The sequence below is a fragment of the Lagenorhynchus albirostris genome, chromosome 11, assembly GCF_949774975.1.
Source record: "Lagenorhynchus albirostris chromosome 11, mLagAlb1.1, whole genome shotgun sequence".
Lineage (NCBI taxonomy): Eukaryota > Metazoa > Chordata > Mammalia > Artiodactyla > Delphinidae > Lagenorhynchus > Lagenorhynchus albirostris.
The window spans coordinates 65,934,180-66,002,644 of NC_083105.1; the positions used below are offsets into that span (position 1 = coordinate 65,934,180).

The 68,465-nt window shown below is 41.1% G+C and overlaps 1 protein-coding gene and 1 pseudogene across 3 annotated transcripts; both read left to right on the plus strand.

The window, feature by feature from the left end:
• The first annotated feature begins 32,564 nt into the window (after positions 1-32,564).
• SLC38A2 (solute carrier family 38 member 2) lies at positions 32,565-46,896 on the plus strand. 3 transcript variants are annotated; one of them, XM_060166455.1, is made up of 16 exons: positions 32,575-32,862; positions 33,996-34,193; positions 34,481-34,562; positions 34,708-34,823; positions 37,745-37,818; positions 37,921-38,013; positions 38,144-38,225; positions 39,644-39,726; positions 40,124-40,182; positions 40,274-40,441; positions 40,850-40,929; positions 41,046-41,146; positions 41,748-41,872; positions 42,226-42,370; positions 42,475-42,572; positions 43,875-46,896. In XM_060166455.1, the coding sequence occupies exons 2-16, from the start codon at positions 34,078-34,080 to the stop codon at positions 43,971-43,973; spliced, it is 1,521 nt and encodes a 506-aa protein (XP_060022438.1). In that variant the 5' UTR covers positions 32,575-32,862; positions 33,996-34,077; the 3' UTR covers positions 43,974-46,896. The 3 variants fall into 3 exon arrangements, 2 of the variants coding, with proteins under 2 accessions (XP_060022438.1, XP_060022439.1); XR_009543526.1 differs by lacking the exon at positions 42,226-42,370 and having other exon boundaries at positions 32,565-32,862; XM_060166456.1 differs by lacking the exons at positions 32,575-32,862; positions 34,708-34,823 and having other exon boundaries at positions 34,054-34,193.
• Positions 46,897-58,055: 11,159 nt separating this feature from the next.
• On the plus strand, positions 58,056-59,374 carry LOC132529657 (4-hydroxybenzoate polyprenyltransferase, mitochondrial-like; annotated as a pseudogene).
• The last annotated feature ends 9,091 nt before the right edge of the window (positions 59,375-68,465 follow it).

The window sequence follows — 68,465 nt, forward strand, 5'->3', positions numbered from 1 at the left end:
AGCCATCCTTCCAGCTTAAACATTTTATGATTCTGGGATGCATGGTGGTGCGCGAGAAGAGTCTCGGCAGCGACCTCCCATGGCCTCTATCCTGGTCCTTCTCACGGTGGTGTGGAGCCTGGGCCGCCAAGGCCGGGGCGCAGGGAGCTGGACACCACTCTCTCCTCTCAAAAGATGGAGCAGTTTTTTCCCAAGTGACTTTCTTCACCGCACAGAAAAATTATATCTTCTTCACTTTTATTATCAGTATCACTCACCTGCCAGTACCAACACCTGTCCCCACTCCCCCACTTCTCAGATTCGTGACCTCTCTGGGCCTCAGTTTCTTCATCTATAAAAGGAGGGTAGTAATGGTATCTATTGCTTTTGTTAAGGATTAAATTGGTTAACATAGGGACGCACTTAGAACAGTCCCTAGAACATAGTAAGTACCAGGTAATTGCTATCGTTTGTACTGTTATTACTGGTGGTGGTAGTAGGAGTAGGAGTAGTGGTATTCTCTGTTACCAACCCAAAGGATTCCAACACTGTTATCTTTCCCTCACTTATATTGAGTTTAGGGTGAATAGTTCAGACCCCCACTTTAAGAGTGTGTAGACTTAAGACAAAGCCAGTGCCCTGGGGACTTTACCGGAAGGTTTCCATTTTCTGTTGACAGGAGGCACTGTGTATTGAAAGTGTCCTTGCCACCTCTACAGTATTAATAACTACCAAATGGGACTAGGGAATCGTAAGCGTGTCAGTGATTTGATTCCATGGGTTTACATCATGATTCAAAGAGTCAAGGTCACAAACAAATGGGATAAAGGAAGACGGCAGCTCCAGAATACCAAGCCCACATTTTTCTTCAACTTTTCTGTAATGTGTTAAAGCTTTTTAGCATTTTAGAGCCCTATATAGTGCCTGTGTTTGATGGAGTAATTCTTCCCTAAGAATATTTTGTATTTTGAGTAACATCCCGGTTTATGGGTTGAATCAGGGCAATAACAGCAAATGGCAGAAAAATAATGGGCTAAAATTATTCCCAAACGCAAACCTCTTCTCTCAGAATGAGGTCTAGAGGTATGGCAAGTAGGAACTGGACCACTGCTGCCTCTTCTACCCCCAGTAACTAGTAACACTCAAAGGCTGTGGTTTTTAAATTATATTTTAACTAAGGTTTGAAAAAATAAAAGATAATAGATCCGATCATTTAAATTCCTTTTTGCCAATCCAATATTTGAAATCTTTATAAGCTCTAAAATAATATGTTCCCATCACTGAAGGTTTTCTTCTACGGGATCCTATAATTTCAACACATATCATGAACTAATTTATCCTCGTTCATCTTAAATCTAGAGGGACATCCTGGCACCAGCCAAAGTAGATGTGGTCAGAATCACTGACATGGACTGATTTAGTTAACTTAATTGTACACATTCTTCATGGGGTGGGGGAAGATGTGTTCAGAAATGAGTGACTAAAAAATATAATTTTCTCAAAAAGTGAATATAATTTCGTGTGGATGGAGTAGAGTGATCAGAAGACAAAGTCTTTCTGGTAGAATTGCCTCTGGGGATCCAACCCGTCATCCCCATTGGAAGGATCCAGACAACTGACTGTGGGTGGTGAGGGAGGATCGGGTCCTACCACTGCCTCAAATCGGCACCCACAAAACCCAGAAGACTGTACGATCGGGTCTTCACTCAAATCCAGGTGATGTAATGCATCTCATACAGTGATGTTATCCACGCTGTACAACATGCAAAGTGTGGTGAGGAGTTGAGGTTGGTATCCCTAGACTAGGTAACTCCTTCCTGGGTACTGACTACAGGAGCGGGTCTCAATCCCTTTTTTGGGAGCCCCATATGGCCATCCCATCAGTGGTTGATGAGTAACTCCCTCTTGGCAATCTTCCATACATCCTCTCCCTCTCTCCTGTAGTTCTCCTCTCTCTGGAGGTTCCAATCCTCTGGTCTCCTGGCTTCTGAGTGGGTTTTCAGTTATTCTCATTATCTACTCCACATGGTTCTACCGTGAGATGGGGAAGATTCAGATGTCTGTGGGTGGAGGCAGTCCCTGACTTCCCCTCTTGCAGTCCCCTCTTCCCCTCTTGGGGGAAGAGTCCCTGATAATGATCTGGTCTCTGGGTGAGACCACATTACGTTGCAAAGGTTAATCTCCTGCTAGTATAATTTTCCTACCTTATTCAGTTAAAACAGCATAGTCCTCCTTCCTGGATTTCAGTTGTACTTCCTAAAGCTGCCTTCCACTACCATACTACCCTAGATAAACTAGGTGGCCCAACCATCTCTATCACATTAAGTCAATTTATTTTATTCTTGGCACTCAATGTTAGGTAAAAACTACTTGAACTCTCTTACATACGAATTGCCTCTCTCCCCATCTTCCCCCTGCCCCCAACCCCACTAGAATGTAAGCTCCATGGGAACAAGGGCATCACCCCTCTCAGGATATTTACTACTTTATACTCAATTCCTATCAAGGTACGTGACACAAGGTAGTAAGCTTAGGATCTGCATTTCCAGTTGTTGGTTAGTTTTATCACATGGGCACTTCAATGACAACTTGGAAAAAACTGAATTCAGGAAAGATGTTCTCAGAAAACCTCCTCTTCCTTCTTTCTACCATTTGCCCCAGCTGGAGAATTCAGTCATCCTGAAATCAACCTTCTTCTCCTTTCTCCCACATTCTCCACACAAAGGAACTCCCACATTCCTTTCTTCTTGCACCATTTTCCTCCTTCTTACCCTCCACCCATCTCACCCGCTGCACTCCCTTGCCACATCTACTTGGCTCCCAGCTTGTGCCAATTCTTCATCCTCAATCATCCCTCCTTCCCATGTGTAAGTGTTACCACTGCTGTGAAGCTCTTTCCTTCCCACCACAGTTATTGGCTGCCATCTTTGAGCATCACACCACTGTGTCCCTTGATTCACTCAGTGCTTTTTAGGTCCCTTTAGGGTCTCACACTTTCTCAAGAATCTGATCAAAGTCATGGGTCCAAGAAAATCCATATACACTCAAAACTTGACATAAAATGTCAGGACCCTGTATTTTAAACGTTTTACTGCAATATGCATCGTGATTATTTTGTTATAAGTATTTATTCACAGGGGACACACCTGTCTCCCTCACTAGAATGTAAGCAGTTCTAGGGCAAGTTTGTATGTTTTATCTTTTTCCTTTAATCTCTTTGTGTGTAGCACTGTGCTTCGTATGTACTAGATACTGAAAAATGTTAATGAGCAAACGATCTAGGGTGATACTTAGGTTATTCTATTTAGATATTTAGGTTAATACAATGTCTTCTTAATATCAGTCACATGAGTAGCACCTTCACAGTGCTTGCCATATCAGCTACAACTTGTTCTATTGTTTACTTACTTACCACTTAGGGTAGATTGTTTGCAAAATTATTGCCAAAGATCCCTTCCACCTCTGAACACAAGGGCCCCCAAAAGATGCAAAGTCTATTTCTCTTCCCTTGAATCTAGACTTGTCCTGTCACTTGCTTTGACCAATAAAATGGGGCAGGAGGGATGCTTTGTGACTTCCAGATCTAGGCCTTAAAAGACTCTTCAGCTTTTTTTTTTTTTTCTTCACTGTCTTGGGATCATGCACAATATAAAAAGGCCCAGGGCAGACTACAGAGACCACACAGAAAGAGAGGGGCTCAGCCAGCTACAGCCATTCTGGTCAATCCAGCTGGGCTGCCAGAAACATGAGTGAAGCCATCTTGGACCTTCCAGTCCCAGTCGAGCTCTCAAGCCACAAGAATGATCCCAGCAGACATCGTGGAAAAGAATTGCACAGCTGAGCCCAGCCAATCCATAGAATCCTAATAAGTCATTGTTTCTTTTTTTCTTTTTTTTTTTACATCTTTATTGGGGTATAATTGCTTTACAATGGTGTGTTAGTTTCTGCTTTAAAACAAAGTGAATCAGTTATACATATACATATGTTCCCATATCTCCTCCCTCTTGCGTCTCCCTCCCACCCTCCCTATCCCACCCCTCTAGGTGGTCACAAAGCACCGAGCTGATCTCCCTGTGCCATGCGGCTGCTTCCCACTAGCTATCTATTTTACGTTTGGTAGTGTATATATGTCCATGCCTCTCTCGCTTTGTCACAGCTCACCCTTCCCCCTCCCCATATCCTCAAGTCCGTTCTCTAGTAGGTCTGTGTCTTTATTCCTGTCTTACTCCTAGGTTCTTCATGACATTTTTTTTTCTTAAATTCCATATATATGTGTTAGCATACGGTATTTGTCTTTGTCCTTCTGACTTACTTCACTCTGTATGACAGACTCTAGGTCTATTTACCTCATTACAAATAGCTCAATTTCATTTCTTTTTATGGCTGAGTAATATTCTATTGTATATATGTGCCACATCTTCTTTATCCATTCATCTGATGATGGACACTTAGGTTGTTTCCATCTCCGGGCTATTGTAAATAGAGCTGCAATGAACATTTTGGTACATGACTCTTTTTGAATTAAGTCATTGTTTCTTTAAGCCAATATGTTTTGGGATAGTTTGTTAACACAGCAATAGATAACAGATATCTGCTTTTCTTTAAATCATCTCTTTTTGTTTTACCTCTTTTGTTAAAATTTTTGTTACTTCTATAAATAGAAAATTAGTGTCACTTTTCATAAGACTAAACATGATGAAAGAAAAACAAAGCAATATTATTCACTTCTATCCAGATACTACTGCCTACAGAAGCCTCTATATTAGTTTCAAAATAAGACCTCCAAATGTTAGAGAGGTATTAAAGATACCCCAGAAGTCAACTGGAACTCTCTCCTTGGTGTAAGCTAGACTGAAAGAAGATATAGTGAAAGTAACGTGGTCATTCAGAAATGTGATATCATGTAGTGCTCTATCACCAAAAATCATTGTCATGCTGCTATAGTTAATAAGTAATAATGCAGGGAGTAAACATCTACAGCAAACCTTGTGAGGAAGTTACTCGAATGGTTGACATTTGGAAGATGCAGCATTAACCTAACACCTCAACATTGAGATGAGCCACAGACAGTCCACATTTTTAGGGCCTGCTATACAACAGTACAACGCTAAACAGAGAGGGATTTGAATAAAAGATAAAACTTAAAGCAATCATGTCCTAGAAATGCTTATATTCTAGTAGAGAAGACAGGTGTGTAAATAAATAGTTATAACACATTAACCATGGTAAACGTAACTGGATTCGATTTAAACTCGAAAGCCCATGGACTCAAACTCCAAATCCCTGACATTTTATGTAAGAGCTTGAGGGTAGATGGCTATTTCCAGGCCCATAACTTTCATCAGCTTCTCAAAGGAGTCTAGTGGGACACATTTTATCATTTAGGACACACTGGATTAGATAATGGTTCGACTGTTGCTACCTCAAGACTTTTCCAGATTGCCTGGACACTTATTTTTAGTCGGTAATTCTGAAATCCAAACTCTTACCTTCTCTTTCCTCCTCGTGGTTTTATACCTTTCTCACATAGGTATACAAAAGCTCTCTTAAATTCTCTGATCACCAGACTTCCCTCAAGATCTCTACTACAATGTAAGTTCTTTGAAGCTAGAGACATGTCATATAACTTCCTGCCTTCCATTATCAATAAACATCTGTTAAATGAAGAACACACCTCCTAGAACTCCTGCAGGGAGTTTCTCCTGCTGTCTAGGACTGATTTTGAAACGTGTTTTCTATTGCTCAGACACTGAATACTGAATGGGTATTTAATCTGAAACGTGTGCCAAATAAAATATTGGGGGGAAGAAAAGCACCAAGTTCTTCCTGCCTTGTGTTCCATGTGTATATTCATCAATGTCTGCAGGGACGGGCATTTTCTGTCTGTGCCTGTTTCGGTCAATGTTGAATATTTTAAATGGTTTGGGGACCGAGTTTACTGACATTCTGCATAAAGCAGCATTGCAATGTGCTTCACACACGAGGCCTCGGGGCCTCTCCCAGGCATGACAGTGCTGCTGTTAATACGTATGCTTTCCTCACTGTTTCTTCTTTTATCCCATTCCTCCAACATAGCGATTTTGTTTCTCTCTGGAACTTAAATTCAGTGAAAAATAGAGACCTCTAAAATATTAGTACTTTCATCAGAATTTAAAAAAAAATTTTCTTTAGCCGTATTGTGAAGCGAGGGAGCTGAAGCCTCCTCTGTTCAAAGCTCTTAAAGGTTTGACCTTTAAATTTCTTCTAAAATAGTTTTTGCATGAAAACCCAAGAAAGGGAGGATTGTGGTTTGTACCTTGGCATGGAATTTTATACGAGCGGGACGGAAACAGAGAGGTGGTGTTGAAGCCGTCTGCAGGGCTGCTGGTACTGATTGGGGCAGGAGTGGCCCAGTGTCCAAACAAGCACATAATTCATATGACTAATTCTAGCTTTTGCCTAATCCTCTGCCCCACCCCCATAAAACGATCAACATATATGGAAATCTTAGCAAAGCCATCATTTCATTCCCTCGAAATGATGGACTCTCCTCATACCCGTGCCTGAACTTTTCCACAAAAGAAGGGGACCTTCCAGGCAAGAGGTTGCAAAGGGCAACAAATCAAAGTGAGCACCCCTGCAAAACCTTCTGTGAGGGGAGAGAACTAAACATCTTTCTTTCCAAGACATTTTCTGAGGGTGTGCTTCTGAGCCATAGGAGCACTGGTGTATGGCTCTGAAAATATTTTATTTATGTATATAATTATATAGGCATATTCATATATACACAGATACACAAAAACTCTAAACTTTACCTTTTTTTCTAAATACTTTTTAACCTAAACTTTAATTTTTAAGGACTAAGTATTGTCTAAATACACTCCTTAGTTCCATGTGTCCTATTCCAGTACTTGAAACTCCCTTTTCATTCTTCTATAGCTCTGAACCTTTTTAATTACAACTCATTATAATTAGGAGTTTGAACAGACTAGCCATGACGTGACACAATCACTTGCAGAGATTGACACGTGTGTATTAATATGTGTAATAGAAAACACCTGCTGCTTGTAATGTACAGTTCACCTGATACAAAATAGCAGATTTTGAGGAGAATGCAGCATAAATAGAGTAAGCGCCAGAGGCAAGGTGAAGCCCTACCTCCCGGGACCCACACAATGATTGCAACGACAGCCCTTGGAAGAGAAGGAGAGTTGTTTTCTTTCTTTCTTTCTTTTTTTTTTTTTTTAGGAGAGTTGTTTTCACGCTCAACCCTCACACCTTTTCTCTTAGAGCTTCTTCCAGAAGGGAACAAAACAGACGTGTGTGCGTGTGTGTGTTTTCCTGAGGTAGAAAGTTCTAGAAGTAGATGTTAGGTGCCTGAGATGCCAACGAAGCAGATAAATAAAGCAGGGTCCATAAAGACGGGGTTAAACCAGAGGTCCTGGAATGTTTCCCTCCAAGTTCAAAAGTCTACTCTTCTCTGATTAGGGGCAATTGAAGGAGCATAAAAACCTGCTTCTCCCCAGATCTAAAGAGTTAAAGGAAAAAGTGGAGTGTTTACTGAAAGGTGGTGGGAGGATGAACAGGCAGGGAGGCGCCATCCAAGCCCAGTGCCTCAGAAGCTGTGGATGGAGGGGGAGGCTCCGGGGTGCTTTGAGCCTCTCCACTCAGTGGATGGGACAGCGAGGCCATCCGTCCCCTGAGCACACCTGGAGCTCCCCTCCACCTGGTGAAGACACCCCGTGCACCTGGATGGACTGTGCACTCACACAAACACCCCTGGGGTGGGCTGCGGTGCAGACAAGAGCAGGAGACAGACATGGAATCTGAGTCTTTGAAGTAAAATCTCCTTTCCCTGACTCCTCCATCCACGCTGATAATGGTGTGGAAGGACCCAGAAACAGTCAAAATGTCTGGGTCTGTTCTCTGCTCTACCGTTTACTTGCATATGACCTTATGTAAGTGACTAAACTGGTCCCAGCCCAAGTCTTTTTTTTTTAAATTCTTTTCCATTATGGTTTATTACAGGATATTGAATATAGTTTCCTGTGCTGTACAGTAGGACCTTGTTGTTTATCCATTCTATATATAATAGTTTGCATCTGCTAATCCCAAACTCCCAATTCAACCCTCCCTCACCCTTACTTCCCCTTGGCAACCACGTCTCCTCTATGTCTGTAAGTCTGTTTCTGTTTCATAGATACGTTCATTTGTGTCATATTTTAGATTCCACATATAAGTGATATCATAGGGTATTTGTCTTTTCTCTTTCCTCAGAAAGAAGATGCGGTACATATATACAATGGAATATGGCAACACTTCGTTTAGTATATAATCTCCAGGTCCATCCATGTTGCTGCAAGTGGCATTATTTTATTGTTTTTTACGGCCGAGTAAAATTCCATTGTATATATGTACCACATATTCTCTATCCATTCATTTGTTGATGGGCACTTGGGTTGCTTCCATGTCTTGGCTATTGTAAATAGTGCTGCTATGAACATAGGGGTGCATGAATCTTTTCAAATTATAGTTTTGTCCAGATATATGCCCAGGAGTGGGATTGCTGGATCCTATGTGAGCCCAAGTCTTTTTAAACTGTAAAATGGACATAAGTGTAGTGTTTACCAAAACAAAGTGGTGAGGATGGGCCCAGGCCAGGGAACAGCTCCTGTACTTGTGTGCCTGTGAGGGAAGGGCAAAGGGGTGGCCTTTCACGGACTGCACTAGTGCACAGGGGACAGAGAACAGCAAATAGCACCTCAGTCTGTCAAATATCTCACCTGCCAGCCAGAGTCCAGCTGAGCCACACTGAGTGGACATCTGGGCCTCCGCCCGCACAGGGCCCTCTGTCCCACAGCCCTGCCTCCCTCCTGCAGCTAGGACTGACCGCTTCCTGCCTCTGCCGCTTGTGCACTGGAGCCCAGCCCCTCTCACCTCCTCCAAGACAGTGCTCCGAACAGTCCGCCGGCTCTTGCTTCACTGAGCTGTTATTCTCTACTGGATCATTCCCAGCACACAACCGTGCTGCCACAATTTCTCCCACTTAAAAACATTTTAAAACTTTCCTGGTCCGACATCGTCCTCCAGCTACCACCCTATTTCTCTTCCTTTTGAGAGGAAAACTCCTCTAAAGAGGACCCTAGAGCATGCCTCCTGTCCACCTCCTCCCATTCCTTCTGGAATCCATTCCAAACAGCTCTCAGCCTCATTACTTCATCAAAATAGTTCCTGTCGAAGTCACCAATGACTTCCACGTTGCTGTCCCCAAGGTCAGCTCCCAGCCCTCCTCTAGCCCACTCTGTCAGCCATACCTGACACGCTGGATTCCTCCCTCTTTCTGAAAACCCTTGATTGACTCAGTTTCTGGGACTTCATTCTGCCCAGAATCCTAGAACGGTATTCCAACCCACTTGGAATAAAAGCCAAAAGCCTTAGAATGGCTTTAAAGGCCGTTTTTGAGTCCCGGAAATGTTTTTCTTCTAGATAACCACAGAACTTCTTCCCTCAATTCCATCAGTTCAAACATTAGCTTATCAGCCTGGGGGTCTCTCCCTGGCACCCTAGGTAAAATAACGGCCTCCCTAATGCCCTCATTCCCTTACCAGAAGATTAATATTACAATTGCCCTTGTAAGATATATTGTATAAATTATACAATTACAGGTTTACTTATTTTATATAAACTGGTTTTGCCCACTGCCCTATCCCCAGCACCTACAACACTGTCTGCCCATAGTAGGGATCTGGGTATTTATAAAATGATTGAGTGAAGGAATTCTAAGCCCTAGAAACTAGACAGAGGCTGTGCACACAGGCAGCCTTCGGTATTTAGTGAGAGAGGGAAAGTTGTCAGAATAGAAGTGGACAGAACTAGGGATGTTCTGTCCACCCTACTTATATTGGGCTGGATGGAGCTCTCCCTGTCCAAGGGTGAGACAGGACAAAAGCAACCTGATGCCTTTGAAAAGATTCTACCGTACCAGGGAAAATCTTGATGTCCTGTTTGGTGTCCTAAATAGAGGTGTATGAAAACACGATCTCCATGAAATCAGAGGATGGACATTCAAGAATGAATAGGCTATGATGAAAGGAGAAAAGAGAATGAAGCCACTGGAATAAGAAGAAAACATGCAAGGAAATTCAAAATGCCGTATCAGAATGAAAGTCTTCCTTTGAATCAATAATGATTCTAATTGGTCCTGCAGAAAATCACCTGTAGTGTGGATGGATAGCTTGAGTAGCTCTTCTGAAATGCAGCACATAGGTGGGGAAAAAATGCATAAACAAAAATAAAAGACATTTTCCAATATATTAACAATGTTAGGATCGTCAATGATTTTTTTCTCACTTCTATATACTTTTTCCTATTCCTAAATTTTCCATAACTTATGTGTAGAATTATAATAATATCAAAAAAAGGGAAAGGGAAAAAATAAATACATATATCTTAAATTATTTTTTCACAGTCTTTGGGCTTTTTGAGAGAGCAGGAAATTATTCCCTAGCTGATCGTGCCCATGCAGCCTAGTAATGCAATTCTTTCCCCCTGGCACTCAACTACCTAATTCAGAAGAGACCATGAAATTCATTCTAGTAGTAATTACTGTAGGATTTGGCTTTTTTAATATGACTAATCTCAGGAAGGTTCCAATACTTTGGGTAAGATTAGGAGCACTGAGAAATCATGAAACTGGGAACACTTTATTTCATAATCCTCTGCCTGTCACGGTGATGGGTACACAACCATTTTGTTTAAATGCCTGTTAGAATGGAGAGTGCCAATTCCACTTAAACGTACACATTCTGAGTAAGGGGTGAAAAAATGTTCTTGGGCTGCCGGGCCTAAGTGAATGTTAGAGCTTTGATGGAAACTCTGCCTTGCTGTCCTACAGCCCTAATGTGGTGGCTGCTTCTTCGGGCATACTTCCAAGACTGCAGTTAGACCTTTAAAACGTCCATTGGTTCTGCCACTATGTAGTGCTATTTCTTTCCCTCCTCCCCCAAACTTGCAAGCTCATTTCTTCTTAAATGCGCCATGAGATGATGCATGAACACATTTTATTTCCTCAATGGAAATGAGGATGCTGTACAGCTGTTAGACTTGAAATCACCAGGTGGTACTTGGAAGCAGGAAGTAAGATGTTGTTGCCAGGGTAACCACACATTCTTCCAGTGATGGGAAGAGCTGCCATGTTTTCTGTGCTCTTAGGAATATATGTTATAAAAGGATTGGCTTAGTGCATATGAATATTTACTATTTTAAAGAACACGCATTTCTTCATAAACCAGCAGAATATTTTTTCATATGCCTGAAAAGAAGATTTTATCTTTGCAGGGCATTAGGTCTCATCTTTCTTTGCCAATAGAATTGTAAGGATCCAGTAATAACTCGTATTTTATGTTACCCAAAACGTACTTGTGCATCTCATTTTACACATTAGATGGATTCATTTTAAGTATGAAATTAGAGCTTAGTATTCATACCACTGTGAATTCTATAAGAAAATATATTTATAGAATGTATTCATCAGTTATGAAAATCATTATTTCCATTCACAGTAGAATCTCAGAGATATAGAGGCTAATCCTCTGAGCTCCTCAAACTTGCACTGGAGTTGACAGACCTGTAGGGCAGTTTGGGACCACCCTGGCAAGGAAGAAGCAGTCCCATAACACACAGAACAAATGAAAAAGAAGCCAATAACACAAATTTCCCTCCTTTCTTCCTTCCTCCCTCCCTCCCTTCCTTCCCTCCTTTGAGTTCTGTGTACTGAGCTCCTACTTCATACTAGGACTGTGGCAGGTGCTGTGAGACTTTCTCTGGGGATTAAACCCAGCAATGGAGGTACAGGTAGTATGTTAGGTTCATCTTCAACTGTACTAGATTTTGTCAAATTGTTTTCTAAAGTAGTAGTGCCAGTGAAATTCTCCCACGAGCAATGCATAGGAATTCTCTTTGTTCTATGTCCTCACAAACACTTGGTCTCTGATGGATGCAAAATCCTACCTTCTGACAGTTTTCATATTGCATTTTGCCCTGATCACTATGCTCTCGTGATTACTGGCTGTGTGAGATTTCTTTCCTGTGCACTGCCTGGTCGTATCATTTCCCGATTTTTCTATTGGGTTGTCTTCTTATCGATCTATAGAGATTATTTATATATTCTGGGCATGAATTTTTTTTTTTTTTTTGTGGTACGCGGGCCTCTCACTGTTGTGGCCTCTCCCGTTGCGGAGCACAGGCTCCGGACGCGCAGGCTCAGCAGCCAGGGCTCACGGGCCCAGCCGCTCGGCGGCATGTGGGATCTTCCCAGACCGGGGCATGAACCCGTGCCCCCTGCATCGGCAGGCGGACTCTCAACCACTGCGCCACCAGGGAAGCCCATGATTTTTTTTATATGTTTAAATCTCTTTCGTACTTGCACACTTGTCTTTCACTTGTTTGTGTCTTTTCATCACAGAAGTATCTAATTTTAACATCGTCAAGTTTATTTATCCATATTTTTCTTTGTATATTGTTTAAGAAATCCCTACCTATCCCAAGTTCATAAAATATTTTCTTTTACATGTTTAAATATATGATTCTCATATTTAAGCCTTTAATCTATAATTGATTTTCGTGTTTAGTATGATATAGGAATCTAATGTTACTTTTTTTCCTGTTATAATAAAATCCATTACTAAGTCATCAAACTTTTCCCCAGAATGACCTCTCATATATACCAAGTTTTCATATATGTGTAGATCAGGTTCTAAACTTTCCATTCTGTGTCATCAGCATATATATCTAAGCCTTTGCTGTTACTATTCCGCCTTGATTACTACAGCTTCATGATAAGTTTTCATATCTATTAAAGTAAAATTCTGCACTTCTTTGAAAGTAAAATTCTATTCTTCTTCAAAATTATCTGAACTATTTTCTGGCTCTTTTCTCTCGTATGTAAAATTTAGAATAATTTGTTGAACTGCTACTGTCATCATGAGTATTTTAAGCTATGGATTGCGCAGCTGATTTTTACATACAAAGGTTAAATAGATATATACAATCTGATGAGTGGGAGCTCCACTACTAAGTAAGTTATATATACAAATTAGAAAAGTGCCATATCCCCAAATCATATCAAGAAATGATTGCTGTGTAACTTTGGTTGATTATGGATATTGACAGACATTGGGTCTTTCGTCGGTAAGAGCCTTGGCCATCTCACTCCGCTTTGTATGATGCTACCATCAGCAATCAGTGGCCAATAATTCTTTCTCCTCCTGATTAGTGTCAGTAGCTGGTAGAAGTTTCTACAGTTCATGATGACACAGGAGGAGGTCCCAGCACTGGCTCACTGGCCGGTGTGCGAGGTGAGACTGGAATATGTCCCACCTCATCCACGCTGCTCCCTGGCACCTCCAAGCTGCTTGCCCCTCAGAGTCCTCAACATTAATCACACTTCTGGGATAGGATTTAAATTAGTCTGTACATCTTTGGAAACTTCAGGCTTGTCACTGGCTCCATAGCAAATGTAGGAATCTTGCACAGCTAGGAGAATGTTATGTGTATCTTCACATTCCTATCACATGTTTAATGCCTAGTGGCACTCAGAAATACCTTTATTAAATTGCAATAACCTAGAGCCACAATAGCTCTGTCTTCATCAAGTGCTGGCCATGAACTCTGAGCACATTTTATGCATCAAGCGTAGTGCTAGATACTTTGTACATATTGTTTCAGATTATCCTTACAGCAATCTTGCAAAGTAGGTAATATAATCCCAAATTTGCAGGTAAGGAGGCTGACGATCAGAGAAGTTATTGCCTAAGGAAAGTGTAATAACTAGCAGTGAAGATTCAAACTCAGATCTTTTCAGATTCCAAAGTCCTTGCTCCTTCCTACACCACTTCAGACCATGTCAAAACCATCAAGTTTAAAACAATAAACATAATGTGACTATTTACATTTAAGGATCCTTATTTACAAATTGCCATTTGCCCATATGATAAACAATTCAATCACTTACTTAAAATGCATTAAATGCCTATAACATGCTAGGCACTGGCAGTCCTTAAAAGCAGCTGAGAATTAACCTGCGTGTCAACACACCCTGAAAATAGTTAGAAAAAGTGAAAATGTCAAATTAGCTGGGGCATATAATATGCAAAACAAAACAGAAATTCAACGTTCTCTGACTGATTACTTGGAAAGGCTACAGATATACTAACTACTATAAATTTTGCCCCAGAGCTGTTTATTGTCCTTTTGTCTAGTCTGAGTTGAAAACCCCAAGAATTTTAAATCATTCCAAAAGATTCTCGAAATAAATTGGGACAAATTCACAGGCCAGATACCAAGGTAGATATTTCCCACCACATGAATTATGCAACACATAATTAAGCAAGCAAAAGATGTTTTTAAATTGTAGTACTGGTTAATGGAAAATATGGGGACAACTCTCTTTTTTTAATCAATAAAAGGTAAAGAGCCTGGTTCTCTCCCTATATCCTTTGGGTAGCATAGTACCGTTTGTAAAAATGGAGGAAATCATAATAGCCATCTCGAAAGCTCGGGTTGATTAAATGTGGTAATACATTGAAAAGTACTTTTGAAACTCTACTGTGTTGAGTACATGTTACTTATCATTAGATAGAAGTTTGATAATAGAAACAATTGTCTCTAGAGTTATGTTTATACTACAAGTGAGAGAAAAAGCAGAGTTCTACCTCATTTCAGAATGGAAAAAAACATAGGGCAAGAGATGGGAATGGAATGAAATGTTTCTAAATGAAGAAGGGATAAGAATAGAACCAATAGAAGTTATTTCAAGTTTTCCTAAGAATGAGAGTAAATATATTTGGAACAATAGAACTGTGAAGTACCTTTTTACAGGTGGCACCCTCTTTGACAGGAGAGTAAAGATATTACCTGATTCCAAAGTTCAGAACCACTGAAACTCTCAATAGAAGAATCTGTGGAGGTAACGTCAAAGAGTCAAGACTTTCCGCTATGTTTGGTTGAAGTCCAAACTTTAATGTGATTTTAATCTCTTGTATGTCCAATGAGGAATTTAACTGAGGATAATACTGAAAAGAAATACTGGCTGAGAAACAAGAGAGGCCAAAACCCACAAATCCTGTGAGGCCACTCCTGACATGATTTTATGTCAATAGACTGACTGGTTTTTAGCCAGGGCCTTTTCCAAGTACTCAGACTTTCAGCTTGTAAATCATTGGAAATAGAATAAAATGCATCATCTTAAACTATAAGTGCATGTAGATAAAAAAAGACCAATGACATTGCAGAAATGATTTCTGGCTAAAAGGGTCTAATATTCTGGTGCCTTTCTCCTCATTTTTAGATGTGCATAAGGTTTGGCAGGACCTTAACCCTAAATTAAGTGCCTTAATAAAACCTCTGATAGAAAACAGTCTTGGACTGACTGTCAGCAAGATGCTTGTGGATTATCTTAAGTAGTAATTAGCAGCTGCCCAATGGATTCAATGACAAAAACCACTCAACCATCTCTTCACCAACTCCGACTATTTAAGTAGACTAAGACTGAACAAAATGAACAGCACTTCTCCTGAGCTGAAGCATAGGAGGTGATACCCAAACACCCACTTTCAAGGCTACCACATTCAGTGTGCAGTTTGGGTACCACACCAAATCCTGGGTGGAGGAAGGGCGGGGGCTGAAATCCAGCATGTATTACACTTTTCAAGCCCTGCACCCTGGAATGGGACTGCATCAGTCAGGAAGAAGATGAGCCTTCTTCAAATCAAAAGCCCGTGAGTCTGAAGGGCTGCAAGGCTAGCTGTCACAAAACCGTCATAAAGACTAGTGGACCCTACCTGGCTGACTCAGTAGTGAGTCCCTAAATGACTTAGGGAAAAACCGTGACTTTTCCATTTCCTCCAGAGTAAGCCTTTCACATTATCAAACTACAACTGCTTGACAATCCACACACTGACTACAGCCCATCTCCCACTGAAGGGTACCACCGAGGGTCTTTATCTCCAATAGGAAAAATATAAACAAATCAGTATGTAGCAAGGCCCCCGCCTGGGGCTTTAAGCAATGACATTCATACTCTCCTATACTTTCCTCACCATCTTGTTCTCCAACTTTAGCCCCAGTTGGATAGAAGCACCTAGAAGATGTTTCACAAGAGGGGATAAATCCCAAGCATCATTTTTCTTTTAACTTGAACTAGTGATATATTGCTTAAACTGCCATTTGATATTAGCATCTCTGACATGGCAAAGACAAAATTCAAGATTTTTTATTTGTTTAAACTAACACTAGCATAATGCTTCATAGGCACTAGGCATGGTTCTAAATGCTTTCTTTATGAGTACAAACTCATTAAATCCTCACCAGTTATTATTCACACTTTACATTTGTGAAAACTGAAGTTCACAGCTAGTAAAAAGCAGAACCAGAAATCAAGGTAGGCCATCTGGGCCCAGAGTCCATGCTCCCTAGATTGCCTTACTGTAGTTGCCACTGTATTTGCAACAAAACAGTCACCTCTGAAGAATATATTTTCCAATCCTTCCACGCTGTGAATAATGTCCTAGATTAAAGTCTTTGGCAAATAAGTGCTGTGGTCCTTGAAGCCAGATATAATACCTAAATTTTTAAAAAATATTTAAAATATCTTATCAAAAGAGTATATTAGGATGCAATGTTCTCAACTTAAGTAAGCAAAGACCAGCTAAGAAGATTTGCTTCATATTCAACAGAAAACATAATTTCTGCAGAACATCTGAAATATTTTAAAGCAAGATGAAATGCTTGCCCTCAGATCCCCTCTTTCCAGGACCAAGGGATGCAAAAATCCCATATTCTTAATAATCATCTGACTTGTCACAGAAGGCATTCAGCACCTTTGCTCTTCAATTCTTTGTAAATTTAGGTTACAAAGTTTATGAAGAGAAAAATTTCAAATTGTGTTAAAAAACATAAGGGGCTGGGGAAGAGGTGTCTGTAACCAGGACTTCTCATGAAATTTCAGAATCATAAGCAGCTTGAAGAAGGAAACTAGAATACTACTTCTCAGATACATGTTCTCTTAACTTTTCTAAATGAAATTTCCAGGACAAAGGAACTTAGTAATCATAAACCAGTACTCAAAATGAACTTTGGGCTTCCCTGGTGGTCCAGTGGTTAAGACTCTGTGCTTCCACTGCAGGGGATGTGGGTCCCATCCCTGGTCAGGGAACTAAGATCCTGAATGCCGCACAGCATAGCCAAAAAAAAGAAAAAATGAACTTCTAATTGTGATCAGAGATATATGTATGCATGAATACATGCATGTATATGTAAATAGATATGTTTTATCCCGTTATAATCAGCTAACTTGAAGCATAATGCAAATTAAATCCAATTTAGAATCAACTTTACAAAGTAACTAGAAATTACTAATTAATTAACTAACTTCTGGTTTTCCAAAATTGAGAAAGTGGATTTTAGCCTGATGGGTTAAAAACATAAGTGCTAGGTACTTGCTGAGAGCACATCTGGAATCACTTTATCTGGAACTGTTGTATAATGAGGTGCTAACATAGCCAACTATGGCTCGCCCCCCACCGAAACAAGTGTGTGTGTCCTGGACTTAACCCCTTTTCAGTAGCGAGTTCAAATTCCAGAACAGCTTGTCCAGGGATCATGTTGGCAGGAATGTGCTTGTCTTGGAAACCTATGGACCAAAATATGCTCATCCTCAAGAAAAGCAGGTCCTGCAGATAACAGGGGCTGGTCAGTCAGTGTTCTCAGATGTCTCAGAACTTCTGGTTCTCACAGATTCTTACCCTCTTCCCAATACCAAGCCCATGTTCTCTTCAGCACTACTTGTAAAACAAAAGGCAATAAGCAAGAAGTGATAAAGAGTCCTAACAAAATATCAACCAGACCAAGATATTTGGGGAGAGGCAATTTTGGGAGGAGAAGGGCAATTTTTCACAATGGCAATGATGAAGCCTGTGAATGGACCATAGATCTAGATCTATGTACCATAGAATGTACCATAGGTTGTCAATTCACAAGTTTTCTGGTAGAAAGAGATTTATCTAACGGCTGAATAATACGATTTATTAATTCCCATGACATGACACTCTGAAGTGCATGAGGTCACGGGAGACCTGGGTTCTGCCACCAGTCTTGCTGCTAACCAGCAGTTCAACCAGCGGTAAGTCATCTTCCTGCCTGGCCTCAGCTGTTTCCCTCCATAAAATAAGACTAGGCAGATAATCTCTAAAATCCCTCCCAATTTAGCAGCTCTCCTAGATTCAAAGTTTTTTAATGAACCTCAAATACATTTGTGCATGTCTGTGTGTGTAAATATATGTGTATATAAATGTGTGTGTGTGTGTGTATACGTATGTGTGTACACACACACACACACACACACACACACACACACGGGGAGAGAGAGAGAAAGAACCCAAACAACCTATTGAGAATTCGAGTAGGCATGAAAATCCAAAAGATCCTCTATACAGTCCAGGAACAACTGTTTGATTGTCATCTCCTCCTCGTGCAGGCCATATGGGTGTTCACCCAGACAGGCCTTGAGTTCTCACCATTTATACCTTTCAGCCTCTCTCATTTCCTTCTCTCTTCTTAACTACCCTGACTCCAGAAGATGTATAGTATAGGGCAGAAATTTGCAAAACTGTGAAACGATGCCATGCTTCTCCCTAAATTTTTTTATTCTAAGAAATATAGCTATTTTCACTTTAAAAAATTTATGTTAGCATTTTATGGGTTCATTTTTTTAATGAATTAAATGTTTTAATTTCTAATATGGTAAATATCAACAGAATAAGCCACCTGAAGAAAACTCTTCGTGGTCCTCAATAATTTTTGAAAGTGTGTGCATTTGGGCAGAGGGGAGCAGTTCTAAGACCAGAAAGTTTGAGAACGCCTTGTGTAGTGGTTAAGATCACAAACTCCAGAGCCAGGCTGCCTGAGGTCAAGTCCCACTTCTACCACTTAGGATTTGTGTGACATTGAGAACAGTTGCTCAACATCTCTGTGCCTCAATTTCCTCATCTATCAAATGGGGGTAATAATAATAGTGCTTACCTCATTACCTTGTCATGAGGCTTAAATGAGTTGATACGTGCTGTACGTTATCCATCATTCTCTTTGGTGTCTTTCCCTTCCTCTTCTCCACTCCGCAGTTCATTCTCTTTTATTCTCATTCTCATTCATTCTCTCTCTCTCTCTCTCTCTCTCTCTCTCTCTCTCTCTCTCTCTCGCTCGCTCGCTCTCGCTCGCTCTCGCTCTCTCGCTCTCGCTCTCTCGTTCTCTCGCTCTCTCGCTCTCGCTCTCCGGCCCTCGCTCTCCCCCCACCACCATTTTTACTTGTTTGGTTTTGCTTGGTTTGGTTTGATTTGCTCTGCTCTAACTACTGCTGCTTCTGCCCTAGGCCAGCAAGTAGCTGTGACTGGCGCTGCTTCTCCAAGAGTTAAAGGCTTAGCTGCCGAGACCTTCCCCAAGGACCACAACGACCGCTTTCCTACCCCTGTGCTGTGGCAGCCAGTTATACTTTGAATTTGCCCTTCACAGACGCTCCATCAGCAAAAGACAACTGGAAAATCAAAGTAAGCAACGCTAAGTTTTTAAAAACACGCTATGTCAGATGAAGTAGGATGTAAAGTAGAAACTTTAGCCTCAGGAATAATCAATGAAACAGAAGGAAGTAGAGAGAAAATGCAGGCAATTACATGCATTCCTTAAAGGAAAAGGTGATATTTATGCAAACTCTTGCCAAATTTGAACTATTTTCTTTCACAGCCTTCCATCTCCTTTCTTAAATCTTTCTTCCACTTCCCAAAACACCACCCCCGAACTCCTAGAACCTTCAAGCCATCAACTGGCCTCAACATTCTGATGAACTGATCAGATTCCGATCAGAGGCCGATCATGAGCACGTTCTGAGGGCCTTTAACCTTGGGGTGGGGGTCAGGGTTGAGTTTTATTAAGTATACAATCACAATCCCTTGTTTCTGTATTAATTTTCTAATCTATAAAGTATTTTCACATAAATATTCCTTTAATTCTTGACAATCAGCATGGGATTATTCCTATTTTATAGTTCTGGAAACTGAGGCTCAGAGAAGTGAGGCCACAAAACTTTGAACTCACAGAACCGAAACTGGATTACAAATGAAATTGGAGAACTGTGAAAGACTCGGGGAGGGGGAGAGAGACTTGGCCAGGAGGGGCGGGGCCTGATGGAGAAAGGTGGAGCTAGGCTATTTTTGTTAGGGGGTTACCACTTAAGCAAATCTGCTTTACTGTGGAATTAACCTCTATTAATTCCCCTGGGTTTTTCACAGCGTCTTTATTGCCTCCACAACTCAAGCTATCCATTCTCTAAAAATTCCAAGATTTATTTATTTATTTGTTTATTTATTTATTTGACAAATTTTTTATACAATGGCTACCTTGGCGATACTGTTCTAAGGAGGAGTTTAAGGAAGGTACACCCATATGTTTTATATTTGTGCTGCTTCAGAATAGAGTGTTTGTAAATTGAGAACTGTCCGTATGGCATGTGTGATGTCATTAAATATATATTCGGTCAGTCCAAAAGTATCTGGCATTTGTCCTTTACCAACATTACTGAGTATTTTAGTTTCTCAGTCATGCGAGCTTAAAATGCACAGCCGAATCTAATGAATGTCAAACTTGTGCAGTGACTCAAGTCGATTAAAGTATTTTTAAGCAGAAAAAAATTAAGAGTCACAAAGGATCAATTGGGGTGAATAGTCATGTTAGGGGAATACAAAGAGGAATCCTTTTGAACCATCCGTTCTTCTGAATATGTTTAAATGTGCGTTAAATACAACTGTTAAGAAAAAAATGTTTATGTGAAATAACACACATCTGAAATGGGAATGTGTTGTTCTTTGTATGTAAAAGAACTGCTATGCAATCTGAAATATTTTTTAGTAATAGAAATATATGTAAGTTAATAAAACTATGCCCTTTTACCTATTTTTGGTAACTATCAGCTCTGTCCAATAGTACTTTCTGCAATAATGAAAATCTCTGCCCAATAGAGGAGCCACTCGTCACATGTGGCTGTTGAGCCCCTGAAATGTACCTAATGCTACTGAGTAACTAAATTTTTAATTTAATTTTAATCAATTTAAATTTAAATAGCCTCTTGTGGCTACTGGCTGTCTTAGAGAGTTATCAGGTTCCCCTCAGCTGTAAAAAAAAATCCTATGATTCTATCATTCTAAAGACCCCAAATTGTGAGGTCAGGATTAAGACTGGGGTTATTTATTAATTGGGTGCAGAAATAAAGTAAGCTAACCTGACAAAATTTTTCAGAGGTTGTTTTTGCTCTTATTTAATAAACATCAAAAAACTATTATGTGCAAAATAACAAGTTGGACAATGGGATATATACCCATGCTCAAAATATATATCCCTGACCGGGTAGTTTATATCTAGTGGTAAAGAAAGAAAGAAAGAAAGATAGATAGATAGATAGATAGATAGATAGATAGATAGGAAGAAAGAGAAAGAAAACAAGGAAATATAAGAAAGGAGGAAAGTGGGAGGAGTTTGGACAGAGACTATGTCCCAGTGGGTACACTGGTCTCACAGTTTCTGTTAAATCCCAACTCAGTACATCCTAACAAGACAAGGCTGACCTGTAAACTCATCCTTTTAACTAGTATTGCTTACTAAGCTCCTATTTTAGGACAAACAACTGTGCTGAGCTCTGGTGACACACTGCTGAGAAAGACAGGATGCCCTTCTGGAAACTTAAGAATCTTCTAGGAAGTAGAGTCAGGTGAGCAAGCAATGAGAATACAATGTACCACTGCAGGCATAGATTCTAGGTGCCCCAGGAGCACACAGAAGAGGCTTCTAACCCAGTCTTGGAGGCTCAGGGAAGGCTTCAAGAGCAGAAAAGAAAGTTCCAGGAAGAAAAAAAAGAAAAAACCTGGAGTATCTTCCCTATTGAATCCACCTAATATTTATATTTCTTTGTGGAAATTTCCTTTTCATTGGGCATTATGTCATCGACCATTTCAAGGGTGTTCACTTCTTGAGTACATTTCAATCGATATATATTATTCAAACTGATGATTGAACAGCTTCATCATTTTCCTGGAGGGCTTACCATGTCCTAGGCGCTAAAGGTATATGTGGAGACATTTCTCCTAAGGAAAATAAGTTCCCAGGTCAAATATTTCAATAATCTTCCATGCAAGAAAAATGTAATACTGCCCTGGGATGCATGGTTTCTTCTTAAGAGTTTCTTTTTTAAATTATGTGTGATTTTCTATCCAAACTAAATTTAGACATTTCTCCGAAATAAACTTTAGGAAGGCTAAATAAGTAAAAGGAAAAAAATCCCCAACGAAATGTAAATTTAATATTTCAATGCAATTATGCTTGTTAGTAGGGAATTTCTATAGCATTGTGACCACAACGTGGGATTTACCTCGGACAGTTTGGGTTCAAATTACAGTTCTTTCACTTACAAGCTGGAGGGGACTTGTTATCTAACTCGACTGTGCCTCAACTTCTGTATCTCTAAGGAATGAAGTTAAGCTGGTTAATGGGACAATAACAGCTCCTACTTCACACAGTGGATGAATTAAATAATCGCATATTTATAAACAACTGAAAATAGTGCCCGCCCCAAGTACTACAAGGACATCAGCTATTCTTATTAATTACAATAATTCTAATTGCAGAAACCTACGAGAAAACAATACACACAGTTCTGGTGGGAAAGTTAAAACTGGTGTGGAAAAAAAGGGACATCCGGGAAGTCTCCAGTCTGTACTTTTGCCTCAAGGTGGGAGTGAGAGAAAAAAGCCCCCAGAACAGACTGTGAGGAAACCTGAAAAGAGCAAATCCATAACGCTGTCTTCCTAGGCAAAGCAGTCGGTAAACAAAGATCTTAACTTCCTAATTCGGGCTAGTATATATATATTTTTAATTTGCTTCCAAGACTTTGATGGAGCGACTTGAGGAAAAGGAAACGGTCACAATTACTAGAAAGAACTTAAAAAAACACTGGAGATGAAGCAGTTGGAATACTTCTGGAACAAATGTTTCCTTGTAAGAGCAGAGATAGGGGCGGGGTGTCTGTGTAATGTCTACTCAACGCAGTAGAAGAATCAGAGGAAATCTTCGCCGATTTCGATTTCCAAAAGTCTTAACGGGGAACCATCTGGAACCTGCTGCACAACAAATCCCACGTTCACCGAATCCTCGAGGATTCCTCGTGGGTCCGGGAGTTTCATCTGACAAATACCAGTGTCTCTGGGACTCCCCGGGTACAAGGGATGGGTCAAGGCCTCTCACCCTTTCGTCCCTCCCTCCGGTGCACGCTTTCACAGCCACAGTACCCCACGGCAAGAGCCACGTACACAGGCACCGACAGCTGCCAACAGGGCGTGATCGCTTCCCAGACTGCAATCTCCCCAGCAGGGCATTCCCACGCGGCCAGGCGAGTCCGTGAAAACTCCGCAGGGCCTCGAGGCCCCCTGCGGCTTTCCTCAAAGGACCCCGAGAAGAGCCCTGATGTTTAGAGCAGTGTAGGTTTTGCAGGTCGCAGGCGCGGGCTGGGCGCGCCCGGTGCGAGCCCGGCTGGCGTGCACTTGGCAGCCTCCGAGCTGACGGAGCTGGACCAAGGGGGCATTGCGGGGGCCGAGATAAAGGCTCGCGTCTCCGCACCACTAGTCTCCTCTCTCCTGGACTCCCCGGCCTCCCCCATCACTTCACTCTTCTCCTCCCTCCCGCCTTCCCCTCCCCGGTTCCCCTCCTCTCCCCTCCGCTACCCCACCCGGGGTCCGGGAGGCGGCGCCTGCTGAGTCACCGTCACGTGGCCCCGGGTGCGCAGGGGCGGGCTGCGCCTCGGCGGCACTGGCGCTCGGAGCCCTAGTGGAAAATTTTCGGAAACCTACTGGGGCTGCGCGCCCGAGGCCCCGCCTCTCTCCCCTCTGCCCCACCCCCACCCCCACCCCCTTCCGGGTCCCCGGCCTTCCGGCCGCAGCCCGGCGCGCCGCTGTGGAGGTTCCTTTCTCCCCGGGAGCGGCGCTGCGCACGCCCCGCCCGCCGCCGCCCCCTAGGCTGGCGCCGCCCGCGCCGCTGGCCCTCCGGCCGGCAGCCCTCACTTCCTTAGCGACCCTTCTTGGAGCTCCGAGCCGCCGTGCGGTCTTGCCCCCGACCTTGTGTGTACCCGGCTGGCATCCTGAGAGGCGAGGAGCGGCGTCCTGGCGCCTTCGCCTTCGCTTCTGGGGCGCCGCAGCCCCCTCGGCCCCGCCACCTCCGATCCGCGTGACACGGGTCCCCCCCATACCTCTTGGGGGGGGGTGGAAGACAAAGGAAGGAGATGGTTCCAGTGGGCGTCTTGCCTTCTACTCATTTAACGCCCTGCATTGCCTCGTCGTTCGAACACATCCTGTACTCGGCCCTATTGTAAATAGTTTACTTACCCCCGCTTACCACCAGGAAAATAAACAAGTTGTTTTCCCTACCCCATAACATTCCCCACTTCGTTTTTCCAGCCACGAATAAAATGTATTCCTGAGACAGCAACTTTGGGGAGTTCGTTGGCCTCACCCACCCAGGAGTGACAAATGGTTACACAATGACGATATTTCACTCAAAAGGGGTGTGTTAATGTGCGTGGATCACTTCAAGAAAGCAAACATTTCACAGTTTCCTCGACTGGTGGACTCTTGGACTGTCCTTTCGGATGTGTGTCGCCGAATGGGGAGGGGGGTTGAGAAGTGGCGTCGGCACCAGGTGTCTCACGATGAGGTTAGTTAGAGGTGGACGCAGGCGTCTTAATCGGACACCAGGTACCAAAGATTTCGTCCAAAACAGTGGGAGTTTTACCTGAATAAAGATCCCGGAACCAAGCCCAGATATTAAAATGCTTTCCAGCTAAGAACCAGAATTGCAGGTATGTTAATTTTAATAAATCCTTATTTCAGTATCTTAGCTCTGGGCAAAGAAAGATACGGAAACTGACTGAAGGCCAGGAATATAAGTCCATGGTGGCTTAAGAATGTTTTGAGTAGAACACATCATTCAGTCGCTGTCATTTTTCTCTGGACAAGAAAACAGACTGTTAACAATTAAGCGTAAAAATAAAAGTATTTTTAAATCGCTCTATTTTGGAAAATTATGAGTCTGAAATTTTAAAGTCGCTTACTGCTCATTAGCAGGTGTCAGTTTACCCAGTGAAAGAACCATGGTCAATTTAAAACAATCCATCATCTTTCTGACACTGTTTTCATTCATATTCATTAGTATATACCACACCTACCAAAATGGACCATTCCAAGGTCATAGGAAAATGCCATTGGGTAAAAACCACAAAAAGGTCTTTAATCAAGTCATTTCTTCCCCCTTTATTTGGTGAGGAGATGAGATAAACAGAGTACTGATACTCTAGGAAGTTCTACAGTCCTGACATAAATATGTTTATACTAAAATGTCTGTAAAGCTATCTAAATATTGCTAAATTTTTTTAAGGTTGAGTTTCTGTGCACACCATAATTTTCCTTTTCAATGAGTGGTGAGGTATGCACTCACAAAACGTTAATGCTTGTGAACGTATGGATTCATAATAAAAAGTGGTTTTTTTGCGTGACTATGTTACCATGCCAGTAGGATCAGAGACATCCACAGCAGTACTTCCCGGAAATATCATCTCTCTTAATAAAATTGACTCACAGAATTGGTACTTCTTTCTTTTTCAGTGGATGTGGCCCTGTCTGCACATGAGCCCTGAAACCACTGCAGCCAACGCGTGACCATGACAGGCAATAGCTCCAGCATGCTGAAGATGGCAGAATGAAAAGACGGTGAGCTCTTAATCTTTGAGGAGATTAAAAGGCCTAGGACTAGAGGCCTAAAAGAATTAACCTTAGGACTGCCCTATCTGTAGACTTCCGATTATACGAGATAGTAAGTGTCATTATTTAAGCCACTTATAATTGCATATTGTGTTTCTTGCAATAAAAACTCTTCTGCTACTGACAACCTCTCTGTGGTAGCTAGCCTCCAGAAGGCCCCAACGATCCTCACCTTCTGGTAGTCACATCTTTGTATAATCCCCTTGTACATTGGATCGGGGCTTGCTTTTGTGACTAGTAGAATATGGCGGAAATATAAAATGTGATTTCCAAGTCTAGTTTATAAAGGCATTGCCTTGATCTCTCTTGGATCACTTGCTTTGGAATCAGCCACGTACCATGTCATGAGGATGCTCAGTCAGGCTTGTGGAGAAACCTTCTTGGAGAAAAATCAACTGGCCAGTACCAACTTGCCAGCATGTGAGTAAGTGACCTTAGAAACAGATCATCCAACCTTAGGCCATCAGATAACTACAGAAATAGTTATCATATGGCTACAACCTCATAAAAGACTCCAAGCTAAAACACACAATTGAATTGCTCTCGAATTTCTGATTCATACAAACTTTGAGAGTTTCAGCCACTGAGTTTTGGAATAATTTTTACACAGCAACTGCTACCTAGTAGAGTATCCTTCAATACCAGAAAAACACGCCAAAGTCACCTGGGTGCTCAGACTTACTACTATTGCTTGGGGCTTAGGAGCTGTCTTAACAAAGATAAAATATAGCCCTTCATTTGTTGGGCCCCTACTAAGCATAATCTCAAGAATAAAATATAAAATATGGTAAGAAAAAAAAGAAAGGAATTTATTGAGGAACCTGGGAGAGATTAATGCTAAGAAAATATGGAAGTCATTGGAATAAAGGGAGGCATCTGAGCTGAAGGGAAATGGGGGGCGGGGGTGGGAGTTCACTATTCCTCCATAATGCCAGTGTCCATACTTGAATTTTCAATAACACTGTCTGGACAAGAATGTCAAAATGTGTACATTGCAAAAAGTCATATTAATTAGGTAAAATGAAGCCATTAGAAAGCAATTCTTGAAATCAGTTCTCATGCTTGTGGCTTACAGAAGACTGGCCTCAAGGAAAAATCTGTCCTTTTCCACCATCAAGTCATTGCAACAGACGTTTATTATGTGCTAGGCACTGACGGATAAAGTTAAATGTGCTAATTCAATCAACATTGTTGAACTCCTTCAGTGTATGAGGCACTGTTCTAGGCACTGATGATTCAATGATGAGCAAACCAAAAGACTTATCCTTACTTATCCTTGTCTCCAGAAAGGAGTTTGAGAGGGAAAATGCAGGAAGGGGGAAGAAATCATAGGCAAATAAACAAATAATGAAATAATCTGTTCTTATACCATGAAAAAATACAAAAACTAAAATACAACAATGAGGAAATGGAGATTGCATGCAAGGGGCAACTTTTGCTAGGATGGCCAAGGAAGACTTTTTTTTATAAGTTAGAATAATCTCTTTTTATTTTTAATTTTTAAATAAATGTATTTATTTATTTTTGGCTGCGTTGGGTCTTGGTTGCTGCGTGTGGGCTTTCTCTAGTCGCGGCGAGCGGGAGCTACTCTTCATTGCAGTGCGCGGGCTTCTCATTCCGGTGGCTTCTCTTGTTGTGGAGCATGGGCTCTAGGCACACGGGCTTCAGTAGTTGTGGCTCGCAGGCTTCAGTAGTTGTGGCTTGCGGGCTCTAGAGCGCAGGCTCAGTAGTTGTGGCACATGGGCTTAGTTGCTCCACGGATGTGGGATCTTCCCGAACCAGGGCTCGAACCCGTGTCCCCGCCGTTGGCAGGCTGATTCTTAGCCACTGCGCCACCAGGCAAGTCCAGAAGACTTTTTTTTTTTCAGGAGTGATATTTAAACAGACCTAAGTGATGCTACCCAAACATAGAGACAAGGAGATTTCCAGGTGGAAGAAACAGCAAGTACAGTGCCCTGAAAAGGGAATAACTTAAGAGTATTTCAGGGACAAAAAGAAAATCATTGTGGCTAATACATAGTGAAAAGGAACAGTATAAATCAACTGTACTCCAATAAAAAATAATTTTAAAAGAAGATAGAATGATGCAACAAAAAAAAAGAAAAGAAAAGAAAAGGAAAAGAGTGGCAGGAGACAAGGCTGAGGAGGTAGGCAAGGGCACAACCAGGTAAGGCCATGGTGAGTGAGGAATATGGACTTCATTCTGGTTGCAATTAGAAACCACTGAGGGCTTTCACAATTTATTCTTTTAAGCAAGGGATTTCATTTACGTTCTGAGAAGATCTTACTTTCTGCCAGGTGGAGAGCAGACAATGAACACCAAGAACGGAAGCCCAGAGATGAGTTAGGCTGTGGCGTTTGCAGTGATCCAGGAGAGAGGCGATGGCCGCTTGGACTAGGATCCGAGTAGTGGAGATGGCAAGATTCTGAATATATTTGGAGGCAGAACCCTCAAGACTTGCTGATGGATTGGGTATTTGAGGAAAAGGAGGGCTCCCTCATGAATGGTAGCATTATACTTCTAAATTGTAAAGAATTAGGAGAGGAACAGTTTTGCCAGGGAAGTCAAGAGTTCTGCTTTGGGCTTCCCTTTGGGTGCAGTGGTTGAGAGTCTGCCTGCCGATGCAGGGGACACGGGTTCGTGCCCCGGTCCAGGAAGGTCCCACATGCCGTGGAGCGGCTGGGCCCGTGAGCCATGGCCGCTGAGCCTGTGCGTCCGGAGCCTGTGCTCCGCAACGGGAGAGGCCACAGCAGTGAGAGGCCCGCGTACCGCAAAAAAAAAAAAAAAGAGTTCTGCTTTGACCAGTAAGGAATGAGATAGATGCTGTTTAGACATATTAGATAATATGCTTTCTACTGTGTACTCCTACATTTATTCATTCAACAAAAATGTATTACCAGGTACTGTTCTAGGTACTGGAGCTAACAGTGATCAAAGCAGATTAAACCTCTGCCTTCATGGAACTTATATTCTAGTGAGGGAGACCAACAGTAAACAGATAAATAAATATAATTCAGGTAGTGGTAGGTACTTAAATAGGTACTTCAGTGTATTTCATTCATGCAAATACTCAAAAAGTACCTTCTTTTTACGAGTGACTAGGTCAGTTGTGATCAGCCAGATTCTACCCTAAAAGATATTAACAGAAAATGTCGTACATAGACAACACGAAAAGAAGTGGCACAAAAAGATACTTACAAAGCACCACGTTCAAAGTATTGAATAGAATGAGATCAGTTGCAAATGGGAGCATCAAATAAAGAGAAATTAATGAAAGGTCTGGCATTTAAGGTGGGCCTCAAAGGAAAGATAAGAGTTTAGATACATGGTGATAGCAGGGAAGAGGAGGTATGAAGAATATTCCAAGCGGTGGGTAAAGTTTGAATGGGATATGGGAAATGGTTCGAGAACAGTGGCAAACGCACAGGGTAGAAGAAGGGGAATGTATTAGTTATCAATGGCCGAGTAATAAACTACTGCAAAACTTAGTGGCATAAAACAACAAACATTTATTATCACTTATTTCTGTGGGTCAGGAATCCAGGCTGGGCTTAGCTGGGTCCTCTCACTAACGTATTAGCTGGGACTGCAGTCATCTCAAGGTTCAGCTGGCCATGACCAGCTTCAATGCTTACTCTTGTGACTCTTGGCAGGCCTCCCTGGGCTGTTGCCAGAGACGTTAGTTCCTTGCCCTGTGGGCATCTCTGTAGGACAGTTCACAAGATGGCAGCTGGTTTCCCTCAAAGCAAATGAGGGAGAGAGCAAGAGAGAACAAGACGGAAGCCAGAGACTTTTTGTAACCTAATCTTAGAAGTAACATACCATCACTTTTGCTGAATAGAAGCACATCAGTAGGTCCAACCCATATTCAAGGAAAGGGGATTACAAATGAGTATGAATATCAGGTGAGGTGCATTGAGCTTCATCTCAGAAGCTGCCTACCACAAGGAACAGTGGGGGATTAGGATGGAAATATAGGCTAGTGCCACTTCAAGGGAAGCCACGAAAGCCAACCTGAGAATGAAACTACTCGGCTGGACATGAAGGGTAGAGACAAGCAAATATAATGTGGGAGCCCACTTCGGGCAAACTGAAATGCTGGATAGAATTTTGAGGACCATCCTGAAGACGATCTTGTTCAACCACAGGTTGGGAAAGAGCTAGAGCCCCCAGAAACAGACCCACTCTATTTTATTAGGTGATAATGGTCAAATAATTCTACAGAAGAGAGCTATCTACCCTCCCTAAAAACTTCTACCGACCTATCTTGACAATGCAGTGCATTCCTGAAAATCCAGAGTTGGCAACTAGTATTTGTGATTATTTTCCTGTCTTAGGATAGGTTTACTCTTAGTAGCTTTCAAAATTCTTTGATCCCAGCCCACAGTAAGAAATAGATTTTACTTCATAACTCAGAATATATACATATTTGTACATAATCCAAATTAGTTTTATAGAATAGTACTAGCATTACTATATATGGCATACTGATATTTTAAATTCTATTTTGTTCTATTGAATTAAAGAAAAAAAAAAGCGTGTAGTAATCCACTGAATTCATCACTGTCCTTTCCTGGGTCCCATTCTGCAGGTCTGAAAGACACTGTTCTGCTAAAACATTTGCTTAGGAATAGAGCAAAGTCATAGCACTTCTGACCAACAAGAATTTGGCGGTATAATTTCCTAGAAATTGGGTCAGGGTACTGTGTCCCATGCACTCTAGCCCAGGGCATAAGGGCAAAAACTCAAGCACATCAGGCCTCACTTGGAAGCCACTTGAGTAACCAGATATGCCTCAAGTGGCCTCTGAAAACATGAATCAAATTTGCAAACGAAAAATCAATGTTACAATACCTCCCCCTCTTTTTTGTCATTTACTGTTCAGGTTCTTGTCATAGAGAAGTCAGAACAGGATTACAGGCCTCCCCCCAACACACACGCACACACCCCCTCAATTTTACAGGTTTCCTTAAGCCTGCACTGCAATCCAAACCACCAAAACATCCAATGGACAAGAGAACTAGTCTGAGAGTAGGATTTGCCAACCATAACCACCTCTGACTATGCAGGGGACTAACCTGGATGAAGAACTGATTTAAGATCTTTTGATTTTCATCAGTTGAAACCTGATAGAAAGGAACTTCCAGCGAGTCCTCTCTAACCCACTACTAAGATTGCTTTCCAGACAAGAGTTGATCGGTGTTATTAGGGAATGTGCGTGGAAGAAAGGTAAGTTTTTTCAGCCCCAAATGTGTATCAAGTGCCAAACTTGCCCTGGGGAGCTCACAGTCTCCCTGGTAAGACTACAAACTTGAACAATTTTGAGTACACGACAGCATAGGTTTTAAAAAGTCCTCGCTCGCCACATGGGTTAGAAAACAGTCCCTGCAATAAGAGGGGTGACGAGGGAGGCTTTCCTGAGGCTCAGTGACTAAGCCTTGAGTGATGGTGAGAAGCTGGGCACTAAAGCAAGCAAGAGTATTGTTTAGGTGAGACTGGTCTGACCAGTCGAAGGGGTGGGGGAAGAAAGCAGTATAAAGGGGAAATCGGGTCCCCCCACGTCAATCATGAACACTGGTGCAGGCCGAGGGCACCCGCAGCCTCACGTGCCACGGAAATAGACAGTTGTACAGATTTCCTCAGGAAAACATTGAAAGCAAAAATTGTGATCACACCCAACCCTGCCCAATCTCTCCCACGTCCTCAAAAGGAAGAGAGCAGTAAGTCAGATCGTTTGTTTATTCATTCATTCAACCAACAATTCTCTCTCCTAAGAGGCCTTTGTTTCCAGCCTTTCCGGCAGCACCGAGTATTCCACAGCGAAGGGGCCCCCTAGTTGCCTGGCTCAGCAAGACCACATCAACACTGGAAGGGGAGGACCAGCATTCCAACCGAGGCAGCGCCTATGTAAATACAAGGAGAGAGAGGCGAGGAGAGCTCTCCAATTGGGGTGGGGTGGTGGGATGACTGCAATATGTTTGCGAAGGGAAAGTGGGACTCCTACACTTCATCGGAAGAGCGAAGCCCCCAACCAAGGACCCCTTTCAAGGAGTCTGGCTTATTGGGCAGGACGTAGCTTTACCCTTAATAGGGTTTTCCGTGTCCGTATAGAAAGGATCTCCCGAAATGGAGCTGCCAACCGACCTAATCAGGCTAGTTTTGAAGAGTGAAAGCAGGTCTAGGAGGAGAAGAAAGAACGAGAACAGAAACCTACCATGGAGACAACGTTGCTGCGTTGGCCCAACTTTGCTAGAGAAAACCCCCCATGTAAATCACAAAAATAACCGGCAGGAAAGGATTGGGTGGGTGAGATGTGTCCCCAAAAAGCCTCAAGGAGAAAGCAAAGCCTGCTGGAAACTCGGACAAAAGGGTATTTGAAGGAGAAGGTTCCTGAAAGACAACCGCATGTCTTGGGCACCAGTCCGGGCTGAAAGGGACAGACCGGGGGAAGCACGGGGGGCGTCTTTCCAAGGCTGACCAGGAGACAGCAGAGCGGGGTTGGCCCGGGAGGAGGGGGGCGCCAGCGGGCGGGTCTAGGCGGCCCGAGTCAGCCGCGGGGGACGGACGCGGGTGGGGCGGGGTGGGGCCTTGCGGGCCCGGGCGGGCGGGGGGCGGAGCCCAGGTGGTGTTGATACACAAAGAGCAGGCACCCGGCGGCTGGGGCCCCGCCCACTGACGCGTCCTCCAAGGCGGCCGCTATAACCCGCCGCTCGCGCCGCTGGCTCCAGAGCCGCGCGAGGCTGCCGAGCTGGAGCGCTTTTCCTGCAGAACCGCCAGCTGCCCGACCACGCGTTCCCGCACACTCGCTCCTTTCCCTTCAGACGGCGGACGCCGGACGATTGGAGCGGCAACTTGCCATTTCCTTGTTTAGTTAAAATTGCTTTCCTGCCTCTAGTTGGATTTTCCGTTTTGTTTTTCTTTTTTTTACAATTTTTGTTTGAGAAAAACTCACCGAAGGCGTTTGCGTGTTGTTTCCGGGATACAGGAGTCGAGCCTACCGAGGTAATGCGCGCGGGGGCGTCTGCAAAGGGCTCGGGGCCCGGGCGGGAGTGGGGGAGGGGCGTCCGGGAGGGGCCGCGGCGGGAAGGCAGCTGCCGCGCTCGTTTACTCCTGGGGAGGGCTTTTTCGGTGTGCTAGCCAGCCTTCGATCCCGGTCCGCACCGAGGTCGCGGCCCTCCTCCGGGCGAGGGAGGGGCGCGGGGGCCGCGTGCCCGCCCGGAGCGGAGCCGCATCCTCCTGTTAGGGGGAGGGGAGCCAGCCGGGCCCCGAGGCTCCGTTGCGACAAGTCTTGTGACTGAATTGAATTAATAAAAATAATTACATAAACGGGTCTTGGAATTTGGGGGCGACGGGAGTGGGTTCGGGCTTTTAGTGTAGCGGAGGCCAGGATTGGGGAAGACAAGCGGGAACGTTTGACAATCGGCGATCGATATTGCATCAGTTTCCTTTTCGGGCAGAGGAGGGGCCGGCCGGGCGAAGCGCTCGCTAGCCAAATGCCTGTGGACTGGTGTGCTCGAGGGCACGGGCGTGCGCGTGTAAACAAACCCTTGACGCCTCTGCGCGCCCTCTGCTCCCTTTCTCGGGAGAGGACTCATGTTCGCCCTTTCCGCCCCCTTCGAGTCTGTCTGCTGCTGAGGCATTTCGCCATCTGGGGGCTCCAGGTGTGAAAGGACGAATTACGCGGCATTGCTATTGTAAATGTTAGAAAGGGGGAGCTGTGCGCCTGGGCTACATGCAGTGCACACCTAGCCAATGCCTGGGTGGGATGTTTGCCCTGCGTGCCTGTGCACGACCTAGGAGGCTGCGGGAAAAGCAAAACAGAGCCCCCGCACCCCTCCCGTGAAACTTGAGAGAATGGAGAGGGAGAAACACTAAATTCCGTTGGAGAGGGTCATCGGGGTCCGGGGGGGGCGTGGGCCTCCGCAGGCGCAGCGCTGCAGGGGGACCATCTTTGTTCTCCGCGGCTCCGCGGTCTGTACTTTTCCGCCCCTCGGCGCGCGCCCCCGCCCTTCGCGCTCGGCTGGTACTTTTCCACTCGCCTGGCCGGGGATGAATCAGCCTAGCAGCGCCGCCCGGCGGCGTCACGTGACCAGGGCGGGCTCTGCAGTCCTGACGCGCCGCCTCTACCTTCACAGGCAGCCGCGCGGGCCAGTGCATCTCCAAGGACAAAAGGAGCCGAGCGTTACTCGCTGCGCCTGATTCCTCCTGCCGACCAGCATGAAGAAAGCCGAAATGGGAAGGTTCAGTATTTCCCCAGATGAGGACAGCAGCAGCTACAGTTCCAACAGTGACTTCAACTACTCCTACCCCACCAAACAAGCTGCTCTGAAAAGGTGGGAGAAGTTGTGTGCTTTTTAAAAAACGGCCTGTGTGCATCGGAGGTTCTTTACCTGGAACTCTTCTTCTGTTGCTTTAAATTACTGTAGCGTTTGGAGAGAGCGTGTAATCTCTGGAAGATTATCCGGTGGTTGCCATGACATGGTTTCGTGTGAAAGTCGACTACTACTTAATACGCATTTAAGTAAAGATGTGTGACAGCTAAACGCGGGGACCGTTTTCTGTTGAAGCATTCCTTTGTATATTTCAATCCAATTTAGGATTTTTTTTTCTTTTTTTGTAGCCATTATGCAGATGTAGATCCTGAAAACCAGAACTTTTTACTTGAGTCGAATTTGGGGAAGAAGAAGTATGAAACAGACTTTGTAAGTTAAAAATAATTTATGTTTCTGTGGCTTTATGGAGTAAAAGAATAGTTTTACTCTTAGATTTCAAATCTAACTTGCCCAAAGCTGGTTTTCTCCATTTAATTATTGTTATATGTTTGGTTATCGTTTTCCCTCTATGTAGCATCCAGGTACTACTTCCTTTGGAATGTCAGTATTTAATCTGAGCAATGCGATTGTGGGCAGTGGAATCCTTGGGCTTTCTTATGCCATGGCTAATACTGGAATTGCTCTTTTTATGTAAGTATGTGTAAGTAGTGAGTCTGCCATGCAGGGCAGTAAATATGATGATACAACATATATTTTGGCTCCAGAGACTGAATTTACAGTTGAAGTAGTTGGCTTAAAAATCATTTGCTTAAAAGTTAAAATATGAGAAATCTGAAAATCTCTTTATTCTGCTACGTAACTGCATGATATCAAAAAAGCCAATTAGGTAGGAAAAATTAGGACAACTCTTAAAACCGATAATTAAACCAAAAAGTCTTTAAAGTCAAAGGGGATAGTTACAGTTGAATAGGGCTTGAATATTTAAAAAGAACTGTTGATAAATCCAGGGTAGAATTTTTATTCTGGCAAACTCTGAAGCAAGAAATATTAAAAAGCATGGTATCCTTCAAGTCAGTTTGGTAAATTGACAGCCTCCCCAAGGACCTGTGGCTCCTTTTGTACATAAAGCAAACAACTTTTTTTTTTTTTAATATATAGGGTGTGGTGGTATTTGTCTAACCTAGAACATGTTTTTAAGAAAAGTGAGTCATAATTTTCTGGACCCTGAAAAGCAACCCATATGTGATTTTTAAATTTATTTTTTGTTTTCTTTTTAATATTTATCTCTTCCAGGTCTATGTGATTGCCACAGCAAAAGATGAATATTTTAATAAGTACCTGCTTTGAATTCCCTTTTTTTCCCCCTAGTTGTCCAGTTAGAATTAGTTACTCCTGTGCTTTCCAGCGTAAATACCTAGAATAGAATTTTGGAGCTGTAGAAGACTTTAGAACAGCAGTTTTTTAACCATTTTGGGGGGGGTCACTGACCTTTGGAGAATGTAAAAGTATGGAGCTTATTCCCAGGAAAAAACAAGCATAAAAGAAAAATACATGTGAAGTTTAGTATGCGTTTTCAGTGATGTTTGTATCATAGCAACTAAGATTGGGCTTCTGTGGGCTCCTGGCTAAGGAACTTTCAGTGGAAGATAGTGTGATTTACTATCAGGCAAAGAAACCACATATGCACGTAGCATGGAATTGTCTCTTTGCTACAGATATGTTTTAGTTAACTGACTGGTGCCTTCTACTCAAGTTATTTTTTTCTAGCAGAATAGAATGTTCATGAAAAGAAAAGCAGACCTTCGCAAAGCTCTGCTTCGTGGTGAAATTCCACGCTGAAGTTAAGCATGGCTTTGAGCTTTGGAAGCTAGGATTCACTCAGCTTGCTTCATGAGCATGAGGCTTTTTGACATCTAAGACCAAGAGCCAGGAATTTTTGTAGAAAGGACCCTAGAGTTTCAAAGTTTTTAGTGGGGTACTTGAATGGCATCATTGTTAAATATTTGAAACCCTTCCTAACTCTTAATATAAAAACTGGAGGCAGTTTTTAAATGCTCCCAGTGTGGTTATGGTGCAGAATTTACATGAGATAACATGGCACCTTTGTTTCGTAAGAGAAAGCAAAATTCTGATATGTTACCCTTGCACTTTTGAAATTATTTATACTCTAATAGGGTCTGTATGTTTGATGATGAACCATTTAATAAATGGTTAAATAATATTAAGAGTGCTAAAGTGAGTTTTTAAATCCATCAGTATTTTACAACGTATATTTGGAGGTATAGACGTGAATGGTTCAAAAGCCACATAGCTGCTATCATCTGGTTAAACAACTCTTGTAGCTTACCCTTTAAAGTAGACTCAACTTGAGGTTGAAAGTGACCTCAAGGGTTATGAAGTCTGTTCATTCCTCATTGTCCTTTCTGTGTAAAAGAAAGGACTGAATTTGTCAGCACACTTTGAACATTGTCTTTGATTAAGCCATGCTTTGTCCAGTTAGAGATGAGGCTGATTGTGTCATTTCCACTGCAGATTAGACCCCATGAAACTTGGGGCATTAGAATGGCAGCTTAATGCTACCACCTATGTTTAACTAAGAGACATCAGTTTCTTTGCCAGTACCATATAAGGTACTGTATTCAGTTTGCCAGTAAAGAATTTGGAAAATGTGACTGTCTTCTTGTTTGCAGAGTTTTCTATGAGTTTCCCTGATTTTGATTTGTTGTTGTTCCTTTTAATAAAAAGAAATTTATATTCTTCTTGGCTTGCGTGGGGGGAAGAAAGTAAAGCTGGAATGAGAGAGGACGTGTGCCCTAAAGGAAAACGTAGTGACTTAGTAGAGAACTTTTAGTTCCTCTCTATTCTTTTTTTTTTTTCCTCCTGTTCCATCCAAGCGAAAGTACTGAGGGAGGAGACAGCCCAGTCGGACTGATAGCCTGCTTGTTCTAGCGCAGGCATTGTTTAACTGACAATACTGGGCCTGTCTTCCATACCATGGTGTGCAATGTAGTATATGGTTCCAGTAGTTACTTCTCTGATTTGTGCCCATTTGTTTGTAAAGCTGTGCCTGACACTTAACATGTCAGTATCTTTCCCTCCACTTCCTTTATGGTCCCATTCCTTTGCTTATCTACGTGGTCCAAGTAGTCTCAAGACCTTTCCTGAATCTGTCTCATTTGTATTTCACAAGTAACTGGCAGGTGTTAAAACCATTTTATAGATAAAAGGAACTATACAATGCAGAGAAGTGGCAAGTACACAGCTAATTATCATGGTGCCAAAATCAAAATATAAGTCTTGTAACTCTACCACTGAAAAGTTAGGTTTTCCAGTGTCTCCCAGCACCTTTGGTTCAGTGGGTGAACCCTGTTCTTAACCAGTACTGTAGAGTTATTACCTGAGACATGACGCAGGCATGTTTAGTGCCAGGTAAGAGAACTTGTTGACACTCTAGTCAGGAGAGTGAACACCTGTCCTTGGGGGCATTCTGTCTAGTACACAAAATATTAGGACAAGTTCCATATTTAATGTTTAAATAAAGCCAAAAAGAATTGTTTTTAAATATAGACGTGCTTATTTATAACCCTGTGCCTTTTTCCTTCTCTCATCAGAATCCTGTTGACATTTGTGTCAATATTTTCCCTGTATTCTGTTCATCTCCTTTTGAAGACTGCCAATGAAGGAGGTATGGTGGCATTTTTGATATTTCTAAAACAGTTATGCCTGTCATGATTTTCTTCCTCTTATAAAATACTTGCTTCATGCTTCTGTGTTCCTTAAATTACAGGGTCTTTATTATATGAACAACTGGGACATAAAGCATTTGGAATGGTTGGAAAGCTTGCAGCTTCTGGATCCATTACAATGCAGAACATTGGAGGTAAGAATTTTTAAAGGACGGTTTGGGTAGACTTTTTTGCTCTTTATGTAGCGGAGAGTGGTGACACGTTACTTTTGGTGTCACATGCCACATTTTGCACTTGTAATGGTATAATTTTGTTTTCCTCCAGCTATGTCAAGCTACCTCTTCATAGTGAAATATGAGTTACCTTTGGTGATCCAGGCATTAATGAACATTGAAGATACAACTGGGTAGGTGCTAAGTAAGGTTACGCCTAAGAAACAATTACAGTCTAAAATGGTTAGATACATTTTTATCAAAGTTGGATACAAAATGATTATCAGTAAATTATTTTTTGTAAATGCTCCTGTTGAAACTGACCAAGAAGTCCTGCCAGAAACTGATTTGAAACTTTGAGAATGAAAGGCCAAAGACACTAGTTATAGGACAAGTTATACTAGTTCTATAACTCTGAATAACAAATTTCTAACCTGCGTGTGAAAACAGGTTTTCTGGAACTACTTCCCTTTTCTCTTTATATTTACTGTCCCAAGAAATTATAGTTGAATAACTCATACCCCAACCTAAGTTAGGATTAACATTTTGAATTACATTAAAAATCAATTCCTGTCTGATTTTTGTGAATTTGAAATTTCATATATTTAAAGTGCAGCATACCAGAAAATGTATGGCTATGCTGTACAAACCTTGTCCTTCTAGCGAAGTTATTCATCCGAGTGGACTAACAGGTTTTTATCTAAAGTACACATGAGGAGGGATAATGTACTTCACAGCTTACATGCAGCTCATTATCTCAAAATAGGTTTGGTTATCTCTGTGACATTTGAAATTTAGTTTAGTAAGCTGATCTTTAAATATTAGTTTTCTGTGTGGGGGGGTCTTTATTGCTGAAGTGAGCAGAGTACAATTGACAGGGCAATTAGAATTTGAAAATAAGTGATTTTAAATGGTGTAGTTGATTACCTAAAAAGGAAAAGGCATTGCTAGAATGCTTAGGAGAGATGCATAACATTTTCTCTTGAGTTCAGAAGGGATCTTTTTACTGTTGGAGTCAAGGTGGGTCAAGGTGTCACAACATACTCTTGGCAACCTGGAATAAGTTCTTGTTTTAGGGGACTGGGTTTTGTTGTTTTGTTTTTGCCTATGTATTTTATCGAAGCGTGAGAAATTCCTTGTTGAAATGTTTAGTAAGTACATTTGCTAACAAATGTCTGAAAGAAACTTGTTATAAAATTTCCTTGTTTCCAGCATCAAAAAAAGTGAGCTAAAGCCATGATGAAGTTGGCACACAGTTTTCTAAAAATGCTTAAAGATAAGATTACTGGCTTAACAATGCCACTTTGTTCCCTACAATAGTGTCAAGCCTTTAAGAAGCATTTTATGTTATGAATCAGCTGGCAGCCTTCCCAGAGCAAACAGTGGGACAAAAGTTACACTGTTTGAGATCCCATCTCTAACCTGAGTGAATATTCATTGAGCGCTCAAAGTTAGAAATCTATTCTGTCTATGTGGGCTTTTTGAATAAGCGATACTCTTTCCAAACCTGTCTTTTTTTAAAGTATAAAACGGGTCTTGTGAAAAGAAATGTATGTTATTCTGAGTATATTTGTGGCTGGTTGTGACCTTGTTTTTCTTTTCTTTAATTCAGATTGTGGTATCTGAACGGTGACTATTTGGTTCTGTTGGTCTCACTGGTGCTCATTCTTCCCTTGTCACTGCTGAGGAATTTAGGTGAGCACACCCATCTCTAAAGAAAATTGAAATGAGCCTCACCAGCTGGTTGGCTTCCTTTTCATAGAAATTAATAAGAGCTGAAGAGCCCCGAAAACATACCTTTGTGAATTTCAGCATTCAGAACTTGTAGGTCTTTGAAAAATTCTAGCAGGATGGTTACCAAAGGGCCCAAATATTCTGTTGACATTTACAACATCTTGTGCTTTATAAAAATAAAAAAGGATAGTTGTTATTGATTTAGTTATTAACAAGTATTTTTAAGTTATTCTACATCTTACTGTATAAGAATTAGAAATTTGATGTGTCCACACTGAAGTCTTGCAAGCAGAATTGAGTTATATTTGCCCTAAACCTGTTTTAGTAAATGAATACCAATTTTTTTTTCTCCTTATAGGATATTTGGGGTACACCAGTGGCCTTTCCCTGTTGTGTATGATGTTCTTTCTGATTGTGGTAGGTATAATTTTTCTTTAAAGCTAGAGATTCTTTTTCTAAGCCCTGTCACATTATTCAGTCTAACAAATGCAAAATAATGTATTTTCAGGTGGTTTGCAAGAAATTTCAGATTTCTTGTCCTGCAGAAGTTGCTTTTCTTATTAATGAAACCGTAAACAGCACCTTAGCACAGCCAACAGCTTTTGTACCTGATGTGGCTTTTAATATGACTGAAGGTGATTCTTGCCAACCACATTATTTTATCTTCAACTCACAGGTAACTATAATCTTTGTGTCCTCAGAGGAAGATTTTAGGGAAGAAAACAGGGAAAATACCCACTAGAAATTTTAAAACACTCCCAAGGTAAAGGAAGATCAGGTAATAGCTGCCCTTTAGGAAACATGATTAGCTCATTATTGAGGACTGAGAAGAAAGTGTTGGTTTGTAGCTTAAAATAGATTGAGAGATGAAATGATCATCTGATGTTCATAACTGATACATTTGGAAATGGAGGATATCGATCACACTTAGTGAAAAAATTAGAAGAGTGGGAGCTAATTATGCCAGAAAACATCATTTTAGGCTTTGATTCTAAGATTAATAAATATAAATACAAGCTGCAGAACTGTGATAACATGAGTTTGTTATATCAGGATATTAAGAAAGTGTTTACGTTTTTTGCAGACTGTCTATGCTGTGCCAATTCTGACCTTTTCATTTGTCTGTCATCCTGCTGTTCTTCCCATTTATGAAGAGCTTAAAGGGTGAGTGCTTTTTACCTACTTTTATATACATTTATTGGAAAAACTAGAAAATTTTTCAATTACTGCTATAACTGCTGCTAAAGTATGCATCTGTATTTTCCTTTGAATTTGCATAGCCGCAGCCGTAGAAGAATGATGAACGTGTCCAAGATTTCATTTTTTGCCATGTTTCTCATGTACCTGCTTGCTGCCCTCTTTGGATACCTGACGTTTTATGGTAAATAATGTCTAGTTTACAAAAAGGATAGTTAACGAAATGGAATTGATACTTTTATATGTATACTTCTGTCACTTTAAAAACTCGGTCTGTTTTGGTATATTTCATATTTGTGATGAACGATTGAATTTAGAGCTTAGAATTTCCTGCAGCGTATATTGAGTCAGTGACTTCTAGAATCCACGTTCCCAAATCTACCATTAGCCATTCGAGGGCATTTTTTACGTGATGTGCTTGCATTTAGGTTCAGCCTGACTCTCCTCTCCCACCCGCTTCAGATTAATACAGCGCGCACACACACACACACACACACACACACACACTGTAAGCCAGACCATGGGATTTAGCTATTTAGCTCCTGTTGTTTTTAATGGGGGTCATGTGGCTAAATCTCTCCTTGGTATTTAGGAACTTTTTTTCAATGTTATTTTAATTGCATTAACCCCAATTCAAATTAATCTTATTAACCTCTTAGTTTGTGGTCGTTTTGTGAGTAGCTAATAACTTTGGTGCAGATTTTCCCGTTAAGTTAGATTTTCTAACTAATCTCCAAAGAGGACAGCACACTTGAAGCTTTTTTTTTCTTGGCCTTTCTCTGTAGAACACGTCGAGTCAGAATTGCTTCATACCTACTCTTCCGTCATGGGAGCTGATGTTCTGCTTCTCGTCGTCCGTTTGGCTGTGTTGGTGGCTGTCACCCTGACAGTACCTGTAGTTATTTTCCCAGTAAGTAACCTTTCAGTAGGAATGAATTGTGAAACATGAAGATTTGTGTGATTTCTATGTTTTGGGAGAAGGGAAGCACTGCTACAGCAGTATCGAGTTGATGTGGGTTTTTGAAGGTTTTTTTTTTTTTTTAATGTTTCATACATCTTTAAAACATATCCTGGGACATTTTTTTCCATAATTGAAGACACAGTGATCTTTCTAGTGTTCAGATATTTAGAAAACAGCAATTGAGGAGGGGTACAATTTTAGTATTTAAATAGTTGCTAGTTGATATATATATCCTGTTGTTTGGGGTTTGTTTTTTTCATTAATAAAATCTGCAGTTTTTATTTATCCACTTATTTTTGCAGATCCGGAGTTCCATAACTCACTTGCTGTGTGCAACCAAAGATTTCAGTTGGTGGCGTCATAGTATCATTACAATGTCTATCTTGGCATTTACCAATTTACTTGTCATCTTTGTACCAACTATTAGGGATATCTTTGGTTTCATTGGTAAGTTTTAGGAAGTATCAAAGTTGCTTGAAATATCAGGGATTTTAATGTTTATAAAATGAATAACAAGTGATTCTTAAGAACTGGTAAATGTTCTTTTACAGGTGCATCTGCAGCTGCTATGTTAATTTTTATTCTTCCATCTGCCTTTTATATCAAGTTAGTGAAGAAAGAACCTATGAAGTCTGTACAAAAGATTGGGGTGAGTGAGAGATTATGACTGGAGAAATAATAATAATCTAATGCCAGAAGTTCCTCAACTGATTTTAACTTTAGTCTCCTAAATGTCGTTTATTGTAGTTTCATTTTAAGTTTCTAGTAAACAAATATGTCTGTAACTGTGTACTTCACAGATGGAAGATTGGGAGAGGACGTGAGAGATGGTTTGCCATCTAATATGTATGCTTAAGTCATTAGATATTTATTAGATATTTTAGAAATAGGAATAGAGATAGAGTGTAAAGTAAAGATAATACAGACTCAACTTTCAACGTTGTTTAACCAGTATTTGTTGGACTGCCTACTGTGTGACCAGCACTTAAATGGGCCTGGAGTATATAAAAGAGAAATAATGGGGTATTTAGTCAAATGAGACTAACCATTTTCAAAGCAAAGCTTGGGGGTTAGGGAGGGGGCTGCTATTACACTTTAAAGTATAATAACGACTGATTTTACAAAGAATATGGTATGTTAACCACAAATGATCCTGGTGGGGATATTTAGGAGAAAGACTGCATTTCAGTCCTTATTCGCCACTACTATTGTAGTCTGAGTAAACTACTAGAATTGTTTGTGAACCAACAACTATCATCTTATTTCACGTAAATTATGTAGTGCAGTAACTGAAGGGGGTAGGATTAGGAGTAGACCTACTCATGTCTCTTAGAAAAACCTCCAGCTTCGACTCAGGCTGCATTTTTAAGATGACTTGGATTTGATTTTGTAAGTTAAATTTTTTTCCTTCTAAAAAATGTAAAAATCCCAGTCCAGTTCTATTATATGAAATAATTTATTTAGCAAAGAAAATTGTTTACCCTTTCATTTCATACAAAGGAATGAAAAGGGAAAGTTTGAGAAGGTTTCAAAGATACAGTTACTTAGTACTCTATAGATAACCCCTTAATCACTCACTTAAGACAGTTTAACTATCTTTAGCAAGGTAAAACTGTAGCTCTGTGAAGTATTATGGACATGCTTTTAGTAATTATAAGCCCATTTTTAAAAGTAGAAAGAGGGGGCTTCCCTGGTGGCGCAATGGTTGAGAGTCTGCCTGCCGATGCAGGGGACGTGGGTTCGTGCCCCGGTCCGGGAGGATCCCACATGCCACGGAGCAGCTGGGCCCGTGAGCCATGGTCGCTGAGCCTGCGCGTCCGGAGCCTGTGCTCTGCAACGGGAGAGGCCACAACAGTGAGACACCCGTGTACCGCAAAAAAAAAAAAAAAAAGGAATATTTAGCATATGTTTTGTTGCTTGCTGATCCGTTTTCTCTGTGTGCTCATTGCAGGCTCTGTTCTTCCTGTTAAGTGGCGTAGTGGTGATGACCGGAAGCATGACCTTGATTGTGTTGGATTGGGTCCACAATGCCTCTGGAGGTGGCCATTAACCAGCAGCACCACTAAAACTCGATAGTCCATTTGATGCCAGTGTTGAGTCAACTCTCAGCTACTATGAAATTTCACCTAATTTTTCAGTTTCACTTCCTTTTGAAGTGCAGATTCCTCGCTGGTTCTTCTGAGTGCAGAATAAGTGAACTCTTTGTTTGTTTTGTTTTGTTTTTAAAGAAACTATTCTGTATGATAGAAATGGATATTGACAACAAAACCACGAGTCTCGGGTTAAGGGAAGTGACAATTTTATTCCATTCCAGAGAATGGACGAACTCTTAACTTTAATCAAGCCACATGTTTGGCTGTGTCATTGTTTAACTTGGATATTTTATGATTTTACTTGAATGTGCCTAATGGAACCATTCGATGTGAGAAACAATTCTTCTTAATTTACAGCAAAGTATTGAAATAACCATTGGGAAAAATACTATTATTTTTTTGTACCAAAAATATTTAAAGACCTCAGAAGCACTATTCTTTAAAAATTGCTTTTTTTGAACTTTATTCAAAAGCAGTTGTCAGTGAATTCTGTTAAAAAAATAATTCATTGTTATTTAAAAACAAATACTAGTATTATGAAATGATTTGCCTTTTTGTAGGCATACTAAGCCAAATACTTTTTTTACCCAAAATAATTTTTAGAGAAAATGATGTAATGAAACATTGTACCATGAATAGGAGCATAGTTTTTATTTCCATTCAGACTTCACCATGAAAGGATAATTGGTTGATTGTGGCTATACCAAATCAGATGAACTCTCTCATCATCACCTTTCTTCTCTGTCCCCAAATAATTTGGTTCATTTAGACTGAAGTATTTATGGCTTCAATCTATTAGAATGGAAGATAATGCAGATATTTCTATGGGAAATAAAATAACTAATTTTGAGGTACCAAATAGTGCAATTGGGTAAAACAGGGTTTATTCAGTTGCATCTGCCTCCAGAGTTGTGTTAACAGCTCTGGGGTTTTTTTTGGGCCAGCCCTTTTTTGGCATTGCTTCCAGCAGTGGAAAATGGGCATTTGATGGCTGTAGGCCAAAACTATTCTACCCAGAGAGTACAACTTTTCAAAATGCTCATCTGCTCCTGGAAGTGTGAATTACTTGACAATGTATGGTTTAGTTGTGTTCATGTTTTGTCTACAGTAGAGGTCTAATCCATAGGTTACACCAATATTTGGTACAATATAAGTTCTCTTCGTATAGGCCACTGGGTTTCTCATGCAGTAAGCTTTTTAAAAAACTCATGTGCACTGGCTTGTCATCTCATTCTTGTACAACATAGAATTACTTGTTTACATCCAACAAATGGTTAGCTAGGGAAAACAGTGCAACCTGAGTGTAACTATTGGTCCGACTGCATGACCACCCTTCCTGTTTTAATCCCAGTTAGAAGTGAAAAAATTATTTGGCTTTAAGAGCACATTTATTGTACGTCATGGTGTATGGTGAATATATTATTAAATAATGTGGTACTTTGCTCATCAGGCATAATGTCTAAAATCTAATATACATAATTCCATTAGTGGTTGGGGGAAGCAAATAATGGAATCATTCATTGGTCACCTGGCTATAAGGTTGTTCTCTTGAACTAAACATTTCTAGTTTTAGGCAAGGGCCAGAAATGTGGCAGACATGATTTTTGTTATGCATTCTTGTATTATATGTGACTAAATTACAGACAAGATGCGTCTGTAATCAAAGACCCTTGTGGAACTGGAAGACGTCTTGTAGTGCTACATTGGGTGAAACCAATGGTCCGTTTTTGTTTGTTTCTACGAAAATTAAAGTGGGGACCATCTCGAAAGGCAGTGAGAAGACAGATTCTACAGCACTGCTTTCATTCAGTTGGGCTCTTGGCACTCCATTCGACTCCAGAACCTCACCTCTAGCTCAGACCAAGAATTGGCACTTCTGGTTGGATTCCTGGAAAGAATTGCTCGTTGTGTATCTTAAGACTTGACCAGGGAATACCAAGTAAAGAGTTGTTCTCTACAGTTTACATCCTTTCTTATGGGAGAAAATACCATGGCAACCAGGAAGAAATGAAAAAAAGAAATTCTTCTCACGGCAAATCGATGTGGGAGGCTCCTCCAATCTCCTGGCTGTTTGAGGTTCAAAATCAACTGCCACGGGTAAATTCCATTGCATGATTTTCTTGGAGCTATCTCGTCTACCTGGAGGTTCCTAAACAGTGAATTCCCAGTAATGAGCAGTCTTCAGTATTAAAACCACTGTCGTGTCACCTCATTTTGCATTACTGTCTTCCGTGGATGTTTCAGTTATAACTGTAATGTTATTTATAGAACAGCATTAATCCATTAAAGCTAACCTATTTTTCAATATTTATGATAATCTTATGTACATACATTGTCTGTCCATATGTATTTGTAAATAGGTTGTATATAATGTCAGGTTTGGGTCTTGGGTTCAAATGTATATATTCCTATAAGTTTCTTAACTGCATTTTGATGAATTCACATTATGTATCTATAAGAATGGTCCCAAAAGTACCTGTACAGAGATTTCAATAAACAAATTGTGTAAACACTAAAAATTTAAAATACTGTGTAAATTGTATTTGCAATAAACAGACTGGCTGAACATCACATTTTTTTCATGAAAACTTGGTGCAAGTTCAGATCTCTTATTTAAATTTTAAATAAGGTCTAAATTTTCAAAATGCAGTAGTTAACAAAATGATCTAGTGTAATAAAATCAAATATGATCTAGTGTGATTTAAGACCTTTGAGAACCTGGGTGTGTTAAGCTTTCTGTATATAATGTAAATACCCCCACTGTACTGTTAGAGGCCAACAATTCCAGTATGACTTGTTGGCAAAGAGTGCTACACCGTTTCAATGAAACATCCTATGTTTGTTTTAACTGAACTAAAATAAATACATGCTTAATCCTGAGTAGCGGTGTTTTATTTAAAGTAATGATAAGTCGTGTCTGGTGTGTTTTGTAAGCACAGCAACCTAGCACTTAGTAGGGTTCCATATAATGTTAGTGATCATAATGAAGAGAATGGTCAGGAAGTTTAAGTTGCTTTTAAGTTCCTAATGATGATAACCAAGTGTGAGGAGGAATGAAAAAAATGCTTAGCATCTGGAAGACCCAGGCTTGGGCCTGCTCTAAGCAGTTCATCAAAATCACATCTGGGGAGCTTTCTTAAAATGCAGCTTTCTGGGGACTTCCCTGGCGGTCCAGTGGTTAACACTCTATGCTTCCACTGCAGGGAACACGAGTTTGATCCCCGGTTGTGGAAATAAGATCCCGCGTGCTGCTGGGCTCGGCCAAAGAAAAAAAAAAGGCAGTTTTCGGGAGCACGTGTGTATGTAGTCTGATTCCATAGGTTTGGAGAGCACCTTTTCTCCCAGAAAGCTACTCAAGTGATTTCTGATGCACAAATAAAGTAAGAAACAGGCCTGGGAAGAAGTTGGGTGAGTTCAGCCTTTGTGGAGTAGTCCCAGCAAAGGAGAGGAAGTGCTATGGCTGGAGAGGAATCAGACCAGCTGAGGGTTACCTGAGAGATGGACACTTGGGAGGAAGGTTACTAAGATACACAGGGTAGCTCAGGTATGGCCTGCTGGTAGTCTTAAAAACTTAGGGCTTAAAAAGTGAAATATCAAAGCTGAAACAGAGAGGAAGTTAGAACAGGTGTGCTGGGGAGTGGTTCCAAAGGCAAGGGAACCTTAGTGCAAGAAATTTATATCCATTTACTAACAATGTTCGAAAGGGAAAGAATTATTTGTGACTAGAAATTACAGCAGTTTGCAACAAATCTCAAGAACAAGAGACTAGTAGAGTTTTTAGTCATTCATCTGAGAAGCTTTAATTGAACACCTGTGTGGCCATGGGAACGAGGCTGGGGTAATGTGTCAGACTCAGGTTTTCACAGAATCCATACAGTTCTCAGTTAAGCCATTTTTTAAAAAATACTGAAGTGAACCCAGGATGCCAAGTTATTGATCTGAAATTTAAAATACATATTTGGCGGATGGGTCCCTTGGGATAAAAATTCAGTCCTACAACCAGAGAGCCAGATATTTCCAGTAAGCCTGAGGAATAGCCGAGGAACATCTCGGAAGAACCAGGGCTGATTCTCAACTTGGAAGTGCTCTTACCTAGAGAATTGGCTTAGTTACGTTTCTGGTAACAAAGTAAAGAAGATCCACTTAAATTAGCTTCAGCAAAAATGGTGGCCGAGGGAGAGAGCTTAGGAGGAGACTGGGGTACCTCAGAAAATTAGAAGTTAGATAAACAGGCTAGATTTATCCTAGAGACCTCAGTGACAGGTGTGGAGACTTCACTATGGGGCTCTACAGTTAGATTCCGAGCACTTTCTTCAGCCAGCCTCTCGAGATAAACATTGGCTAATGATGGGTCCTGCTCTCTAGTCAGGTGGGCAGGTGATAACAGCACGCCACGGCTGTGAGACCCACCCCTAAGGTTGGGAAAATAGTTCTCACAGGAAGAGTCCTGTATCCTGGGAAACACCTCAGTTCCAGGCAAACTGGGATGGTTGGTCTAATAAAACAGCCCAGAGGTACTGATAAACTGTTTCTTTGGATTTCCTTTTTCCAATATAACTGTCAAATGAATAAATATGCCCTTCACAGCATAGTTTTGGTGAGGCTCAAAATTTCAGCAAAAATGTACTAAATGCTTGCAAAATAAATACAGCTAGTACCATGAAATCAAACACTCAGACTTCAAAGGTAAAGTTCAGTCGTCTTTAACAAGAGGGCTCCAACCGGAAGGCTTTCTTGCCTAGCCTATGATCTACCTCCAGGTACCAGAAGCCATCTTTAACCTCTACCACATATAAGTGAGTCTGTGGCTGTGACATCCTTTTCCAAATCCCAGCCAAATTTGGTAGTCCCCCCACGCAGGGTGAGGGAAACATTAACACAGCAAGCCTGATTGCTCACTACTTATGTCTTCGAGGGAATCATGAGTGACCGCTGGCCAGCTCCTGGGAATGCTGCCCTCAGAATGTTCGTTATGTGAGTGACTGACGATTTTGTTATATACACTTGAAGCAACGTATCATCCTCTACTGGCTTTTCAGGTTGCTTTACCAACACCAAGATTGCTGATGTGCACCTGATTTCATCGTTGCCAAGTCTGGTTGCAGAGCAGAATAGGCCTATGGGACCAGGAGTACCGCCCCCCTCCGCCTCCTGCCCCCTGGCCTATAAAAGCCATGGACCTTGAGGCACATTGGGGCTTCCCCGGGGCAAGGACATTCCGCACACGTCCCTATAGTCCAGTGCTGGGAAAAGAGCATTCTTGTGTGGCCTCGGACAAGGAAGGTCTTGGAAGCCCGTGACAAACCTCTCTGGACCCCCCTGTTGCATATTTTTTCCTGTTGCTTTTGTTCTGTATCCTTTGTTGTAATAAACCTTAGCATTGACTATTAACTGCTATCGAGCCCTTCTGGTGAATCACCAAATGAAACACTTACGGCGTCTTTTCTCTCTACATCATCAGTTGTCAAACCTCATCAGCATCTCTTGCCTTCTCCAGGAAGAACCTATTCACAATGAAAGCCCCAAAGCAAGTTTTACTAAATATTACCTGGGGTGTGGGGTGTTGGAGGGTTAGACAGTAAAGGGACTTTTGACACTGCACATGCCACCATGTGCAACTTCAGAAAATCCCATTTGACATATTTTTCCCCCAAGTCGGCCTGGCTGTGCTGTGAACTAGAGATTTTCTCTGTCTGCCCTTCCTCCCACACCTATTCTCAGCCTGTCCTCTATTCTCATGAGTAGTTCAGCTCTGTCCTCAAATCTGCCAGTTCATCTCAGAGGAACAAAAGTTTGGAGTCATCAGGACCCACCCTCCTGAGATAGCAGTTTACTGGTCATATCTTTTTATTTCCAGTCTGCTTTTGAAGATCTCACTTCTGCTCCCTCCCTTCCTAAATGACTTACCTTAGTATTCTTTCTAACCACGTACATTATTTTCCCTGAATGGAGTTCTGGTAAGTTTAACTCTTTCATCTGATTATTTTTTAAAACTACATGACATAGAGCCCAACCTGTAAAGTAGATAAGAGCAAAGCTGGGCTGGTTGAAACAGTCAGAGGTGAGGTGTGGAGCCTAAGTGCTCTGCCTCCCAACCTCTTTGCGCCTGCTTCATCCCTCCATAATGATCCACAAGACGAAGCCTTAACCTAGGGCTTTATGCAACGGGGTTCGAAAAACATGACTGTAAATTCTTTCAGGAGTATGAGACCCCAAGATAATAGGAATCCTGCCAGCCTGAAGCTCAGCTGCTGAGTCCCCTCTTTCTCTCCTTATTGCCAGGATGGTGGCCTTGGCTTCCTGTCTACAACTCAATCGTCTTTGTCTCAGTACAATCCGAGAGCCTCAAGATGGACACGAAGTTCACACAGAGTTCCAGTCTCCTTGACTGTGAATGTGTTGCTGAGGAGACCCTCAAGTCCTTCCAGGTATATCTAAGGTGGAGCAGGTGAAGAAATCAAAGTGGAAACGAGACACAATGTCAACTAATCCATTTCCTGTCCCCTACTCAAGAATGATGCCATCGCCAAGAATTGCTTTCAGGTTGCCGAAATTGTAGTCTCTCTAAATAGGTAGGGTAAGAAACCTTAAAAAAAATGTTGACCTTTGGTTACATCTAGTTCTGGAGGTCTTTCATTTTAAAAGGACAAGATATCATAAACCAATCTTCTGAACCATCTGTTTCTCAGAGATTTGGGGAATTATTCCTAGGTCCTAAGTGTATAACGTTAAGCTTCCAAAGTTATATACATGCTTCCTGAAAGTGTGGCAAAATCCCACATCGACATAGTTTTTAAGAGTGAGGTGTCTGGTCTAAATAAGCAATAAAATACCCAAATATATTGAAGATGCCACTTTAAGGATACAACTCTAGCAAGCAGCCGTTTAGTTTTCTTGAGGGGAAGGGCACACCTTAAGTTTTGGTAAATGATGCATTTTCTTCCAGTGTCTCCAATCTACTGTAACCTATCATGGAATCGTGGTGTGTTCCAAGCCGAAACCAAGCTATATTTCTTTTAAATTTCCTTTCATTTTCTTTGTATGTTGCCTTGAAAGTGACTCAAAGTCTCAAGAGATGTGGAACTCATGGTTCACAACACTTCTGCTCCAGATAGAGGGATTGTATTTTTAAACTGATCCCTAAATAGAAAGATCCAAAGAAGGAAATATGTGAAATATGAAAATCTCTTCTCAAAATGCATGAGAGCCTCATAAATTTGAAAATGTTCTTCCCTCATAAACTGTTCCAAAAAGAAATATTTAGTACTTACCCCCTGCATTGGAGGCAATGAAGCAAGCAAGAGACCGCTCTATCTTGCTCGTGGGGGAGAAGCTAGTGAAACAAGACTCTTTCTTCACACACACACACACACACACACACACACACACACACTACACACAAGCAATAATACCTACAAGGCCAGCACAGACTTCACTGCGGTACTTATTGAAGAAGAGTTAATAATCAACGATGCCAGGAGTTGCTCCATACTGGTTGTCACTATGCCACAGTTCATGGAAAGCTCTCCTGGTCTAGGTGGAAAAGCATGACCTTGTAGCTGTGCAAAGTTGGGTTCAAGATCTGATTTACCATTACTAGCTGTGTGATGTCCAACAAGTTCCTTAACCTGCCCATGCCTCATCTGGCTAACCTTTTAATAGAATTTAGCATAACTCCCATCAGGTAGTGCTTAGCACACGCCAGGTACTGTGCTGAGTGTAGTCACTAGAGGCGGTCCTGAGGGAGATGAGCCAAAAGCCTTATCCACAGCGGCAACCTTCAAGTCCAGGACTTCTGGGCAATGTACAGTGGTCTCTTCATTGGGGCTGATGCCCTGTTATGTCTACATTAGGTCTGGATGTGATTCTTCTTGCTCCAAGTCTTATGAACCAAAAAGATAAGTTATCAGCCCTCAATATACTATGCACTGAGGGTCAGAGGCAGGATAAATGAGCTAAATACTCCTGGAAGTCCAGGTCTGTAGCAATTCTAAAATACTGCTGGGCCGGGCTTCCCTGGTGGCGTAGTGGTTGAGAGTCCACCTGCCGATGCAGGGGACGTGAGTTCGTGCCCCGGTCCAGGAAGATTCCACATGCCGCCGGAGCGGCTGGGCCCGTGAGCCATGGCCGCTGAGCCTGCGCGTCCGGAGCCTGTGCTCCGCAACGGGAGAGGCCACAGCAGTGAGAGGCCCGTGTACCGCAAATAAAATAAAATAAAATAAAATACTGTTGGGCCAACCTGAGGAGGGCTTCCTACCCTGGGATGGGATAAGTTATTTAATTAGGTTCCAGTTCTGCCCCAACAGTCCTTGAATGAACCCTCCTTAAGATTCTCCCTTTTATGATAACCTATTTAGCCGTATCAGAAGTGGAAATGAGTGAATAGCTCTTCCTTAGGTGTGAGGCAGTTTTTCCAGCCCATTTTCTACTCAGAGAAGTTTAGGCCCAAGGGTTGTTTTAAATCCTGAGTAGTCAATTTCTCTTCTCTAGGCTAGTGGTCCCTTTAGCATTTGAACTCACTCGAAAAATTTAGTCCTATTCTCGTCTGATTCCAGTCAATTTCATATGCCAATAGCCATGCCCACAGTTCTTTGTGAGATATACTTCCTTTTTAAATTCGAGCTTATTTTGAGATAAAATTAATATATCATACAATTCACCCATTTAAAGTATAAGAGCCAATGGTTTTTAGTATCTTCACAGAGTTATGCAAACTTTGCCAGTACTTACAAAACGTTTTCATCATCTCAGAAAGAAACCCCACACCCATTAGCAGTCATTCCCGATTTCCCCAACCTTCTCCCACCCCAGCTCACTCTACTCCCAGCAAGAGGCAAAAATATACTTTCTGTCTCTATGAATTTGCCCATTCTGGACATTTCGTATAAACTGGATCATATAATATACGGTCCTTTGTGCCTGGCTTCTTTTACTTAGCATAATATTTCCAAGGTTCATCCACATTGTAGCACGTATCTGCACTTAATTTCCTTTTATTGATGAATAGTATTTCACTGTATGGATATACAGTATTTTATTTATCCATCAAGCAATAGACATTTGAATTGTTTCCACGTTCTTTCTATTATGTATAATGCTGCCATAAACATTTATGTACAAGTTTTTGAAAGGACATAAGTTTTCATTTCTCTTTACGCATACATCTTGAATTTTCTACATGTCTTTGCTTTATTGCCTCTCTCTCTATCTCTGTCTCTTTCTGTCTCAATTGCAATTACCGTGGGCCTATCTTTGGTGAGAAAGACACACCTTAATTCATTCACCCTATTTGGTTGGAAAAGACACACCTTAATTCATTCACCCTATCTTGTCCAACTGAAAAGATACAGCAGGTGTCACCTTAACCCATACAAATTTTAACAGTATACCTTATGGTTGTATCTTGCTTTGATCCTTGCTCCAGGGCTATTTTAATCAGACTTTGTTATCAGAGCATTGCTCAATGCTACTTTTTACTGTTTGTGGATCAGAAGTGGTTGCATTTTGCAACCCTATTAATTCCCAAATTTGTAGACACTCTCTATTCCCTTTCCTGCTCGCAAACTGGCCAATTGTCTTCTGAGCTCATCTATTTCTTATAATACCTTGCCAAACATAGTCATTAACAACCAACACAGGCTATAAACATTCTATTTTCCAACCTCTTCTTCTAAGGCTACAAATTATTAAGGACTTGATGTGCCCACCAAGTTACCTCAGATGACAATTTTATCAAATGTTTTGCCACTGCATTATGTGGATATACATCCATTCATCCTCCAATAATAGTTTTCTGCCACCTGCTACCAGCCCCTAAGCCAATACCCCAAACCAAACCCCCAGAATCTCAGCAGCTTAATTTACAAAATTTAGTTCTTGCTTATGCTACATGCTCAGTGCAGCTCACCAAGGCAATGAGAAAGCAAAAATAGCTTGGACAGTAAAAATCTGTCCTACCATTCATCAGATTGGAATAAAAGACACAGATAAAGCCAGCTGCATAAGTTAACAGGAAACAATATTTCCCCCAAGGACACACAGCAGCTGTAAAGTGTCATAACAATCCCCTTCGTTAAGTGACTACCACTTTCTTCCTCGCTGAGAAACTGTTCTCTAAAATCGGAGACTATCAGAAATGTAAGTAATTTGATTTAAATTGTTGTTTGAAAAGATATCAGTAAGAGAGGAACAACCTACTCTTGCTGGGCCGAGTGGTGGGGGGGTTGTCTAAGTTACTCTGATGCAGAGAGCCATCTGGATTTACAGCCCAGATGCAGAGTTTCAGATAAGGGGTTTCTGCACACAGTGTCCCACATCTACCTTAGCTTTCTTTTTTCCAGGAAACAAGACCCTGGGTCTACTCTGCAGTCTGAGTGTGATGTTGACCACTTTACACTGCCTTACTTTGCTTGGAGCCTATCAAAACACTGATTTATTTAAATTTAACTCAGACTCTACCCTGGCCCAGAATTCTCTCTATCCTAGTTCCATCTTTCACTTTGGTTGGTGAGATGCACCACAGTTTCTCTGACTTGTGATCTCCTTCATAGCAATGGGCCGATAAATTTGATTTTGCCTAACAAAGGGTTTGTTTTTGGTGGTTTGGGGTTGACTGGGCTAAGACAAGGGATTCAACTCATTGTAAACTTTTGACAATGGAAGATCTGTATTTTGTATAATGAAATAAATACAGGTTCTTTTCAGGCTCTGCCTTGGCCCTAAACTGTCTTAGTTTTCTGAAGATGAGTTACTCCTTTCCTGGAAAAATGAAGCCAATTGGTCTATATGACACAAGCCCTCACTCACAAAAGCCATTAGGTTTAGAAATAACAATAGCTAAAGTCCTAAAACTTCAGGGCAATTTGAGTACCAGGCCATCTCTTAAAATTCCATTGGAGCACAGCCAGGCTGCCACTGAGCCCATTTCTATCTCTGTCTCTCTAAGACACTAATTTCCTAGATAGAGGGAAGCCCTGCACTGTGTCCTGGGTAGTTGACATCTCTCAGTAATACGTGTAGAATAAAAGAGAAGGGAAGAGTTGTAAATATGCAATCTTTTCTCCACTCTCTATCCATCAGTGCGGTTCTCCCTAAAGAATAAGGAAGTCGATATTGGGAATTGCACCAAGAAACCTCAGAGTTAGAAATCAGGGACATACACAGAGAAAGGGGTAGGACACCAGCCATTGTCCCAACAAGAAACAGATGTGGACAGGATAAACAGAATTAATCAGGGAAGATGAAGAATCTGGGACAAGCAATAGCAGGGAACCTTTATCACCACTTGTCTGAAAAGGCAACAGGAGGGAAATGTAGAGCCTATTAAGAGCAAGCAAACTGCAAGTCCATCATCAGTCACTTCTCATTCCTTCCTCCCCTACAGCCCCAGCCCTGAGCAACCACTAACATAGCTTCTGTCTCTATGAATTTGCCTCTTCTAGACATTTCATATAAATGGAATCCTACAATGCATGGTCTTTTGTGACTGGTTTCTTTCACTTGTCATAATGTTTTCAAAGTCCATCTATCTTGTAGTTTACCTTGGTACTTCATTCCTTTTGATGACTGAATAATATTCCATTGTTTGGATTATACTACATTTTGTTCGTCCATTCACCAGCTGACAGGCATTTGGGTTGTTCCCACTTTATGGCTATTGTGAATAATGCTGCCGTAAACATTTGTATACAAGTTTTTCTGTGGCCCTATGTTTTCAGTCCTTTGTAGTGTATACCTAGGAGTGAAATTGTCAGGTTATATAGAATTCTATTTTTTACCTTTTGAGGAACTGCTCAACTGTTTTCCAAAGTGGCTATACCATTTTGCATTTCCACTAGCACAGTTCTAATTTCTCCATATCCTCAAAAATGTTTTTTTGTCCATGTTTTTGATTATTGTCATTCTTCTAATATCCATTTGATCATGTACTTGGGTTTCTTTTACCAGATTATTGAGTCAGCCTCTGGGATACGATAGGAATAGAGGTCTTGGTGGGGTAAATGCATCAGAGAGGGGTAAGAGTCAGGGTCTTCTTTTCTTTTGCATATATTATACATGTGTATTTATATACACTCACACATACGTACAAACATACATTTGAGTTTTCGGAGAAAAAGCATAGTCACGAACAAAGCATCTTTTCATAGACATTTGTATTTGTAAAGTGTTTCAAGGTAGAAAAATAACTTTAAACTAAATTCTGCTCCTAACTGAACACAGTGGGCATAATAGTTTTAGCTGCCTGTCACATACTAAACAAAGTTCTTGATATTGTTAGAGTAAAAGTTTTAATATTCACATATGAAATTCTTCAGGTTCCCTGTGTGAAGGGCCTCTTTTAGAATGATTTCAGAAAAAAAAAGGGATTCTCAGTATACTGCAATAACAGCAAGGACTTATGATTCGGCCCACAGTTCTTACAGAAATACTTAACCCCTTGCACAGCCAACCCTTCCTCTCCAGTAAAACATGCAGCTTAAAAGAATTCTGAGTTTCAGACTTTACCGTGTGCACCCGGGAAATTGTGTGATGTTAGCACTGAGTCCTATGTCAGAGATACTACAACACCAGCAGCCAGAAACCCAGGCCTTCTACCGGTTTACCGGATATTTAATCACAATGAGCTCCTCAACAATCATAACTTGCTTTTTAATGACAAAAATGAAGTGACAACTCTTGGTCTTTACACACATGATAGGAATAGAGGTCTTCATGGGGTAAATGCATCAGAGGGGGGTTAGAGTCAGGGTCTTTACACAGAGAATTGTGTAGTTGGCTTAGGAAGGTGATGAAGTTGATGACTTCTATACTTTGGTCTTCCAATTCGGGATACATGCAGGGGATATATGTGTTGGGAGCAGAGCCTAATGGCGTCTCCCATTTTGATAGTCTCAGTCAGTTGTTTTTTTGCTTTCTGTTCTTTGGATCACCGGAAGTTCTTCTTCCAGACACTACCCAGGTGCCGGAGAAATCGTGATGCTGAGAAGTTCAGAGAAATCATGGCGGACAAACAGATAATTGATGTGGAAGTGGATGTATTATGGGAGAAGTGGTATCCTGTTTGCAAACACCAGGTTATTTGGTTCTTAGGCTAGCCCAGCTGTCTGTAGAATGTCTGGCAACAGATTGATCTACTCTGCTAGGCCCAGGTTAATATGCTCCCTCGGTCTGTGGGTGGCAGGGGGTTACTGGAGTGATTTGAAATTCTTTTTCCCAAAATTGGCATGCAAAAGGAGTAATGGAGAGATTGAGTCTATGGAGAGAAAAAGTATGCCTTGACAAGCAAAGTAGAGCGAGTGAGAATAAAAGCAAATAGGGTTGCTATGTAGAAGAGTAGTGCATCACTTTGGTGAACCACAGATGTTAGAATGGTTTGGAACAGGCACTGGTGAAAAATGAGGCCTAATGTAGTGAGTCCCAAGGTATCTGAAGTGGGTGCAATAGTCCCTACAGGGTCTACAATGACCAGATATCGTGGGTACCTAGTCATTGGGTCATATCAAGAGTGGGGCCATCAGAAGTGGCTTCCGAAGTTTCCAAATACGTCAGAAAGGCTTGTTGGGGGGCAGTTCTGGGTTCAGATATCTCTAATCAGGAAGGACAGGTAGCTGTCCCTGGAAATGAGGATCTTCTTTCCCTTCACTTCCACCATAGCCCTAAGGTTGTTTGGACCCAGGAAGGAATCATTTCATTTGACTTTAAAGAGATTGCAAAGGACTGACTCTGTCTCTATCTCTCTTTTCATTTATTTTTGTTTTATTCTAGAGCCTATGTTCTTAGAAGAGCTAGCAGTGAATTAGCTCACTGAATGTTACAGGTAATTTCTGATAATAACTGATATTATAAGTTAATAATCAGTTATTAAGCCTGGTTGGCAGGCTAAGGAGATTTGTGCTGTTATTTCTAATCTGTTTTATGGATTAGAATTTGTTTTTCTCAATAAGTATAATTAAATGTATGATCCAAATAAGCTCTGAATCTAATCCCATGATTTTTTCTGTGTAGAAATTTTTCTATAATTAAGAATGATCGGCGCTCTCCGGAGCGCCATGCTGGGCGCGGCAGGCGCGGGGCTCGTGCGGCGCCTACGGGCAGGGACGCAGGTGTGGCTGTGGGGCTCGCGCGGCGCTCCCTCACCTTACCGCACGCTGCCAGTGGGCTCCACGCGGGAGACTGGCGGCCCGCAGCCGGGCGGGGGCCGCTCGGGCGGCGGCCGAGCCTGCCTGCGGCGGCGATCGTGAACTCGGCGCCCCGCCCTCTGCAGCCCTACCTGCGCCTCATGCGGTTGGACAAGCCCATAGGAACCTGGCTACTGTATCTGCCATGTACTTGGAGCACTGGTCTGGCAGCTGAAACAGGTTGTTTTCCAGATTGGTACACGTTATCCCTCTTTGGCACTGGAGCTGTTCTGATGCCTGGAGCAGGCTGTACTATTAATGACATGTGGGACCAGGACTACGATAAAAAAAAAAAAGTAGATTCGTCCCAGAAAGGAACAGAGAGGCTCCTCTCAATTCTGCAGAGTAAGATGGTGGCATCACTTTTGAATGCCACATAAAGCAACAGGATCATTTAGTGTCCTCACTGAAATCCAGCGTGAGAAGCGCCAGTATCAGTTGAATAGCTGGTGTTGCAAAGTGCAGTGTGCTTCCTTTCTCCACAGAGGAGCGGCCATGGGGGCGAGGTTACAAGAACAGCAAGTCGCCCAGTAGCTGCTGGAGACATTTCAACTTTTCAATCCTTTGTTTTTCTTGGGGGACAGCTGACCTTGGCACTGCGTGTTCTTCTGTGTCTGAATTACTACAGTATAGCTCTTGTCATCACCTACCCGCTAATGAAGAGAATTACATACTGGCCTCAATTAGCCTTGGGGTTGACTTTTAATTGGGGAGCATTACTTGGATGGTCTGCTGTCAAGGGCTCCTGTGATCCATCTGTTTGCCTTCCTCTTTATTTTTCTGGAATTTTGTGGACTCTAATATACGATACTATCTATGCTTATCAGGACAAGAGAGATGATGCTCGGATCGGGTTTAAGTCCACGGCACTGCTGTTCCGTGAAGATACCAAGCAGTGGCTCAGTGGCTTCACTGTGGCGATGCTGGGGGCACTGAGCCTGCTGGGAGTGAATATCGGTCACACTGTGCCCTACTACACTGCTGTGGTTGTTGTAGGAGCCCATCTGGCTCACCAGAGTTACACTCTGGACATCCACAGACCTGAGGATTGTCGGGATAAATTCACCTCCAACCGAACAATAGGACTAATAATTTTTTAAGGAATTGTCCTTGGGAATTTGTGGAAAGAAAAGGAGACAGATTAAACAAAGAAAAATATAGATAATAGAATAGAAAATTAGCAAATTAAGTTTAACTGGGGATTTTTAAAACAAACTTTTACAAAATACTCTCACGTCTTATTACCACATAACTAGATTTGAATAACAGTCTTACAATATGTTAATGAATTACAAACCAGTAGATGAAGTTGTAGAGCATTTTTGCCTGGATTTTAGTTCAACTATGTACTAGTCAAATTCTTCCCCGTCACAGAAACCAGGAACTCTTCAGGATTTGCGATCACCTGGAGTATTTAAGTTATAATTCTCATCTGCAGTTACAGGAATTATATGAGCTTTGGCACTTTAGAAAAAAACTTGATGTGTGTCTCATCTAAATGACTGTCTCTGTAGGAAAATGGTCTCTCTTTTTAGGGCAAAGTAAAGGCTGCTACAGGAAGTTGAGGCTTATTGTTCTTTGCATTGAACTTTACTTACTGCCAAAAGTTGTAATTCAGGAAACCGTTCTGTTTTTTATATTTTAGGAGAATTTAAATCAGTAAATAAAATTTTTTACCTGTTAAAAAAAAAAGAATGATAATTAGCCCCACATATCAGTTGCCACACTTATAAGATTAAAAACATTGCATAACTTAAAACCTGTAATATTATTTCAATCTAACTTCTGTAGCTTTTTTTTTTTTCTTTTTTTTTTTTTGTGGTATGCGGGCCTCTCACTGTTGTGGCCTCTCCCGTTGCAGAACACAGGCTCCGGACGCGCAGGCTCAGCGGCCATGGCTCACGGGCCCAGCCCCTCCACGACATGTGGGATCCTCCCGGACCAGGACACGAACCCGCGTCCCCTGCATTGGCAGGTGGACTCTCAACCACTGCGCCACCAGCACCAGGGAAGCCCCTTCCTGTAGCATATTGATGACACTGTTCATTTTAATCCTTAGAGAGGATCAAATGGAAATAGAATCAAAAACTCAAATTTGTTTTTCGAGTGGACTTTGTCATTGCTTGCTAGTTTCTCAATTTCTGGAAGAATTCATTGTTTAAATGAATTGGGCATGGAAAATGACTCATATACCCTGGTAGAGAACAGAGGTAGAATTTGGAAGGAGCTTTGCTAGAACTTCATTAGTCATTCTCTTTAATTCTTCATGTCAAATGCATAATGCTGTTTTGGCATTACTCTTAAGAATTATTCAATCTCTCCAGGAAGCTTTAAATGTTCTGAAAACAAACATTGCCTCAGAATTTTCAACTGGTGAGTGTGAATAGAGAATGCAAACATTTCCATAATCCTCCAAGAGGGTTTGAGCCAATTTGCTGTTAATGCTCCCTGCTTCTCCCGGGAAACTCCTATTTCTAAGGTGAAGATGTTTTCAGAAAAAGTTGGCTTTATGTAAATAACCTTCAGGTGCTTTATGAAAATACTATAACACTTCTATGGTGAAATTATTTATAGACGTAATAACAAAGAAAATTACAACAGTTCCGTTAGAACCTAGTTGGCTCTTCTTTTCCTTTTTTAAAAACAGCTTTATTGAAATATAGTTCACGTACTATTAAATTTGCACGATAAAATTTACCCTCTTAAAGGGTACAACTCAGTGGGTTTTAAGTATATTCACAGAGTTAAATATACTAACTACAAATTTGCATGTTTTTATATATAAATATAAATAATTAATTACATAAAAATATAAATACATTCTATTGTATGGATATAACACATTTTGTTTATCTTTTCCTCAGGGGATGGACATTTAGGCTGGGGTCAATATGGGGCTATTATGAATAATGCTGCTATCAATGTTCATGTACAAGTCTTTGGACATATGTTTTCAATCCCAATCATATTTTAAATACGCATTTGTATCGGTTATTGACGTGCTTTTTTCTACTGTGTGCTTTCTTCTGAGACAAAGATACTATATACTCATTTACACTGTCTCTTTCTTTAAGCCTAAGTGAGGAAGAGAGAAGCTGAGGGAGGTAAAAGGGAGGGTCACCCAGGGCCCCAAAACACTCTTTTCGTGATACGAAATGAAGGGGTAAATTCACCACGGCTATCTTCCAATTGCATGTTTCTTTTTTTTTATGTGAAAAAAATGTAAGTAGGCAAACTAAGAATATACACACACACATATGCATAAACCTATGAATATGTGTTGTGTGTGTGTGTGTGTGTGTGTGTGTGTGTGTGTGTGTGTAAAGGCTTCATCCAAAAGATAAATAAAAAGTAATTAAGAAAGATTAGTTTTGGGCTTCCCTGGTGGCGCAGTGGTTGAGAATCTGCCTTCTAATGCAGGGGACACGGGGTCGTGCCCCGGTCCGGGAAAATCCCACATGCCGCGGAGCGGCTGGGCCCGTGAGCCATGGCCGCTGAGCCTGCACGTCCGGAGCCTGTGCTCCGCAACGGGAGAGGCCACAACAGTGAGAGGCCCGCGTACCGCAAAAAAAAAAAAAAAAAGAAAAAGAAAGAAAGATTAGTTTCAAATGTAAATATCAATGTTTTGGGTTTTTTTAAAATAAATTTATTTTTATTTGTTTATTTTTGGCTGCACTGGGTCTCTGTTGCTGTGCGCAGGCTTTCTCCAGTTGCGGCGAGCAGGGGCTACTCTTCGTTGAGGTGCACGGGCTTCTCATTGCGGTGTCTTCTCTTGTTGCGGAGCACGGGCTCTAGGCATGCGGGCTTCAGTAGTTGGGACACACAGGCTCAGTAGTTGTGGCTCGCGGGCTCTAGAGCACAGGCTCAGTAGTTGTGGCGCACAGACTTAGTTGCTCCGCGGCATGTGGTATCTTCCCGGACCAGGGCTCGAACCTGTGTCCCCTGCATTGGCAAGAGGATTCTTAACCACTGCACAAGGGAAGCCCGGGAAGCCCCTCAATGTTGTTTTTAAGAGTATCTCTTTTGAATATCTGATCTCCAGTTCTTTTTGGGAAATCCAATTTTGCACAACTAGGTCTTGAATGACTTTATTTTACCCTTGTTCTAAGAAGCAATATGCTTACTCAGGCCCAGTTTGTGATTATAGGGTAAACTCAAGGGAAATAAGGTTTTTTCCCCTGCTTTCATCTTTTCTAAATTTAATTGAAAAATCATTCTTTCTTTTATAAAATCCATTACCAATCCTCATTTTATTGATATCATCTGATAATTAAGCAATGATCTGTGTGTAATTCCAATTGCAAAGTGAACTGGCTGTGTTATGCTGACATGGTCATCTCAATAGCAAGCAGAATAAGAGAGAGTGAATGCTCTCACCTCCTGCTGGGACTTCTCAGTATAATGATAACAAGCATCGACTCTTATTGGTGCCAGGCACCATCATCATATCATTTCATATGCATTTTGTTTAGTTATCACAAAATACTCCAATGGTACCTTATTATCTCCATTTCACAGATGAGTAAACTGAGAGGTTGCAAAAGTCCCCAGAGTCACATAGGTAGTTACTTCTGGAGCTCAAATTCAAACCCAGGTCTTTCTGACTCCAGAGTCTACTTTTTTATCCACTCCTTTATAGTGCCTTTATATGTTATGAACCTGGATGAGGGCAAATAAACCTATAAAAACATTTACCAAATGACCTCACCTGTTTAGAACTCAGCTATTAGACAAACTCCTTTGAATAGAACAGAACTAAGGGTTGGGAAAGAAACTAAAAGGACCAATATGTGGTCAAAATAGAGTTTATAAACCCCATACACTAAAATATATACACATTGCTTATAGGATAATCCCTCAGGCTCTCTCTCAGAGCCTTTTTTCATTTTTCTAAAATATACATAATGAAATACATGAAATTTACCATCTTAACCATTTAAGTGTACAGTTTAGTGTTACTAAGTACCTTCATATTTCTGTACAACAATTACCACCATCCATCTCCAGAACTATTTTCATCTTAAAGACTGAAACTCTGTACCTATTACACAATAACTCCCCACTCCCTCCATTTTCCAGCCTCAGGCAACCACCACTCTACTTTCTGTTTCTATGATTTGACAACTCTATGTGCCTCATATAAGTGGAGTCATACTTACGGAGTCATACAAAGTGGAGTATTTGTCCTTTTGTGACTGACTTATTTAACTTAGCATAATGTCTTTAATGTTTATCTATGTTGTGACATATTGGAGAATTTCCTTCCTTTTTAAGACTGAATAATATTCCATTGTATGTATTATCACATTCTGTTTTTCCATTCATCTGTCAATGGACAGACACCTGTCTTGCTTCCATGTTGTAGCTATTGTGAATAATGCTGTTATGAACATGGGTGTAGAAATATCTCTCCAAGATCTTGCTTTCAATTTTGTGTATATACTCAGAAATGGTGTTTGCTGGATCATACTGAAATTCTATTTTTAATTTTTTGAGGAGCTGCCATACTATTTTCCACAGCAGCTGTACCATTTTGCGTTCTCACCAACAGTGCACAAAATTTCCAATTTTTCATATCCTTGCCAACACTTGTTATTTTCTGTTTTATTTTAATAGTAGCCATCCTAATGAGTGTGAGGTCTTATCTCATTGTGATTTTGATTTGCAGTTTCCTAGTGATTAGTGATGTTGAGCATCTTTTCATATGCTTGTTGGTCATTTGTGTATCTTCTCTGGAGAAATGTCTATTCGAGTCCTTTGACCATTTTTGAATTGGGTTGTTCTTTCTTTTGTGGTTACCATGGGGATTACTTTCAATATCCTAAAGTTATAACACTCTAATATGGATACATACCAGTTTAATAACATACAAAAACTCTGCCCCTCTTTTTCAGTTGTTATCATAAAATTACATCCTAATATATTGTATGTTCAAAAACATAAACTAGTCTCTTAAATTATATAGAAAACAAAATGTGAAGTTATAAACCAAAGCTGCAAATAATATCAATACTAGCTTTTAGACAAATAATTCTTTAAAAAATTTTATGTCTCTTAAATCATGTACAAATCAAAAAGTGGAGTTACAAACCACTTTTACAGTAACACTAGATTTTATAATTGCCCATGTATTTATCTTTATTGAGCTCTTTATCTATTCATATGGCTTTCAGTTACTGTTTATTGTCCTTTCATTTCAACCTGTGAACTAACTTATTCATTTCTTGCAGGACAGGTCTAATAATAACAAACTCCCTCTGATTTTGCTTATCTGGGAATGATTTAATTTCCCCCTCACTTTTGACAGTTTTGCTGGATATAAGATTATTGGTTAACAGTTTTGTTTTGTTTTTTCCTTTTAGCCCTTTGAATACATCAGCCCTCTGCCTTCTGGCCTCCAAAGTTTCTGATGAGAAACTTGGTGATTATTTTATTGAATCCCTTGTATGTGAAAAGTCACTTCTCTCTAGCTGCTTTCAGGATTCCCTTTGTCTTTTGATAGTTTGATTATAATGTGTCTTGGTGTGAGTCTCTTTGAGTTTATTCTACTTGGAGCCATTGAGCTTCTATGTTTATACTCATGTCTTCATTAAATATGGGAAGTTTTGGGCTTTTATGTCTTCACATATTCTCTCTGCCTCTCTCCTCCTCCTCCCTCTGGGACTCCCACAATATGTATGTTGGTCTGCTTGACAGTGTCTTACAAGTTCTTTAGGCTCTCTCTGTTGACTTTTCTTCAATCTTTTTTCTTTCTGTTCCTCAGACTTGAAAATTTCCATTTTCCTATCTTCAAGTTCAGTGATTCTTTCTTCTGTCTGCTCAAATCTACCTTTGAATCCTTCTGGTGAATTTTAAATTTCTGTTATTGTACTTTCCAGCTTCAGAGTTTTTTTTAGGATTTCTATCTCTTTATTAATATTATCATTTTTTCATATCTGTTTTCTTGACTTTCTCCACATTTCTGGACTTTAGTTCTTTCAGCATCTTGAAGACAGTTGTTTTTTCTTTTTTTTAATTTATTTTTTTATACAGCAGGTTCTTCTTAGTTATCCATTTTATACATATTAGTGTATATATGTCAATCTCAATCTTCCAATTAACCACTGCACCACCACCACCACCGCCACCACCATTTTCCCCCCTTGGTGTCCATACATTTGTTCTCCACATCTGTGTCTCAATTTCTGCCCTGCAAACTGGTTCATCTGTACCACTTTTCTAGGTTCCACATATATGTGTTAATATATGATATTTGTTTTTCTCTTTCTGACTTACTTCACTCTGTATGACAGTCTTTAGGTCTATCCATGTCTCTACAAATGACCCAATTTCATTCCTTTTTATGGCCGAGTAATATTCCATTGTATATATGTACTACATCTTCTTTATCCATTCGTCTGTCAATGGGCATTTAGGTGGCTTCCATGCCCTGACTATTGTAAATAGTGCTGCAGTGAACACTGGGGTGCATGTCTCTTTTGGAATTATGGTTTTCTCTGGGTATATGCCAAGTAGTGGGATTGCTGGGTCATACGGTAATTCTATTTTTAGATTTTTAAGGAACCTCCTTACTGTTCTCCATAGTGGCTGTATCAATTTACATTCCCATCAACAGTGCAAGAGGGTTCCCTTTTCTCCACACCATCTCCAGCATTTGTTGTTTGTAGATTTTCTGATGATGCCCATTCTAACTGGTGTGAGGTGATGCCTCTTTGTAATTTTGATTTGCATTTCTCTAATGATTAGTGATGTTGAGCAGCTTTTCATGTGCTTCTTGGCCATCTGTATGTCTTCTTTGGAGAAACGTCTATAGGTCTTCTGCTCATTTTTGGATTTGGTGGTTTGTTTTTTTAATATTGAGCTGCATGAGCTGTTTATATATTTTGGAGATTAATCCTTTGTCCGTTGCTTCATTTGCAAATATTTTCTCCCATTCTGAGGGTTGTCTTTTCATCTTGTTTGTAGTTTCCTTTGGTTTGAAAAGGCTTTTAAGTTTCAGTAGGTCCCATTTGTTTATTTTTGTTTTTATTTCCATTACTCTAGGAGGTGGATCAAAAAAGATCTTGCCATGATTTATGTCAAAGAGTGTTCTTCCTATGTTTTCCTCTAAGAGTTTTATAGTTTCCGGTCTTACATTTAGGTCTCTAATCCATTTTGAGTTTATTTTTGTGTATGGTGTTAAGGAGCGTTCTATTTTCATTCTTTTACACGTAGCTGTCCAGTGTTCCCAGCACCACTTATTGAAGAGACTATCTTTTCTCCATTGTATATCCTTGCTTCCTTTGTCATAGATTAGTTGACCATAGGTGCGTGGGTTTATTTCTGGACTTTCTATCCTGTTGCATTGATCTATACCTCTGTTTTTGTGCCAGTACCATATTGTCTTGATTACTGTAGTTTTGTAGTGTAGCCAGAAGTCAGGGAGTCTGATTCCTCCAGCTCTGTTATTTTCCCTCAAGACTGTTTTGGCTATTTGGGGTCTTTTGTGTCTCCATGCAAATTTTAAGATTTTTTTGTTCTAGTTCTGTAAAAAATGCCATTGGTAATTTGATAGGGATTGCATTGAATCTGTAGATTGCTTTGGGTAGTATAGTTATTTTCACAATATTGATTCTTCCAATCCAAGAACATGGTATATCTCTCCATCTGTTTGTATCATCTGTAATTTCTTTCATCAATATCTTTTTTCTTTTTTTTTTTTTTTTGCGGTACGCGGGCTTCTCACTGTTGTGGCCTCTCCCGTTGTGGAGCACAGGCTCTGGACACGCAGGCTCAGCAGCCATGGCTCACGGGCCCAGCCGCTCCGCGGCATGTGGGATCTTCCCAGACTGGGGCACGAACCCACGTCCCCTGTATCGGCAGGCGGACTCCCAACCACTGCGCCACCAGGGAAGCCCCATCAGTATCTTATAGTATTCTGCATACAGGCCTTTTGCCTCCCTAAGTAGGTTTATTCCTAGGTATTTGATTCTTTTTGTTGAAGTGGTAAATGGGAGTGTTTCCTTAATTTGTCTTTCAGATTTTTCATCATTAGTGTATAGGAATGCCAGAGATTTCTGTGCATTAATTTTGTATCCTGCAACCTTACCAAATTCATTGATTAGCTCTCATAGTTTTCTGGTGGCATCTTTAGGATTCTCTATGTATAGTATCATGTCATCGGCAAACAGTGACAGTTTTACTTCTTCTTTTCCAATTTGTATTCCTTTTTCTTCTCTGATTGCTTTGGCTAGGACTTCCATAACTATGTTGAATAATAGTGGTGAGAGTGAACACCCTTGTCTCGTTCCTGATCTTAGAGGAAATGCTTTCAGTTTTTCACCATTGAGAATGATGTTTGCTGTGGGTTTGTTGTATATGGCCTTTATTATGTTGAGGTAGGTTCCCTCTATGCCCACTTTCTGGAGAACTTTTATCATAAATGGGTGTTGAATTTTGTCAAAAGCTTTTTCTTCATCTATTGAGATGATCATATGGTTTTTCCTCTTCAATTTGTTAATATGGTGTATCACATTGATTGATTTGCATATATTGAAAAATCCTTGCATCCCTGGGATAAATCCCACTTGATCGTGGTGTATGATTCTTTAAATGTGTTGCTGGATTCTGTTTGCTCGTATTTTGTTGAGAATTTTTGCATCTATAGTCATCAGTGATATTGGTCTGTAATTTTCTTTTCTTGTAGTATATTTATCTGCTTTTGGTATTAGGGCGATGGTGACCTCATAGAATGAGTTTGGGAGTGTTCCTTCTTCTGCAATTTTTTGGACGAGTTTGAGAAGAATGGGTGTTGGCTCTTCTCTAAATGTTTGATAGAATTCACCTGTGAAGCTATCTGGTCCTGGACTTTTGTTTGTTGGAAGATTTTTAATCACAGTTTCAATTTCATTAATTTTGATTGGTCTGTTCATATTTTCTATTTCTTCCTGGTTCAGTCATGGAAGTTTATACCTTTCTAAGAATTTGTCCCTTTCTTCCAGGTTGTCCATTTTATTGGCATAGAGTTGCTTGCAGAGTTTCTGCTGCGAAATCAGCTGTTTATCTTATGGGAGTTCCCTTGTATATCATTTGTCTTTTTTCCCTTGCTGCTTTCAATAATTTTTCTTTGTCTTTAATTTTTGTCAGTTTGATTTCTATGTGTCTTGGTGTGTTTCTCCTTGGGTTTATCCTGCCTGAGACTCTCTGTGCTTCCTGGACTTGAGCCACTATTTCCTTTCCCATGTTAGGTAATTTTTCAACTACAATCTCTTCAAATATTTTCTTGGGTCCTTT

Excerpts from the sequence above, each read along its gene's own strand:
- SLC38A2 (XM_060166455.1), top strand. The coding sequence starts at position 34,078 with ATGAAGAAAGCCGAAATGGGAAGGTTCAGTATTTCCCCAGATGAGGAC. Across the intron at positions 34,563-34,707 it reads AGAAGTATGAAACAGACTTT|CATCCAGGTACTACTTCCTT; the intron begins GTAAGTTAAAAA and ends CCCTCTATGTAG. Across the intron at positions 40,930-41,045 it reads ATTTATGAAGAGCTTAAAGG|CCGCAGCCGTAGAAGAATGA; the intron begins GTGAGTGCTTTT and ends GAATTTGCATAG.